Below are 72,089 nucleotides of genomic sequence, written 5' to 3'. Positions count from 1 at the left end.
CATAATTCAGCAGAAACTAGAAGAGGAGACACAAGAAGAATGGCCGCCATGCAACAAAAGGCAGAGAGACAACCAGGGAAGCCCAAGGATGGTGAGAATCCAGCACCAGGATGCTAGACTCCAAAAGAAATGACTTAGTGAATTTTTTGATTAGGAATTCTGGCCTTTTGATCGATGTGTGAATACATATTTGGTACAAGAAGTAGAATACTTCTGCTAAACACCTAATATGTGGAAGTGGCTTTAAAATTGAACAGAGAATGGAAGAATTTTGAGGTACTTGATAAAAAAAAAGCCTGGATTTCTTTGAAGTAAATGTCAGGGTGATATAAACATTAAAGGTATTTCCTGCAAGGACACAGAAATGTGTTATAGCCATAGAAAATGTTCTCCCTTCTTAGAAAATACATCCATCATGTTGGAAAACTTTGGTAGAAATACAGGAATTCAAGGAGCTTCCAGTAAGACATACAAGGAAAGTCTGAATGAGCTATTTAGAAATTAGATGAAAGGCAATCCTAGTTATAAAATGACAAAACATTTGGCAAAATGTATTTCTGATGCCATGTGGATAGCAAAACAAAGAAGTGATGTCTCTGCATATTTAGTAGAGAATTCCAAGGTAAGTGTGGAAGGTGAGTTCTGGTTTTTCCTTTCTATTTATAGTAAATTGAGAGATGGGAGGAATAAATTGAGGATTGAATTGATAAAGCATAAAACTAGTAATTCATGATTTAGAGAATTTTCACATTATTCAGATATCATGCTGTATCCTTATTGCCACAAGTATCACTATTGGAGCCTTTCCTGAACTCCCACACAGGAGGGCTAACAGAGAATGGGATATTATACAAAGCTTTGGCTGAACAGCTCTTTGCTAAGATTTACTGCATCAGTCATGAATCCTGGCAACCATCTCAGAGAAGTGACAATTGGAAATATACTTATCCAGGAAGTATCTGTGGAAAATCTTTTGCCTGATGATTTGAACCTATTTAAAATGTCCTCCAAATGAACAAGGATTTTGAGAATTACTATGAGAAGAAGTTATGCCAGCCAGCAGTAAGAGGGAAATAGATGGAACAATGCAAAGACAGTGACATCAAGGTTAGAACCATGGAAGCAGATTTTGGGCAGAAGGGGTTTCTTAAGTTCAAAAGGGAGGACCTTCCACTTGTGTTCAGAAATGGTTGGGCCTATGACTAAGTTGTGTGGAGACCTTGGTTATCACCACAGTTCTTGGAGAAAGCACAGCCTTTCTAATCCTTTTATTGGAACTTCTGACCTCTAAAACTATAAGCCAATAAATTTTTGTTTTTTAAGCCAACCTATTGTGCAGTATTGTCATAGCAGCTCTGGAAAACTAAGACAAAAGCCAACTGTTATTTCTTGGGTATTAGGTCCTGGCTTAAATAGACATTTCTCTTAAGTTTTATGTTAGTTTGGCTTGGAAGTTGACTGCATTTAGCATCTGTGGTAGCTGTTTATACAAGAGGCTTCAAAGTACTATAATTTTCTTGCTTTTGTCTCCCACATTGCTTTTAGCCTTCCTAAGAACTCCTGAGATAAAAATCTGTGGCTTGTAACATTCCATTATCAGTCTACAAACCACAATCATGAAGCCCTGTTGATTAGTTGTTTATGAGTGTAAGAGAGGAACCATTCTGTAATTACATCATCCAATCTCAGTCTTAACAAGTTTTTAGATTTTTTTCACTCTTTAAGTAAAATAGGAAGGCTAGTGGTTGTGGAATTGATAAAGACTTTTGCACTAGGTGGAATAATTCTTGAATAAACATCTTATATGGTTATTTTCTTTTTCTGTGGAATAGATGAAAGCTCTGTGTATATTATACAATGGTTCTCAAATCTCCACTGTGAGAACATGATAGGTACCTGGGTGTAGTGCCCAAGGTGGAATTGAGACCATAAAGATGTCATACCATCTGTCTGCCAGTCACAAACTATCCCACACTCAGTTCCAGCAATTTTTAAAAACTTAACAAGTAAATATTTTTGGATGTTTATGTCTCCTTAGCTTCTGTTCTATGTAATCAAAAATCAGCAATTATTCTCTGTATTTTCCTTTTTCTTCATATATTGGGTTGGAAATTTTTCTCAAAACCAGAATTCTCTGATGAATCCTAGAGAATCATTCATTTTTATTTTTCAAGTTTTCTTGACAAAACTAATGACTTTCAAGAATTTAGCATGTCAGAAATTAATTCCAAATTGCTTTTATCTTTCAAAGATAGTTTTCTGTTTATGACATCCTTACCTACTTTAAAAACTTAGTTCTTTGAAAATGGAATTCCACTTTCTCATGGCCTCCATTGTTCCTGTGAAAAGTCTGCTATAATGATAGCTGGGTACCTTGTGCTTCATAGAATAGTTTTCTCTTGTTCTTTTCACAATTCTCTCTTTGGATTGCTTTTGCAATTCTATGTTATATCTAAGCGTGGATCCCATAGTATTCATACTATTTAGAGTTCCCTGAGATTTAAGAGTGCTCAGAATTAAATTAGGAAGTTAGTCATTATTTATTTTAATTTTTTTTCTGCTCACTTATCCCATCTACTTCTGGAACTCTTGTTTATTATGTCTTGGTCCATTTTAACATTCTCCATATTTACATGATACTCTTATCCTTTATGTTCACTGTTCTTCCTCTGTCTTAAAATTGCTTAATAACAATCAATATATCTTCAAAGTCTCTGAGTATTGTTTATACCAGCTCAAATAAACTGTTGAGTACTTCTACAGAATTTTAATTTCAGTTATCATAATTTTTCAACTTCATAATTTACATTAGCACTTTAAATTTTTACTTTTTAATTTCAAATAATTACAAGTTATGTTTTTTGACACTTTGTATAGAAAAATTTGATCATTTCCACCATATCCTCCTTTAAAACTTTAACTGTGGCTTTTACAATGCTTCAAACCTATTTATAATGGCTACATTAATGTCTTCATACATGCAAAATCTGGGACCCTTAAAGGGCAAGGGATTGAGAAAAACCTTAGAATGAGCTGAGACTTAGCATCAAGGGATTGAGAAAACCTTCTCGACCAAAAGGGGGAAGAGCAAAATGAGACAAAGTGTCAATGGCTGAGAGATTCTAAACAGAGTTGAGAGGTTATCCTGGGGGTTACTCTTAGGCATCAAGTAGATATCATCTTGTTATTCAAGATGTTATGGAGATGCTGGAGGGAACTGCCGGAAAATGTAGAGCTGTGTTCCAGTAGCCATGTTTCTTGAGGATTGAATAATGATACAGCTATCACAATGTGACTATGTGATTGTGAAAACCTTGTGTCTGATGCTCCTTTTATCTACCTTGTCAACAAAGGAGTAGAACATATTGAATAAAAATAAATAATAGGGGGAACAAATGCTAAAATAAATTTAGTTTAAATGCTAGCGATCAATGACAGTGAGGGGTAAGGGGTATCATTTTATTTCTTTTTCTGTTATCTTTTTATTTCTTTTTCCAAATCGATGCAAATGTTCTAAGAAATGATGAATATGCAACTAAGTGATGATATTGTGAATTACTGATTATGTATGTTGTTCTATTTTGTTTCTTTATTTTTTTAATTAATAAATAAATTTAAAAAAAGAAGTCCTGTGGGTTATGAAATGTGAGGGTTTATCTTTATGTGTCAAGCTGGGAGGGGAACACATGTAATCAGGGCACTGATTCTTGTTAAAAATAATTATAAACATATATGAAATTTATTAGTCTGAGATGATATGCTGAACCATGAGAAATCAGTTAATAAATCTGAACAAAATTCCAATTAATATAAAAAGGTAGACGGTTCTTCGCCTTATGCCCCCTATACCATATATCATTAAAGTGAAATTCAACTAGACATGAATAGATATTCAAATTTCAAAGTAGAGAATGAGAAAAGAAATTGAAATGGTTCATAACCTTTTTGTTGCATGGGTAGGCTCTGGGAATCAAACCTTGGTCTCCAGCACAGCAGGCAAGAACCCTGCCAGTGGGCCACTGTTGCCCACCCAGTTGATAACCTTTTGAAATATTGATTCTCAGAGAAAATAGGCACATACAAAATGATGAGATTGTAGACTTACTTATTTCACCTTTCTAAGGAAATATACAAAAGTAAACTAAGGAGCATTTCCTGGAAGATGGCGGCTTAGTAAGATGCGTGGATCTTAGTTTCTTCTCCAGGACAGCTACTAGGGGAGTAGAAATGATACAGAACAGCGCCCAAAGCCACAACAGAGATAAAAAAGACAGCGTACCCCATCCTGGAATGGCTGGCTGGCTGAGAGAAGCCGCTCGGGTGAGATCGCCAAGGCACGCGGGCTTCACCGGGTGGGGCGGCAAGCGGCCGGAGTCACTCCCTTCCCCCTTCCCGGGCTGGCTGGGAGAATTGGAGAGGCAGTCCCCTGAAACCGCGGCGGCTGGTGCCCACACCATGCGCAGCCCCCCGGACCAACTGAGAGAATTGGATCGGAAATCCACAGGCTGCGGAGAATGGTGACGGGTGGGGGAGGCCCCTTCCAAACCCATGACTCCCCGGGAATGTGCACTCTCCCGGGCGGGCCGCTGCGGCTGGCGCCCTCCCACCACGCTTGTCGCCCGGGCGACTAGGAAATTCGGACGGGTGCTTTCCCGGGCTGCGGAGGCCAGCAACCCTCCCCACATTCGGACCCCGGGCCGGCTCGAACACTTCCAAGTTGCTTCGGCTAGCAAACCTCCCGGACAGCAAGAGTTTTCCAAAGTTAAAGGTCCCACAGCACCTTTTACTGGTGGGACCCACAGACAAACATGTGCCACGAGCGCCACCTACTGGGCAGGATAAGAAAAACAGAACCCAGAGATTTCACAGAAAAATCTTCCAAGCTTTTGGATCCAATACCCAGGGAAATCTGTCTAAATGCGCAGATGCCAACAGAAGATAACGGATCATGCTCAAATAATTGAAAATATGGCCCAGTCAAAGGAACAAACCAATAGTTCAAATGAGATACAGGAGCTGAGACAACTAATGCTGAATATACAAACAGAAATGGAAAACCTCTTCAAAAACCAAATCGATAAATTGAGGGAGGACATGAAGAAGACATGGGCTGAACATAAAGAAGAAATAGAAAAACTGAAAAAACAAATCACAGAACTTATGGAAGTGAAGGACAAAGTAGAAAAGATAGAAAAAACAATGGATACCTACAATGATAGATTCAAAGAGACAGAAGATAGAATTAGTGATTTGGAGGATGAAACATCTGAATTCCAAAAACAAACAGAAACTATCGGGAAAAGAATGGAAAAATTTGAACAGGGTATCAGGGAACTCAAGGACAATATGAAGTGCACAAATATACGTGTTGTGGGTGTCCCAGAAGGAGAAGAGAAGGGAAAAGGAGGAGAAAAACTAATGGAAGAAATTTTCACTGAAAATTTCCCAACTCTTATGAAAGACCTAAAATTACAGATCCAAGAAGTGCAGCGCACCCCAAAGAGATTAGACCCAAATAGGCGTTCTCCAAGACACTTATTAGTTAGAATGTCAGAGGTCAAAGAGAAAGAGAAGATCTTGAAAGCAGCAAGAGAAAAACAATCCATCACATACAAGGGAAACCCAATAAGACTATGTGTAGATTTCTCAGCAGAAACCATGGAGGCTAGAAGACAGTGGGATGATATATTTAAATTACTAAAAGAGAAAAACTACCAACCAAGACTCCTATATCCAGCAAAATTGTCCTTCAAAAATGAGGGAGAAATTAAAACATTCTCAGACAAAAAGTCACTGAGAGAATTTGTGACCAAGAGACCAGCTCTGCAAGAAATACTAAAGGGAGCACTAGAGTCAGAACCGAAAAGACAGAAGAGAGAGGTATGGAGAAGAGTGTAGAAAGAAGGAAAGTCAGATATGATATATATAATACAAAAGGCAAAATGGTAGAGGAAAATATTATCCAAACAATAATAACACTAAATGTTAATGGACTGAATTCCCCAATCAAAAGACATAGAATGGCAGAATGGATTAAAAAACAGGATCCTTCTATATGCTGTCTACAGGAAACACATCTTAGACCCAAAGATAAACATAGGTTGAAAGTGAAAGGTTGGGAAAAGATATTTCATGCAAATAACAACCAGAAAAGAGCAGGAGTGGCTATACTAATATCCAACAAGTTAGACTTCAAATGTAAAACAGTTGAAAGAGACAAAGAAGGACACTATATACTAATAAAAGGAACAATTAAACAAGAAGACATAACAATCATAAATATTTACGCACCAAACCAGAATGCCCCAAAATACATGAGGAATACACTGCTAACACTGAAAAAGGAAATAGACACAAATACCATAATAGTTGGAGACTTCAATTCCCCACTCTCATCAATGGACAGAACATCTAGACAGAGGATCAATAAAGAAATAGAGAATCTGAATATTACTATAAAGGAGCTAGACTTAACAGACATTTATAGGACATTAAATCCCACATCAGCAGGATACACCTTTTTCTCAAGTGCTCATGGATCATTCTCAAAGATAGACCATATGCTGGGTCACAAAGCAAGTCTTAACAAATTTAAAAAGATTGAAATCATACACAACACTTTCTCGGATCATAAAGGAATGAAGTTGGAAATCAATAATAGGCGGAATGCCAGAAAATTCACAAATATGTGGAGGCTCAACAACACACTCTTAAACAACGAGTGGGTCAAAGAAGAAATTGCAAGAGAAATTAGTAAATACCTCGAGGCAAATGAAAATGAAAACACAACATATCAAAACTGATGGGATGCAGCAAAGGCATTGCTAAGAGGGAAATTTATTGCCCTAGATGCCTATCTCAGAAAAGAAGAAAAGGCAAAAATGCAGGAATTAACTGTTCACTTGGAAGAACTGGAGAAAGAACAGCAAACTAATCCCAAAGCAAGCAAAAGGAAAGAAATAACAAAGATCAGAGCAGAAATAAATGAAATTGAAAACATGAAAACAATAGAGAAAATCAATAAGACCAGAAGTTGGTTCTATGAGAAAATCAATAAGACTGATGGGCCCTTAGCAAGATTGACAAAAAGAAGAAGAGAGAGGATGCAAATAAATAAGATCAGAAATGGAAGAGGAGACATAACTACTGATCACACAGAAATAAAGGAGGTAATAACAGGATACTATGAACAACTTTACACTAATAAATACAACAATTTAGATGAAATGGACGGGTTCCTGGAAAGACATGAACAACCAACTTTGACTCAAGAAGACATAGATGACCTCAACAAACCAATCACAAGTAAAGAAATTGAATTAATCATTCAAAAGCTTCCTAAAAAGAAAAGTCCAGGACCAGACAGCTTCACATGTGAATTCTACCAAACGTTCCAGAAAGAATTAGTACCAATTCTCCTCAAACTCTTCAAAAAAATCGAAGTGGAGGGAAAACTACCTAATTCATTCTATGAAGCCAACATCACCCTCATACCAAAAAACCAGGCAAAGATATTACAAAAAAAGAAAACTACAGGCCAATCTCTCTAATGAATATAGATGCAAAAATCCTCAATAAAATTCTAGCAAATCGTATCCAACAACACATTAAAAGAATTATACATCATGACCAAGTAGGATTCATCCCAGGTATGCAAGGATGGTTCAACATAAGAAAATCAATTAATGTAATACACCATATCAACAAATCAAAGCAGAAAAATCACATGATCATCTCAAATGTTGCAGAGAAGGCATTTGAAAGATTCAACATCCTTTCCTGTTGAAAACACTTCAAAAGATAGGAATACAAGGGAACTTCCTTAAAATGATAGAGGGAATATATGAAAAACCCACAGCTAATATCATCCTCAATGGGGAAAAATTGAAAACTTTCCCCCTAAGAGCAGGAACAAGACAAGGATGTCCACTATCACCACTATTGTTCAACATTGTGTTGGAGGTTCTATCCAGAGCAATTAGACAAGAAAAAGAAATACAAGGCATCAAAATTGGAAAGGAAGAAGTAAAACTATCACTGTTTGCAGACGATATGATACTATACGTCAAAAACCTGGAAAATCCACAACAAAACTACTAGAGCTAATAAATGAGTACAGCAAAGTAGCAGGTTACAAGATCAACATTCAAAAATCTGTAGCATTTCTATACACTAGTAATGAACAAGCTGAGGGGGAAATCAAGACACGAATCCCATTTACAATTGCAACTAAAAGAATAAAATACCTAGGAATAAATTTAACTAAAGAGACAAAAAAACTATATAAAGAAAACTACAAAAAACTGCTAAAAGAAATCACAGAAGACCTAAATAGATGGAAGGGCATACTGTGTTCATGGATTGGAAGACTAAATATAGTTAAGATGTCAATCCTACCTAAATTGATTTACAGATTCAATGCAATACCAATCAAAATCCCTACAACTTATTTTTCAGAAATAGAAAAACCAATAAGCAAATTTATCTGGAAGGGCAGGGTGCCCCGAATTGCTAAAAACATTTTGAGGAAAAAAAACGAAGCTGGAGGTCTAGCGCTGCCTGACTTTAAGGCATATTATGAAGCCACAGTGGTCAAAACAGCATGGTATTGGCATAAAGATAGATATATCGACCAATGGAATTGAACAGAATGTTCAGATATAGACCCTCTCATCTATGGACATTTGATCTTTGATAAGGCAGTCAAGCCAACTCACCTGGGACAGAACAGTCTCTTCAATAAATGGTGCCTAGAGAACTGGATATCCATATGCAAAAGAATGAAAGAAGACCCATCTCTCATGCCCTATACAAAAGTTAACTCAGAATGGATCAAAGATCTAAACATTAGGTCTAAGACCATAAAACAATTAGAGGAAAATGTTGGGAGATATCTTATGGATCTTACAACTGGAGGCGGTTTTATGGACCTTAAACCTAAAGCAAGAGCACTGAAGAAGGAAATAAATAAATGGGAGCTCCTCAAAATTAAACACTTTTGTGCATCAAAGAACTTCATCAAGAAAGTAGAAAGACAGCCTACACAATGGGAGACAATATTTGGAAATGATATATCAGATAAAGGTCTAGTATCCAGAATTTATAAAGAGATTGTTCATCTCAACAACAAAAAGACAGCCAACCCAAATACAAAATGGGAAAAAGACTTGAACAGACACCTATCAGAAGAGGAAATACAAATGGCCAAAAGGCACATGAAGAGATGCTCAATGTCCCTGGCCATTAGAGAAATGCAAATCAAAACCACAATGAGATATCATCTCACACCCACCAGAATGGCCATTATCAACAAAACAGAAAATGACAAGTGCTGGAGAGGATGCGGAGAAAGAGGCACACTTATCCACTGTTGGTGGGAGTGTCAAATGGTGCAACCACTGTGGAAGGCAGTTTGGCGGTTCCTCACAAAGCTGAATATAGAATTGCCATATGACCCAGCAATACCATTGCTGGGAATATACTCAAAGGACTTAAGGGCAAAGACACAAACGGACATTTGCACACCAATGTTTATAGCAGCATTATTTACAATTGCAAAGAGATGGAAACAGCCGAAATCTCCATCAATAGAAGAGTGGCTAAACAAACTGTGGTATATACATACGATGGAATACTATGCAGCTTTAAGACAGGATAAACTTACGAAGCATGTAATAACATGGATGGACCTAGAGAACATTATGCTGAGTGAATCTAGCCAAAAACTAAAGGACAAATACTGTATGGTCCCACTGATGTGAACAGACATTCGAGAATAAATTTGAAATATGTCATTGGTAACAGAGTCCAGCAGGAGGTAGAAACAGGGTAAGATAATGGGCAATTGGAGTTGAAGGGATACATACTGTGCAACAGGACTAGATACAAAAACTCAAAAATGGACAACACAATAATACCTAATTGTAAAGTAATCTTGTTAAAACACTGAATGAAGCTGCATCTGAGGTATAGGTTTTTGTTTTATTTTGTTTTGTTTTGTTTTGTTTTCACTTTACTATTATTACTTTTATTTTTTTCTCTATATTAACATTCTATATCTTTTTCGGTTATGTTGCTAGTTTTTCTAAACCGATGCAAATGTACTAAGAAATGATGATCATGCATCTATGTGATGATGTTAAGAATTACTGATTGCATATGTAGAATGGTATGATTTCTAAATGTTGGGTTAATTTCTTTTTTTCCGTTAATTAAAAAAAAAAGAGAAGGGGTAACTGGAGCTGAAGGGATACAGACTGTACAACGGGACTGGATATAAAAACTGAGAAATGGACAGCACAATACTACCCAATTGTAATGCAATTATGTTAAAACACTGAATGAAGCTGCATGTGAGGTATAGGTTTTTTGTTTTTTTTTTCTTTCTATTAATGTTTTAATTCTTATTCTGTTGTCTTTTTATTTCTTTTTCTAAATCGATGCAAATGTACTAAGAAATGATGAATATGCAACTATGTGATGTTATTAAGAATTACTTATTGTACATGTAGAATGGAATGATTTCTAATTGTTTTGTTAATTCTTTTTCTAATTAATAAAAAAAAGTAAACTAAGTGCAGTCTCAGAGTTTGAATTTTCAACAAGAGAAATTTACTTTCAATGAACACATCTGAATTGCAAAAAAAAATGAGCTTCTGACATGGGTCTTCAATAAACTTATAATTTATAAGTGCCACACAAATTTCATCTTAAATAGTTTAAACAGTATGCAATACTAGCTACTTAAAATCACAATAGTGTCTTAAATATCAAAAACTAGTTTCTGTTCATGCATGAACTTTACTCAATGCAAGCATATCCTCACTTGAAGTTTGAATATTTGTTAAATTCACATAGCAAATAACCAACTTAAAGTGTACAATTAGTTCAAGGGCATTTCAGTCATTCTCATGTCATGCAAGTATCACCTCTATTGATCTATCTATATAAATAGTATAGTATCAGTAACACTAAAACGAAAGTATTTCAGTAAGCTATACTTAAAAGTGACTGAAGATCATGACTTGGTCATGAGAAAATTGTAAAATGTAGCATTTGAAAATAAGAAAAATTTAAAATGTATATTTCAAAAATTTTACTCAGAAGTTTGCTTTCATTAAAGCCATCAATGTAAAATTATTATGAAGAATGGAATTTGGGGTAACTAACATTTAACATTAATATTGGGAGTTGTTTACCTATATTTGCAAAGTCTTCAATATGTTGTTCAATTATGTAATTTTAGCAGGAAAAAATTAAACAAAAAGATAAATAATAGAGGCATATACTTGTGAGCCCCATTTTCTCGGTGAGCACTTTTACCTCGGACTCTGATAAGACTCAGCCAGAGCTGTTCTGTCTCTCTACTGCTCCACTGGAAGGCTGAAATATTTTGCATATCAATTTCAGTATTTTAGAATAATTTTCCCCTGTCTTTGAATCTCTATTAGGATTGTCGCTAGGAAGAGTCCTGACTCCATGAAAAAATCCCAGTTTCTGACCTGGAAAAGCCTCCCAATAAGCAGACACTTTGCTAAGATACCTCTTGCTAAGAAAGTAAAGAATGAACTACATGTAAGGAGTGCATAAAATGGAGGTTCTGTGCTTGCTATTTAGAAATAAATCTCAGAAAACAGCAACCAAGTTCCCTCCTCAATCTAGGAATGAACAGGAAGCTATTTACTCACGTGGAGGTACTCCAAGTACTCCCAGAGCTCCGGGCGCCTCCTCTGTGTCTCCCATGGGAAGAAATTGTTTCTCCTTCCTGTGGTTGTGATGGCGGTGGGGGGGATGAACCAGCAGTTGTTTCCACCGCGGTTTGGCCAGAAAAGGCATTTTCGCGCCCCCTCTGCTGGTCGGCAGTCCACAGTGCAGGAAGCTTTGGGCTCTGCTTCATTGTGAAAATGTGTCTGCTCCCTAGATGGCTGAAAAACTGCATCTGTGTTCAGACGGTTCAATACCCAGAGACTGAGGCTGTGTGAAGTGAACTCCTCAGCACAGTTAATATTGAAAGGACCTGCAGAAGTAATGAGAGTTCTGTAACTCCTTCTCTATGACCTGATTCCTCTGTCCACATCATGCGTTTGTCCCACCCCCCCTGTCTGGACAATTCTAGGATAAAACTCCTGGTGCATCACAAGGGGTATCTGGGACCTCCCATGTGACTCCCTACATTGGCCTCATTTAGCCAGAGTGCTTGCTGCCTCCATGGCACCAACTTTCTGCCTTATCCAGTTTAGAGATACCCACAGCTTTGTTGATGAATTTGTTGGACATCAATGTATGTGATTTGCCCAGGATCTCATTGTCATCTGGAAGCATAGGAGGCCTGATCGTATGTTCCCAGCTTAGGGTACACAGCGTTCCAGGGATCAAAACAGCTTAGGAGGGGCTGTTTAAGTCTTAAGGAGTGGTGATTGAAGTCCATCTCCCACAGCTTTTTCCTTGGAACCTGACCCATGGAATCCCTGCCAGGTGCTTACTAGAATGGGGGTTGGAGGGGTTTCATGATGTAAGTAAAGAACCTCTTCTTTTTTCATTCTTGTGGATTTATTATATATGCTGCTATTATGGTATGTAAATATTATCCCAAAGAAGTGAACTATGAACAATTAGAATTGCAAAGCTTGTTTTATGCTGAGAAAAAAAATGATGCTCCTGAAAGACTTTATATCATAGCATCTGATCCACCTCAAGCTCCTTGTAGTCCTGCAAGGTGTAATCAAGTGCCTGAATATTGGTCTCTATCTGACACTGTGTCTCTACTGTGTCTTCACCTCTCTCTGCATCTCTGCCACCATCCATATATAAAGAGAAGGATAACAGAACCTGACTCAGAGGGCTGCCAGGAGGTTTGTGGGAACCAATTAAAGAGCTGAGAGTAGTACCTGTGCTGTCTTTGAACTCTTTTATGATCTATTCTGAATTTTTAAAACTCTGTGAACAAGTCTCAGGGTAGCAATTTTCCATATAAGTCTCCCCTTGATACATTGTGCTACAGTTCTTGAACCAGACTTATGATGTGCATGGTTCATCCATATTTTTCCATCTACCTCTTTGTAGTATTGACAAGGCAAATGAAATCACTTCTCTATGTATCTGTTGTTGGTGTGTGAAATTAGAATATTTCCAATGGAAAGCACCTGGGATAGTAAGAATGAATTATTTAATCTGAGGATTAATCCTCAAAATCTGTTGGTATAGCAGTGTTGCAGCAGGAGTTTGCTAACTCCATAACACAAGGCTGACATGCAAAATCCATATTCCCCTGTGCTTTTGTACCCATCTCGCCATCCTACCTTTTAACCATGAACTACAGGTTACCAAGATAATGTGATAACATCCCTTTTTCTTGACCACTTCCATGGAAAACACAAGTAAAATGTCTTCCTATGCATAGTGGTTTGGTAGAGATTTAGGGGTAGGAGAAATGAGAGACTGAATTTCCCAACTTCTGAGTGCTTTCATACCCCCTAATGTTGTTAACTCACACATTCTGGAAAAGCTCTCCTATATACTTCTACTTATAAATCTTTACACTCTGAGTTGGAGAAGAGCCCTGGGGATGGTGAAGTGGGAAGTGGGGAGTTGAAGGTGGGGAAAATGTGGAGTCCCCATGATCTGGAACCTGGAAACATGAAAGGCCATAGAAAAAATCCAAAGTGGTTGCCACAAAACTATGTTTTCTCAGATCACTGAATAAGAGATCAGGGAAGATAGGATGCTAGCTATGATTTCACATACACAATGCCATATTTTTAGATCAGAAAATAAAAGAAAGAAAGAAGGGCATATTATTCCAAAGATATTTCCATTTTCCAAAACAGGAGCAACTGCACACACTATAATTCACAGAATGTGTTGAATGTACAATATGAAGGTATTTTCAAGATGTCATTGCTTCTCTCAGAGCTGAGTCTCCTTTGAGTTGGCTATCCTTGAAGTGAGGTATTCACAGTCCAACTCAGAGACCAAGATTGTTCTTGACATTTGAAATTTATAGTTCATTTAACAGAGTACTGTGTAGAGCTGGCACTGAACAATTATGTTGAAAATTGAAAATTTAACATATATATTATATGTATGTATTTGTATATATGTGCATGCATTGCATGTATAAATCAATAAAAAATAAATAAATGTATAAACACGTGAATTTATTTGTATGTGCATAAATAAACATCTGTATATGTATTTTGGAACCAAAGGGTATGAATAATTTGTATAACAGAAGTATTTGCCTCTCTAAGATGAAAAATATATAAAAGATCACTTTTATTGATCTAACAGAGGGATTTGAAATATTTAGCTTCCATGTATAACTGAAGATAGCTGGACCACCCAGATAATGTTTGGAACTTTCTTTCAAGGGCCCTCCTGGGAATAGCTGGGAAGGTTTTTCCTGTCATTATGATTCACAACTCAGTGATATCAGCTGCATTGCCTTGATTTCAGTGCCAGGTCTATCCCTACTTAGATGGTCCATTTGGGCAACTTGCTTATCCTATCGGTCCTTCCATTTACTCTTTAGAAAGTCAATTGATTGTAACAGTGTCCAACTCAGAGGATTAATAAGAAAAGTAATATTGGCAGTGTATGGGTAGTTCAGTGGTAGAATGCTCACTGTAATGTGGGAAACCGAGGTTCAAGTCCTAGCCCATGCACCCCCCAAAAAAGGTAAAAATAAATAAATAAACAAAAAGATGAATATTGTAAGATACTTAGAACAGTTGATGACATATTTCATTTAAATGTTAGCTTGTTACTATGATCATTCTCAAAGCAATCTTGGCAGAAGATCATAGTTTACAACTTCACAAATAAATGAATTAACCATCTCCTGTGAACCCCTCTTCCATTCCCACTGGGAACATTCCATAATGCAAAGTGGTCAGTTATTGCTTTTACCAATGCTGGTCTCACTCACTATTATTTACATTTACATTCTCTTGGCTGCCAGAGTTTTCCATGATTCCATGGTAAAAGGACTGGTCACATCATACTATCCTGTCACAATGGGAGGAGATATATATATATATTTTTTTAACGGGGGCAGGCACTAAGAAATGAGCATGGGTCTCCAGTATAGCAGGTGAGAATTCTGCCACTGAGCCATCATTGCACCACCCTGGGAGGATATTTTTATGAGACTACTTCAGTTAAGTTGTAGCCCACATCCATCATGGGGCTTTGTAGAATCTTGTATGTTGCCCAAGGTACTCTTTAGGATTGACAGCAATGGTTTTACTTGGGGGTTGGAAAGTTATGATAGGTAGCAATGTTTAACTGAAGCTTGCATAAGAGTGACCTCCAGAGTAGTCTCTTGACTTTACTTGAACTGTCTGAGCCATTGATACTTTATTAATTACTCTTCTTTTCCACATTATGGTCAGGATGGTATTGTTGATCCTACAGGACCAAGGCCATACTCATCCCTGAGAGTCAACTCCCATGCTTCCAGGGAGATTTTTACCCTGGATGTCATGTCCCACATAGGTGGGGGGGCAAAGATTTCCCTTACAGAGTTGAGCTTAGAAAGAGTGTGGCCACATATGAACAAAAGAGCTCCTCCAGAAGTGACTCAGGCATGCATATAGGTGGGCTAAGTTTCTCTACTACCTATATAAGATTTGTAAGAATAAGCCTCAAGATCAAAGGCTTGGCCTACTGATTTGGGTGTCCCTAAGGTTTCAGGGGATTCCCTAATGATAAAGTTTAACGGCTCCATATTTTTTTCTCCCATCCCTAAAGGAACTTTGCCATAACTTTTTGATTATCTGCTTAATATATCATAGGATCTATCTAGGCATTACATTAAGCCAATCAGGATTAAAGGCCCTCATTCTCATTCTGGGGTCCCTGTGTTTCAGTTGTTCAAATGAGCTATCCAAATAGATTATTTATTTGATTACATTATTTGCTACAGAAAATTTAGGCTCCAGACAAAAGAAATCTTTCTTCCTTTGGTTGCAAAGAGTAGATGTGGTTATAAATTATAGATAATGTCTTCCTTCACCCTGTGTTCTGAATTACCTTAATCCTGACCAGATCAGCCTCATTATTATCTCTGAATAACAGATTTTAGATATACAAAACATCCTCTCAAAATCCAGAAATAGTAATTACCACTCCAGACCAAATGTGTCTGCTAGAAGAGCTTGCAATCAAGGCCCCCATTTTCCTATAAACATTTTCTAAAGGAAACCACACAATAATTTTTCTTTTATTTCTGGCTTATTTTGTGTCACCAAGTGTATCACAGGTTCATTCATATCATTGCATACCCCACAACTTCATTCCCTTTTGTAGCAGCACAATATTCCATCATATGTATACTCCGTCATTCCCCAACCTACTCTCAATCAGTGTATCCTTCAGACACTTGCATTCATTAGGCATCAAGTATAATGTCCAAAGTTCACAATCCATCAAAACTCTCAATTTTTGACAATTTAATTGTTCTGAAGAGAAAGAAAAGCAATAAACACACCCTTGCCAAATAAGAAACCTAAACTTCTCCTTAACTCTTGTCCCTCCCTCCATTATTTACCCATGTTGTTGCTGTGCTACTGTGCATGTTTTACTTTTAAACATAGCCCATAGCATGTAATAGCAGTTTCCCCCCTGTATCCTGGACTTAAACACTCTTTGTACAGTCATACCTTTGCAGTAGTTCTTGCAAGAACTTATTTGTATTTCTAGAATTAATCGGTGAGACACATTGGTCTAAACAATCATTTTCAATCATGTTCACCTTCTTATAGACCCAGTATAGAACTGCCTTCACTTCCATCTATTCCTTTACATCTGAATTTAACCTCATTAGGTAACCAATCACCCATCTCTAGCTTCTATGTATCTCCAATTACCATACATTCTGTATTATAAGCCTCTGAATTTACCTTTATCATAGTCATAAAAGTGGAGTCATACTGTATCTATATATTTGTGTCTGGCTTTTTTCACACAGTATTTTGTCCTCAATGCTCATCCATCTTGTCATGTGCTTCAGAATGACATTTTGCCTTATTGCTGCATAATATTCCATTGTATGTATATACCATATTTTACTAATCAAGCCATCCGTTGATGACATTTGGATTGTATCTATTTTTTGGTGATCGTGAATAATGCTGCTATGAACATTGGTGTGCAAATGTCTCTTTGTGTCACTGCTTTCAGCTCTTATGGCTATCTACAAAGTAGTGATATTGCTTGGTCATTGTGCAACTTGAGATTTAGTTTCCCAAAGAACTACCAAACTATCTTCCACAGTGACTGTACCATTATACATTCCCACCAGCAGTGCATAGGTGTCCCAATTTCTTCACATTCTCTCAAACATTTGTAGCGTCCTCTTTGTTTAATAGCAGCCATTCTTATAGGTGTGAGATGGTATCTCATTATATTCTTGATCTGCATTTCCCTTATAGCTAATGAAAAGGAACATCTTTTCATGTGCTTTTGAGCCATCTATGTTTGCTCTTCAGAAAAATGCTTATTCATATCTTTAGTCTATTTTGTAGTTGGGTTGTTTGTTCTTTTGTTGTTGAGTTGAATGATTTCTTTAACTATACAGGATACCAAACCTTTGTGCAATGTGTGATATAAAATCTCTCTTTATATAGCTGTGTCATTACATTTTGACAAAGTCTTTTGAGGTGCAGAAGCATTTTTGATTTTGAAGAGTTTCCATATATCTATTTTTAATTTTGTGCTTGTACTTTGGATTTCAAGTTTACCAAGCTACCTACTATTGCTAGGTCTTGAAAATATTTCCCTACATTTTCTTCTAAAAGCTTTGTGGTGCTAGTTCTTATTTTTAAGTATTGGATACACTTTGGGTTAACTTTTGTGTAGAGTATAAGGTAAGAGTAGTCTTCCATTCTTTTGGTTATTTATATCCAATTCTCCCATACTCATTTATTGTAAATACTATTTTTTCCTAGTTCAGTAGCTTTTGGGACCTTGTCAAAAATCAGTTGACCATAAACTTGATGGTCTATTTCTGCACTTTCAATTCAATTCCATTGGTCAATACTTCTATCTTTGTGCCAGTACCATGCTGATGTGACCACTGTGGCTTTATAATAAGTCTTCAAGTCAGGAAGTGTTCATCCTCTACTTTCTTTTTCATTTTTAGGATGCCTTCAGCTCTTTGGGGTCTATTTCCCTTCCAGATGAATTTGGTAACTAGCTTTTCCAAGTCTTCAAAGTAGGTTGTTGCAATTTTGATTGGTACTTCATTGAATCTGCAAATCAATTTGAGCAGAATTGACATCTTAATTATATTCAACCTTCCTATCCATGAGAAGGGAAGATCTTTTCCCCTTCTTAGATATTCTTTGATTTCTTTTACCAATGTAATGTAGTTTTCTATGTACAAGTCTGTCACATCCCTAGTTAATATCATTCCTAGGTACTTGATTTTTTAGTTGCTATTTTGAATGGAACTTTTCCTTAACTGACTCTTCAGTTAGGTCATGCTTATGGATTGAAATGTTACTGAATTTTGCTCATTAATTTTATATCCCATCATTTTGCTGAATTTGCTTTATTAGTTCACATAACTTTGTTACAATTTTCTCAGGCTTTTCCAAGTGTAGTATCATGTCACTTGCAAATAATGAAAGTTTTAATTCTTCCTTTTCAATTTGGAAGTCATATTTTTTTTGTCCTGCCTGATTGCTATAGTACAATGTTGAATAATAGTGATGACAGAGGGCATCCTTGTCTTGTTCCTGATCTTAGGGGGACTGCTTTCCGTCTTTCTCTATTGAGTATGATGCAGGCTAAGAGTTTTTCATATTTGCCCTTCATCATATTGAGGAAGTTACATTTGATTCTGCTCCTTTGAAGTGTTTTTATCAGAAAAGGATGTTGAAAAAAATACTTTTCAGCATTGAATTAGCTAGGATTCTCTAGAAAAACAGAATTAGAAGGAAATAGCTACAGATATAAAATTTATAAAATTGTCTCATGTAACCAGGAGAATGTAGAATCCAAAATCTGTAGGGCAGGCTGTGAAGCTGAAGACTCCAATGAAGGATCTGGGTGAACTTCACAGGAGAGGCTCATCAGCCAATGCAGGAAGAGACACTGTCTCTTCTGAATCCTCCTTAAAAGCCTGCCAGTAATTAGAATAAGCATCACTCATTGCAGAAGGCACTCCCATTGGCTGATTCCAAGTGCAATCAGCTGTGGATGCAGCCACAATGATCATGATTTAGTTCTATGAGATGTCCTTATAGCAACAGACAGGCCAAATCTTGCCCAATTAAGACAAACAGGCACCATCATCTGGTCAAGCTGACACATGAACCTGATCATGACAAGCAGCAATCAAGTTGATCATGTAATTTGTTTTTCAATTTCTTAACGTGGTGTTTTAAATTAATTGATTTTCTTTTCTTGAGCCATTCTGGCATTCCTGATATAAACACCATTCAGTCATGGTGTATAATTCTTTTAATGTGTTACTGGATTCACTGCTAATATTCTGTTGAGAATTTTTTCCTCTATGTTCATTAGTGAGATTGGCCTGTAGTTTTCCTTTCTTACAGCATCAAAATGACATTCTGGTTTGCTAGCTGCCAGATGCAATATACCAGAAATAAAGCAGCTTTTAAAGGGGGTGATTTTTTAAGTTGCAAGTTTACAGTTATATTCTGTGAAAATGTCCCAATTAAAGCAATATCTACAAAAATATCCAATATAAGGAATCAGGGAATGGTACCTTGGTTCAAGAATGCTGGTGAAGATAAGGGCTCCTCTCTCAACTGGAAAGGTACATGGTGAACATGGTGATGGCCAGTAGCTTTATCTCCAGGCCTCTTGATTCATGAAGCTATCCTGGGAGAATATTCCTTCCTCATTCTTCAAAGGTTCGTGGTTGCATAGGCTCTTGTGCTCATCATTCTCTCATCATTCTGAAACTTTCTCCAAAATGCTTCCTCTTTTAAAAGATTCTAGTAAATTAGTCAAGACCCACATGAAATGGGTGTAGTCACATCTCCCTCTATTCCAAGGTAAATACCCACAATTGTGTGTGTTACATCTTCCTGGAGATAATCTAATCAAGTTTTCACCCAGCAATGATGAAAAGGACATGGCTTTTCTGGGGTCCACCACAGATTGAAACCTGAACAAATGACACTAGTTTCATAAAATTAGTTAGGTACAGATGTGAAAATAAATTGGGTAGATGGAAATACTTGTAGTCAATGACAGGGAGGAGTAAACAGGTGAAGTATGTATGAGTTTATTTTTCTTTCTTCTTTTATTTCTTTCTATGAGGTGATGCAAATGAGTGAGAAATGATCATGGTGATGAATACACAACTATGTGATGATATTATGAGCCATTGATTGCATACCAAGTATGGAATGTTCATATGTTGAGAATGATCATATTGTATGTTGAATTGATTTTATTAATATCAATTTTTTAAAAAATAGGTAGTGTTCCACTTCCCTCAATTTTGGGGGAAAGCTTGAACAGGATTGGTGTTAGTTCTTTTGGGAAGGTTTAACAAAATTCCCCTTTGGAGTCAACTAGCCTTGGGTTTTGCTTTGTAGTAAGATTTTTGATGACTGATTGAATCTCTTTACTTGTGATTGGTTTGTTGAGATCTTCTATTTCTTCCTGAGTCAGTGTAGCTTGTTTGTATGCTTCCAGGAATTTGGCCATTCCATCTAAGCTGTCTAGTTTGTTGACATATAGTTGTTCATAGTTTCCTCGTGATTTCTTTCATTTCTTCAGGGTCTGTCATAACACACCCCTTCTCATTTCTGGTTTTGTTTATTTGTATCCTGTAGGAGCCAGGGTTAATGGAAAACCTGCAGAATTTATTGGGAGCAACTGGCTTCAGAGTGGCATCAGCAGTAAACGGTGGAGACTGTTATCGCTTAATTGAAGGACAGTCTGAGGAGAGAATGTTTTTTCTTAAACCCCAAGGTCTTGTTAGCTATCTCTTGTATGTAGGGAGTAATATACTGAAAAGTAGGCACTCTGTCTTATTATGAAATGTATGCATGCTTTTAGTCATGTAAACCCTGCAGTATATAAGCAGGAACTCGTTAAGAATAAAGTTGTCTGTTGCATTTATTGCTAAGCTTCAGACCCCCTGATCCTGTCTTTCTTGCTTGCTTCCTTCCTTCCTTCCTTCCTTTCTTTCTCTTTCTTTCTTTCTTTCTTTCTTTCTCTCTCTCTTTCTTTCTTTCTCTCTCTCTTTCTTTCTTTCTTTCCCTTCTCCTCTCCTTCTCTTCTTCTCTTTCCTTCCTTCCTTCCTTCCTTCCTTCCTTCCTTCTTCCTTTCTTTCTTTCTTTTCTTCCTTCCTTCCTTCCTTCCTTCCTTCCTTCCTTCCTTCCTTCCTTCCTTCCTTCCTTCCTTCCTTCCTTCCTTTCTTTCTTTCTTTCTTTCTTTCTTTCTTTCTTTCTTTCTTTCTTTCTTTCTTTCTTTCTTTCTTTCTTTCTTTCTTTCTTTCTTTCATCATTCCTTAATATCGTTCAAGCTCCATTTCATAGGAAGCAGCATTCTCTCTCTTGTTCTTTGTCAGTCTTGCTAGTGGCCCATACATTTTATTAATTTTCTCAAAGAAATAACTTTTAATTGTGTTGATTCTTTCTATGTTTTTATTGTTCCCCAGTTTGTTTATTTCTGTTTTAATCTTTATTATTTCTCCTCTTTTATTTGCATTGGGGTTAGTTTGCTGTTCTCTCTCTAAATTCTCCAGGTGACCAGTTAAATCCTCAAGTTCTGTTCTTTTTTATTTTTTGATCTAGACATTAAGGCAATAAATTTTCATCTCAGCACTGTCATTCCCTCATCCTATGAGTTTTAATATGTTGTATTTTTATCATTTGTTTCCAAATATTTACTGATTTCTCTACCAATTTCTTCCTTGATGCACTGATTATTTAAGAATGTGTTGTTTAATCTCCATATAATTGTGAAAGCTCTGGTTCTTTGGTACTATTTATTTCTAACTTTATTCCGTTGTGATCAGAGAATTTTCTTTGGATAATTTCAATCTTATTAAATTTATAGAGACTCAGTTTGTGTCCCAGCGTATGATCTATCCTTTAGAATGTCCTTAGAGAAGAATGTGTATCCTGGTGTTTTGGAATATTATTATCTACATATGTCTATTAGATCTAATTCATTTATCTTATTGTTTAAATTCACTGTTTCCTTGTTGATCCTCTGTGTTGTTCTTTCTATAGTGGACAGTGGTGTATTGAAGTCTCCCACTATAACTGTTGATATGTCTATAGCTCCCTTCAGTTTTTCCAATATGTGCTTCACGTACTTTGGAACTCCTTGATTGGGAGGATACACATTTATGTTTGTCATTTCTTCTTAGTGAATTGTCCCTTTTGTTAATATGTAGTGTCCTTGTTTGTCTCTTATGATGTTTTTACATTTAAAGTCTATTTTGTCTGATATTAGTATAGCTACTCTTTCTTTCGGTTGCAGCTAACATAGAAGATCTGTTTCCATCCTTTCACTTTCAATCTAATTGTGTCCTTGAGTCTAAGATGTGTTTCTTGAAAACAGCATATAGATGGATTATGTTTTTTGAAACATTTTGTCAGTCTGTATCTTTTAATTGGTGAGTTTAGTATATTAACATTCAAAGTAATTACTGTAAAAGCAGTTCTTGATTCTACCATCTTGTCCTTTACTTTTCATTCATCAGCTCTATATATTATTTTCCCTCTCTCTCTCTTTTCCTTTAAATTACCTTTACTCAAATTCTTCAATTCTGTGCCCTGCTCCAGACATCCCTCTCCTGTCTTTGTTTATTACCTGGCAGGACTCCCTTTTGTATTTCTTGTAGGGCTTGTTTCTTGTTCACTAGTTCTCTCAATCTTTCTTCATCTTTGAAGATTTTAATCTCTCCCTCAATTGTCAGGGATAACTTGGCTGGATGAAGAATTCTTAGTTGAAAGCCTTTCTCATTCAGGATCTTAAAAATATCATACCACTGCCTTCTTGCTTCCATGAGGCCTGTTGGGTAGTCTGCATGTGTTTTCCCTTGTATGTAATAGATTGCTCTTCTTATGCTGCTTTCAGAACTTTCTGTTTGTCTTCAACACCTGACAGTCTGATTAGCATGTGCCTTAGAGGGGGCTTGTTCAAATTGGTTCTATTTGGAGTTCACTGTGCCTCTTTGATGTGCATATTCATGTGTTTTATAAGGTTTGGGAAGTTTTCTCCAGTTATATCTTCAACTAACTTTCATTTTTGTGCCTCTTGTTGTCCATCATTCCCTATGAACTTGCTGCATATTTTCCATCTTCCTGGCCATTTGTTTTTTGTGTGCTCTAATTCTATTGTTCTAACTTCTAACTCACTTATTCTTCCTCCTGTTTCTTCGAATCTGCTATCATATGTTTCCAATATGTATTTTTATTTGGTCTACTGTATCTTTCATTTCCATGAGATCTGCTATTTTTCTATTTGTTCTCCCAAATTCTTCTTTATGCTCTTCTAGTGTCTTCCTGATATCCTTTATTTCCTTATAAATACCCTTGAATATTTTTCCATATTCTCTGTCCCCTATGGAATTTTGATTTGGTCATTTGGTTGGGCCATTTCTGCTTAGATCTTCATGTTTTTTGTGATTTTCTGCTGCGTTCAGGGCATTTGATTATCTTGATGTGGTTGTAATGGAAGTTGGTTTCCTTCACTCTTCTAAAGTTTTGTACTTACTTAGTTTTTGCTAAATGACTCCTTTTGCATTTTATGAGTTACTCTCTGCCAAATCAAGGTCCAAATCTCATGCAGAGGATACAGTTCAACTTAAGGTAGGCTGGAGTGCACAGGTACTGCAGTGGCAGAATACCTGCCCACCACACAGGAGACCCAAGCTGAACTCTTAGCCTATGCACACGCACTCAAAAGATCAAGAAAAGAAAAAAAAGAGATAATAATAATAAGGCAAAATAATAATATAATAAAAATATGAAACACAGAAAGAAGGACCACAGCAAAATACACCTTATCAATAGTAGGCACCAGAATCAAAAGGATACACCCAGAACATACTGGGAGTGAAGCCAGGCTCATGTCCACCAGAGGGAGAGAAAATTTAAGAGATTGGTTATAACAGTAATAATAAAAATGAATGAAATGTAATAGTAAAGATAATGTGTGGAGTAAAAAATAGAAAATAGGTAAAAATGCAATATAAAATATCTATTAAAATTTTTAAAAATAATGAAGAATTATATTACTAATAAAATGTATAGAAAGAATATGTTTTAAAAGGGAGAGACAAGAAAGAATATTAAGAAAAAATAAAATAAATAAATAAAAATAAAAATAAAGGTCTAGGAAGATAGTATTTAGCTTGCTTGCATTTACCTCTTCTTCTCATCAGGTGGTGACCATGAGGCTCTTCCTCCTTCAAGCTCTTCCTTACCTATCTGGTGCAGCCAACTTGCACTTACTGCATTTGGCCAGCAGATAACATGGCTGAGTCTTCTCCTCCCTCAGCCCCACTCAGAAGGGGAGCTGCTTCAACAGGGGGGCTGCTCCACTAGGGACAGCTGTCAGTGGCTCTCTTCCAGGTGATTTTGGGAGCCAACCAGTATGTGGCAGATCAGCTGATCAGCTGATCAATAGCATTGATGGGCCTCCCAGACACCACAACTGTGGGTGGCATTTACTGCCCCCCACTGGGTGATCACCCCCCCCGACCAAGGCCTGCCCTGTGGTGGATCTCTACCTCACTTTTGAAGAACAGTTTGCCTGGGTACAGAATTCTTGGCTGGAAGTCTTTCTCTTTCAGGACCTTAAATATATTGTACCCCTACCTTCTTGCCTCTATAGTACCAATTGAGTATTCTGAACTCAGTCTTATGTGGTCACCCTTGTATGTAATAGATTGTTTTTCTCTTGCCACTTTCAGGATTTTCTGCTTCTCTTCAACATTTGACAGATTGATTAGCATGTGTCTTGGGGAGGGCCTATTTGGAGTTATTCTGTTTGGAGTTTGTTGAGCTTCTTTGACTTTCATATTTATGTCCTTTTTAATGGTTTGGGAGTCCCTCCCCCCATTATATCCTCATTTGATCTTCCTAACCCTTTACTCTTCTCTTTTTCTGGAACACTAATGATTCTTATATCTGTGCACTTTGTTTTGTCCATAATTTCCCTGAGATCTAATTAAAAATTTTCCCTCTTTGTTGCCATTTATTGTTTTGAGTGTTTAAAGTCAGTTGCCCTGTCCTCTAGTTTGCTTTTTCTTTCTTCTACCTCTTCAAATTTGTTATGTGTGTCTCTATTATGTTTCTTATTTCATCCACAACATCTTTAATCTCTGTGATATCTGCCATTTTTCTCTTTATTCATTCAAATTCCTCTTTATGCTCTTCTAGGGTCTTCTTGATCTCCTTCATGTCATTAGTCATCCCATTTATTCTATTTAGTAGAGTTATATGAAAATCTTTGATCAGTTGTTCCAATGTCTGTGTCTTCTCTGATATTTAATTTGATCACTAAGCTAGACTATATCTATCTGCATCATGATATGCTCAGTGATCTGCTGTCTTCACAGACTGTAAACATCTAGATTGGTTTACTTTGGAAGATGTCTTCCTTCAGTAGTCTAAAGCCTTGTATTTGTAGGATGGGTGTGGAGAAGGATGCAGGGTGTGAGGTGAGCAGAACAGTGTGGTGATGAATAGTAGCACAGGTATATGTGCAAGTTGGGGATACTATGCTGGTACCTGTAAGCATAGGCACCAAGCAGTGGGGAGAATGTGGTTGTGTAGGTGCACATATCTGTGGGGCAGGGCCCTGGTGTGTGTTGGTCTAGGGTATGTGGTCCATTTTGTGCATTTGCAGATCTCAGGGCAGCCAGTTGACAATGTTATTGCATGAGCTGAGGTAGATGAGGCCTAGTTGTGCAAGTTAGTGCTTGCCCATAGCTAGGGGGCACACCTGGGGGCTGTGCACATGCACACATCTGGAAGGCCATAAACTGATGCATATGTGCAGAGAGCTGATTTGGGGTGGAGCATGGTTGCATGACTGTGTGGGCTGTGGATGGGTGTAGACTGGGTATAGGGGTAAGTGTCCACAGCCTTTATGCACTGGCAATCACCTTCAGGGGGCAGGGAGAGTGAGGTAGGGCTTAGGATGGAAGGGAAAGCTGCACTTTGCAGAATATGTGGGTTGGGACAGGTGTGCATGTGCTTAGGGTGGTGGTGTGGAATGGGTATGCATGCAGGGGTGTGGGTGGGATGGGGGTGTTTGGAGCATGAGGGGGGTTGGCTGCTGGGGTTCAGGTGTCTGGTGTCTGGTGTGTGGGGTGGGTCACAGGTCACAGAATTGCACTGGTGAGAGTAGCATGCTCAAAGAATGAGGCTTGACTTACTTCCTAATTCCTCTCTCCCAATCTGTGCACTCTTGAGGGCTTCAGGCTTCCAGGTAGGCTCTTTGTACCAGCCAAATGGTCTCCAGTTCTCTCCTTGATGGTCTCTGGTTCTCTGCTTCCTCTATATGCCCTTGAAGTAGACTTTATTCTTCTTCTTGAATGTAAGGGGAGGGACTACCTTCTCCTTCTCGTCTCTTTGAATATTTACTTAGAAAGCCAAAGCTGCAAATAATACAACTTTCATTGTCCTTTTGAAATGCATGCATATTTTAAATGTGTGTAAAAGTTTAGATATGTCCCATCATTTTTTCCATGCAAAGTCTACACAAGAACAGAAGCCATTACTTCAAAATATAATCTAAGAAAATTTCTACCAGTTTCCTGATAAGAGATAAACATAACATCTGGTAGTCAGTATTGAGGGGTGGGTTATTTTTTATTCCATATTGTAAACCTATTTGTGGTCTTGAAGATATGAGAAATAAATTGTGAATGAGTATGAAATATGTTGTATCTCCTTAGCCTCATACAAATGGCAAGATTTCTATCTGTCTTTGAATGTCTTTGTGGATTACTTGTAATTCATCACATTCTACTTTAATGATTATTCAATGATAACATTGTCTTTCTTTCCCTTCTAATTTTGAAGATAATTTTTTGGGGGTTGGACATGATAATTTACACTTTTCCAACAGTTATTTGGCCTAAATAAAGATATATCTTGAATTAAAGACTTTGCAATGCTAGTTCAAAGCCCAGAGATGAAATTCAGAGATACCCACAGAGAAGCAGAGAGAACTCAGAAGAAACAGCTCTAGGGAAATTGAGAGGACCTGTGTGACTCACAGAGAAATCCACTGAAGCCAGAACCTGAAAACAATGAAACCTGGGAGAGAAGGACCAGCAGACACCAGTCAGGTGCTTTCCTATATGACAGAAATATCCTGGATTCCACAGCCTTTCTTTGGAGAAGGTATCATTCTGTTGATTCCTTAACTTTGATGTTTTTATGGCCTTAAAACCATAAATTTTGAGTTATTAAATCCCTGTCATAAAAAAAAGCATTTTTTGGTACATTGCATTCTGGAAGCTTTAGCAAACTGAAACAATTACTTCCCTCCAAGCAAGTGAAAGTTATATCTCCTCTCATTCCCAACCGTAATTAATGGCTCCTTTAGGCAGCCAGGAATTAATTCTTGAAACCCCTTTTTGTACCACAGAAACCCACTGGAAATCTGTTATTCATTTTGCACTGAACATTGTTGTCTTCCTTCATCTCTTCCCCAATCCAAGTCACAAATAAGTTCAGTTCATATTCATTTTCCTTCATCGCCTGTTTAAATATTAGTCCCTCTTAATTCCTTCCTTTTATGAACACTCACCTACTTTAGCTTTTTCCTTCTCTGCTAAAGTTCTCTTGAACAGAACACTATTTTATCTTCAAGCAAGACCTGTATTTTGTCATTATATGTTTATTTATTTACTTATTTGACTTCTATCCCTTCTGTGGGACTAATTGCAGAAAAATAGACTCCAACATCTTAAAATATGGCAGATTCCTCTCTGAAAATTATTTATGAATTAAATCCTGGTGGAATTCTTTCTCAACAATAATGGAACTTACCCTCAGATAGCCTGTAACTGATTATCTGCAGTGAGACACAATTGACTTCAGATTAAGATTAATTTACAAAATAAAGGAGGTCCATCTCTCCTGGGAAAAATTCCTTCCAGTACTCACTTGAACTCATGGAGATGGAAATCCAGGGGACACTGAGTTTGAGTATGCTATTACCACATTCTAAAGCTCAAAGCTTATTTCTTGCTCTAGAAAAATGAGTTTTGTTAGTGTCTTTTTATGTGGTTAATAACTTCATCAGCCATGTATGAAAGGTTACACCCTCTTTTACTTGAAATCCAAAGAAGAAAGATCTAATCTACAAATAACTAGTGTCCATCTTTCCCTTTAATTGTGTAAATAAAATATAAATATGCAGATGATGAAAATAGATTATAGCTTTTCTTTCTTTGCCCAGAGGTCTCAAAGTTTTGTGGGTTCTGACTTTTGGGTTAATATTGTTCAGAACCTTCAGAAAAAGAATCAGTCCTGCTGAACACTTATAAAACTACCACCATTCTCTCACATTTGAGTCCTCAATGCTACTTTGTATAAGTATAAATAGTTAGGCTTCCAATATGTATTTAATGGAAAGCTATTTTTTCATGCATCAAGTATAAACATACCTTACCACCAAGGAATAAATATACCATAGAACACAGTTCTCTTCTATTTAGACTTATCTGATGTCTTAAAACTATAAAATCCTATAAGCCTCAAATATTAGGCATTCATTACTGATGTGACTAATTATGATGACTTCAACTTTTTTGGGGGGGCTTGAGTAGGCTCCAGGAATAGAGCCTGGATCCCCAGCATGGCAGGTGAGAATTTTGCCACGAAGCCACCATAGCCCACCCGTTTCAACTATTTTTTAAATAAAATTAAAGGTTTAAAAGTCCTAGGAGCTCTCATGAAGGAAATAGAGATAAATTTGCAAAGAAAAACCAAGCAATAAAATTTAAATTTAGTGTAGATACATTCATTTCCAAAGTAAATATTGTGTCTTTTACTCTTTAAATAGCTTTCTGAAGTTTTTTAAAAAATGTTTTTATTAATTTAGTAATAAGAATTCTGAGTAACGAACCTCGATTTTAGGGTTCTCTTATATGCTCCTATGTCTTTACATTTAAAAGTAAATATGTCTTCATATGCAATTGTAAGACTACTTAAAATTTGTTTCTCAGAAGCTATCCAGCATTGAAGCTGTGGCAGGCACTTTACTAGTGGCTTGGGATGCCATTGTGAGAAAAATATCTGTCTTTCTGCAAAGAAGGATTTTATAAAGCTTAACAGTAGCTAACTTTTCTTATGTAAAGAAGGATTTTATAAAGCTTAACAGTAGCTAACTTTTCTTATGTAAAGAAGGATTTTATAAAGCTTAACAGTAGCTAACTTTTCTTATGTAAAGAAGGATTGTAAAGGAAAGAGTTATGGGCCCCATCAGGCTAAGAAAAACAACCCGGGACTTTCCCGGGGCGGTTATCTGCTTCTTGCAACCCCCATGACTCCTGGCGCCAGAAATACTTGTTGTGAAACTGTTCGTTATCTACTTCCTACATAAAGCAGAACCTGGAACTCATGTTCAACCCTCAAACCCCACCCCCTTATCCTGGCCCTTAAAAAGGCTTCCCAAACCCAGGCTCGGGGCTCTCTGTTCCTGCATGTTCAGTGAGCCCCACACATGTGTGGTAAATAAACCCCTTGCGTGTTGCATGAGAGAACGTCTCTTGGAGTCCTCCTTTGCGTGGCAAAACTCTCAAATTCTTACATTTCCATTCTTGACTTTAATATCAAAATGTCCAAACACTTGTTTTATTGCACATTCATTTTAGTTTGTGAGCTCCTGGATTGCAATATACCAGAAATGGAACAGTTTTTATGAATGAGATTTAATAAGTTAAAGTTTACAGTTCTAAACCTGTAAAAAAGTCCAAAGTAAGGCATTCAAGGAAAGGTACCTTAATTAAAGAAAGGCCAATGGATCAGGAACACCTATGTCAGCTGTGTAGTTACATGGTGGGCATCTGCTGGTCCCTTGATCCTGGGCTCTGTGGTTTTCAGACTGTGTTCTTTTAAAGGTCCCTCATTTTGCTGGGCTGGCTGTCATCTCTTGGCTTCACTAGGCTCCTGTTTCAGGCTTCCTTAACATATCATGTTGATGTCTGCTGGGCTTCAAGAATCTCCAAATGTCAACATCTCTGTTCTCTGAGAATTGGGTGTTACATCTTCATGGAGATAATCTAATACAAAGTTTCCAATCTATAGTATAGAATCAGTATGAAAGAAATGGCTGTCTGCACAAATTTGGTTCAGGATTAAAACATAGATTTTCTGGGGTACATAATATTCTCAAACCAGCACAGCATTGTATTAGCATTTACACATAAACTACAGAGTGATAGCAGAGAGCTAAACTTTGACAAAGAACTATGATTTTCTCTGAAGGCTTGTTTTGGAGAGGATTTACTGCCCAGCTCATTCAACTGGCATTTCGCTGCATTTACTTCCTCTTAAACTAAATGATGGATTGAAGACTTTTGTCTATGACTGTTGTTTGGAACCTAGACTCTCCCACATGGAGGTTTGCTTCTTCCAAGCTTGCAATTTGAGAAGAAAGTAGAGTCTTTTAGCAAGTTGGTAGTCACAGTCTTTTATAGCCTTTTATAATTTTAGGAAATTATTAACTATTCCTTTGGGATATTCTCTTCTCTTCACCAAGGTCCAGTCTTCAAACTAAGGGAAGGGTTTACACTAGGGTATGTATTCCAGGTGTCAGTGGCCATTAAGGGAGCCCTTCTATAAGTCTGCCTGACATCTTTCCTTTCAACAAATTCTGTTTTACATGCAGTCAGCCAGCAACCAGATTTCCTGCAGAATGCTTGCTGGATAAAATATCAGTTTTTGGCTCTTGTCTCTCTTGTCTTTAGTTTCATAGTCCTTTAGTTTATCCAAAATTTCATTCATTCCATAAGAATTTTTTGAAACCATATGAAGTGACTTGTACTGACCTAAGGACAAAATAGTTAAAAATAATCAATATATGATCCTGTGATCTTTGGTCTTCTGAGGAGCAGTGTGGTTCTCCTACATGCAATAAGTGACACTCTGGAGTCTTGGAAGATTTTAAGTTCTCATAAAATTCCCATCTGAATAGGTCAGAAAAATTACATTATCAGCTCCATGCATTTCAGACAAATTTTTAACTGTATTTTTTGTAGTCAAAATTTAGCATATTATTCCTTCAGTTTAGTTTCTTTCTACAGTGCTGTAGAAACTTTTACACTGGAATAATTGGGAGGATGAGAATATTGGATGATATCTCCTCTGAGAACAGTATTTTGATGTTTTAGTTTTGTTCACTGCAGGATGGAAAGGGTGATAATGGAGAGAACTTCCTCAGCCAAATGCTTCTGTGACCTTGACTCCTTTTCAAAACTCCAAGTTGTCATGACAGTCTGTTCTCTTCACTTTGTGAGCATAAATATATAATATATAATTATGTTTCCCTCTAGAGGTGTGACTTAGTTAAAAATTATTGCATATAGTGGGACATGACTCCCAGGGGTGTGGACCTTCCTGGCAACGTGGAACAAAGATCCTGGAATGAGCTGAGACTCAGCATCAAAGGACTGAGAAATACCCTAGAATGAGCTGAGAATTAACATCAAGAGACTGACAGAACCTTCTCGACCAAAAGGGGGAAGAGTAAAATGAGGCAAAGTGTCAATGGCTGAGAGATTCCAAACAGAGTCGAGAGGTTATCCTGGAGGTTATTCTTATGCATTAAGTAGATATCACCTTGTTGTTCAAGATGTAGTGGAGAGGCTGGAGGGAATTGCCTGAAAATGTAGTGCTGTGTTCCAGTAGCCATGTTTCCTGATGATGATTGAACAATGATATAGCTTTCACAATGAGACTCTGTGAATGTGAAAACCTTAGGTCTGATGCTCATTTTAGCTACTATATCAACAGAAGAGTAGAACATATGGAATAAAAATAAATAACAGGGGGAACAGATGTTAAAATAAATTCAGTTTGAAATAGTGGTAGGTGAAGGCGAGGGGTAAGGGGTATGGTACATATAGTTTTTTTTTCTCTCTATTATCATTTTATTTCTTTTTCTGTTGTCTTTTTATTTCTTTTTCTAAATCGATGCAAATGTACTAAGAAATGATGAATATGCAACTATGTGATGATATTAAGAATTACTGATTGTATATGTAGAATGGAATAATTTCTAAATGTTTTGTTAGTTAATTTTTTAATTAATAAAAAAGCATATTTACAACATAAAAAAATTATTGCATATATATGAGGTCATAAAAATTAGAAATTGACAGAATAAGGAACACACAGATAAATTTAAGGCAAAACCAAGGTTGCCAGCTCATTATGGTGAAAAGAGCACAGCACCCCTTCCTTTAGCACTTTACCTATTATTCAAAGTGCTCTTGTTCTGTGTCCAGACCCTATGTAATTCCTTTGGTCAGAATTATGGGTTTGGTAAGGACAAGCCAATGCCTTGTCAACTGATATGTTCATACTGAGATACAAGTATAAAAATTTGTGTAAGAGGAGAAAGAGTGTCCGTTGAATATTTCATATCCCAGACATCTTAATCTGCACAAAGAAGAACATCTCATTTTTCAGTCTATTCCTCAAATGAATGTATCTGACTTCCCAACCACCCATCAATCCTGCTAGGTGCCCAGATGGGTAAAATCCAGGCCTGCTTTCTTGTAGCTTTGGATAGCATCCATTAAGATCCTCAAGGCTTTGGGGGTCTGATTAACATTCAAGCAATCCCTCACTACCTCCCTATCAGATGCTCCAATATTTCTGAGATGAAGCATACTTTCCTTCACTAAAGATGCAGCCAAAAAGGCAGTTTCAAAGTCAAATATTCACAACTAAGTGGAGACTTGAAGAAGGTTTTCATGCCTTTCATTATGCCCAAGGCACACATAAACACACAATCTGAGCAGGAGCAGTTTGTCTCTTATCTAAACACAGCTTCATGTCAGACATATTACTGTCCCTTCTAAGAAATACTGCCACCTTGCAGCCCCTTCCCCTTCACACACCCCACATTCATGATTCACTCATGAGCAACCACTGGGGTAAAGGGGGCACTGAGGGTCAGAGGAATCCCGTATTCCCTTTAGGGAAGGATATAACATTCAGTCCCTTTTTTTCCTACCTTATTCTTCAGATTTCATAGGACTGGGACCTCAAAAGAAGTCCAGTCTCAGGATGTGAAAAGTGACAGAGATGACCTTGTAAAAACAAAAATGAAGGACCAATTCCCACTTTGTGTATCATTACCAAAGCTGTTATGTATAATGAACCACAATCAGTCCTTTACATGAAGTAACTCCATTTGTCTTCTTTGACCTTGTCTTTGCTTCATGGGTAGCTGGGGAAAAGCAGGACCCCTTGATAAAACACTTAACTCCTTTCCCCCTTTCCTTCTTTCTAGAGGCTCCTCTTGCTGGGTCATAGTGCCTGAAGGTGGAGTTTCAATAAATATGTAATGAGCTTTGGTGTTAAATGGGTTACTGGCATTCTATACAGAGAGGCAGCAGCACCTGCGTGGGTATTCTGCATTACAGGAGATGTTTAATCAATATAACTTGTGCAAGCTCTTCTGGTTAGTGAGATACATTTATAAAATGTGGATCCAGGATCTGACTACAAGGTCTGAACTCTTAACTCCTTAACTGCTCTGGAGTCTACTTGCCTCAGTATATGCCAGAAAATATTAGAGGTTTCTGACTTAGAGAATACTGTCTGGAGATTAAAATGTGATGTTAACTCCATGATAAAATCATGGGATGAAATGTAAATTAAGCAGTAACAACACAATAGAGAGAAAGATCCATCAGTAGCACCCAACTTCTGGGGATCCTAACACTAACCACAAATCTCACAAGTAACCAACTAGAGAATGTGGAATGAGGGTGCTCACTGAGTGATCCCTTCTCTCTGCTTAGGGTGGACACCAGAAGTCCAGCATGTCAGAATTTAGTAACAAAAGTTAAAACTCAGAAATAAATGTGACAACTCTAAGACACTACAACCTAAGAACCTTTTCAATAAACCTTATTGAACATTCCAAACTCATTAATCATCAATTCCCCAATTTATGCCCATTTTTAACCTCCTGATAATCTATATTCCCAAATTTAGTTCTCAGAGCTTGCTCATCATAGAAATTTATATTAGTGAGATCATATAACATTTGACTCTTCTTTTCTTGAATATTTTGCTCAACATAATATCTTCAAGCTTCACTGAGGCATAACTTCATCCCTTTCTTCAGCTGCACAATATTCATATCTCTATCTCTATCTGTATCTATATCTATGTGTATGTCATGTCTATATATCTATATATCACAATTCACCCTCCAACTCATCACAGTTGATGTATACTTGGGCTACCTCCATCTATTGGCAATTGTGAATAATGTCACAATAAACATTAGCGTGCAAATGTCCATTCATTTCCCCACTTTCAGTTCTTTGGAGTATAAACCTTGTACCTGGATTGCAGGATACTATGACAACACTGAGCCGACACTAGCTACTGGGAGGAGGTCAATCTGAGTTGTCAGTGCAGAACTGAGATAATCAAAGGGCCTAAATGTCACTCAGTCCATTTTCTGACTCCAGAGGAAGGTAAGTATTTGTAGGTCTTTGATTTCATACATACTCAGCTGTTTCAGGTAGAGCCCTGTGCCTTGATGCATCACTTTTTGGGATCAGATTGTCATGAACTGAGTGTGGGAAGCTGTTTGGTTCATGACATGAACAGTTTGGGATGCATTCCAGATTTAATTGAGAGTCAGTAAGAGGTGTCTCAACCCAGCTATGGATCTATATATTGCATTCCTGAGGAAACCCAGTAGCCAAACTTCCACAATCACTGACAAATGCAGAACTGAACAACTGTGAAATTTTCAAGTCAAGGTACATCAAGAAAGAGATTTACCCATTAAATTTCCTGCAGCACTTTGTTCTAGACCACGTCCCTGCATTTGCTAACAGGTTAATAAAGACCTTGTCCGGCTGAAGGCTCTGGGTTCCCTGGTTCTGTTGGATGTTTCTCTACCACCTGTTGATATAATCATGATGACTCTGTCTGAAGTAGATGGCTTCCTGAGCCTAAAGCTGGTAAAATTCTTTCAGTACATGGGCTCATTCATTCAGAAGACAACCATCTTCAGAAGCTAGAGAAGCTCAGTATGAGAGCAAGTTGACAATGACCAAGAATTTTCTCATCCGGAATGGTTGAATTCACCGCAGCATTTGGAATTACCTAGTCCTCCCACTACTTAAGACTTCCAATGTACTTCTTACATCTGTGCCATTTGTCTCTAGGTGCAGACATTCCAAATTCTCAAGCACCTAAGTGTCTATATCCCAGGCCAGGAGAGAGAGGATGCCATAACTCCTCTGCAGAAAGTCAACTTCTATACTGCACAGTCACTTGTCATTCCATGCCAAAGTTGTCCACTGACTAGTGGGAAAGATATCATAACTCAGACCCACTCATAACTCAGACCCTCTATTCCCCACCCTGACATGGACACCCAGTGTCATTTTCATTCTTCCTCTTCCCACTATCCAGTTATACACTTAGGATTCCTACTTTCAGAAGCAATTTGAGTCTTGATATTATATAACACATATTATACTGTAGTCAGAGCATGTAGTTTTATTTTTAATCTTTAAAAATTTTTTTTTACTTTGTATTGCTATATATTATATATCCACATGCCATGCAATCATCCAAAGTGTACAATAAATGGTTCACAATATCATCATCATCATAAAGCTGTGTATTTATCATCAAAATTGACTTTCTTCTTTTTTGTGAACAATAATGTATACACAAAAAACCATAAATTTTAAAGTACATCAAAACATTTAGTTGTAGAACAGACTTCAGAGTTTGGCATGAGTTACAATCCTAAAATTTTATGTTTTTTACTTGTAGCTGCTCTAAGTTACTAGAGACTAAATGAAATATTATTGTGATTCAGTAATTATACTCATTTTTTAAACTCTGTCTTCTCTGTATAACTCCACCATCATCTTTGATCTTTCTCCCAATCTTTTGAGGTGTTTGAACTCACTCTATGCTCACTCTAAATTTTTTTACGTTGGAAGGGGCTTTTAATAGTATGGGATGTGGAGTGGAACTAAGTGATGCTCTGGAGATGTTTGCCAGTCTTCATTTTAGGACTTATCTGGTCAAGGGACCCATTTGGAGGTTGAAAGTTTCTGGAAAGTTACCCTACTGCATGTAACCTTCATAAACTCATTTAATACCCTAGGTGTTCCTTAGAATTGGCATCAGTGGTTTGGTTGGGATTTGGCAAGATATGATATGTAGCAATGTCTAACTGAAGCTTGCATATGATTGACCTCCAGAGTAGCCTCTCTACTCTATTTCAACTCCCTCAGCCACTGATGCTATATTTGTTACACTTCTTTTTCCCCTTTTGTCAAAATGGCATTGTTGATTCCATGATGCTGGGGATAGGCTCATCCCTGGGAGCCACCTCCCATGCCACTAGGGAGATTTTCATCCATAGATGTCATTTCTCACATAGAGGGAGGGCAGTGATTTCACTTGCAGAGTTGGGCTTAGAGAGAGGCCACATCTAAGCAACAGAAGAGATCCTCTGGAAGTACCTCTTAGACATACCTATAAGTAGGCTAAACTTCTCCTCTACATACATAGACTTCAAAAGAGCAAGCCTCAAGATCAAGGACATGACCTATTGATTTGGATGTTCCTAATATTAGACAGAGTATCAGAACTTTCCCCCATAGTAAAGTTTAATAGTTCCATATTTTTTCTTCCATCCCTCAAGGGACTTTGCCAATACTTTTTGACTATCTGCTTAATGTTTTCTGAGATTTATCTAGGCATTATATTAATATCTACAAGATTAAAGGCCCTCATCTTATTTTGGGCTTTCTCTATTTTGATGGAATGATCTATCCAAAGAAGTAGAGTTGGATTATGTTCTACAGAAAGTTTAGGTTATGTACAAAATAAATCTCTATTGCTTTGACCTCAAAGAGTAGATGAAGTTCTATAATACAATGCCTTCCTTACCCCTGTATTCTGAGTTAACTTAGTCCCAACCTGATTGGCTTTGTTCCTATATCTAACTACCAGGTTATACATACATAAAACATGCTCTCAAACTCCAGAAATAACAATTACTATCCCAGAATAAATGTGACTGCTCTAAGAGCTCACAATCTAAGCCCCTGTTTCCTTATAAGTATTTTCTGCATGAGACCATACAATATTTGGTCTTTTGTTTCTGGCTTATTTTGCCTCACCAAATGTCCCACAGGTTCAATCACAATGCTGTATGCCTCACAAATTCGTTCCTTTTTGTACCAGCACAATATTTGATCATATCTATACATCATCATTCACCAGCATACTTATCAATCAGTGCATTCTGCAGTCCTCCCCATTCATTGGGCATCATGTGTAATGTGCAAAGTCAACAGTCCCTCAAAACCCCTCAATTTTAAACAATTTCATTGTTCCCAGGAGAAAGATAACCAATAAACACACCCTCACCAATTATAAAGCCCAAATGGGCCCTTAATTCTTGTCCCTCACCCCATGATTTACCCCAGATATTGCTGCGGTACTTTTGATGTTTTCCTGTTAAACATAGCCCATAGCATGCAAAAGTAGTTTTCCTTCTATACCCCAAACTTACACACTCTTCGTGCAAGATTCATACCCTTGCAGTAGTTCATGCAAGAATTTGTTTATATTTGTAATGTTAATAAGTGGGACAAATGGCTCTGTACAATCCCTTTCAATCATGTTAACCATCAGTAAGGTAATATTACTTATAGACCCACTAGTGAATTGCCTTCACTTCTATATATTCCCTTACATTTAATTTCAACTGCATTAGCTAACCTCCACCCATCTCTTGCTTCCATATATCTCTGGATCCCCTAAATTCTGTATTATAAGCCTTTGATTTTAACTTTACCCTGGTTATAAAAGTGGAATCATACAATATAAATCATTTTGTGTCTGGCTTATTTTCCTCAGCATTATGTCCTCAGAACTAATTCATTTTGTCACTTGCTTCAGAATGTCATTTCATGATACTGCAGCATAATATTCCATCATAAGTGTATAGCACATTTTGTTAATTCACTCATGTGCTGATGGGCACTTGGATGGGGTTTCCATCTTTTGATGACTGTGAATAAATGCTGCTATGAACACTGGTGGGCAAATGTCTGTTTGTGTTCCTGCTTTCAGGTCTTCCAGGTATATATCAAGAAGTGGTATTGCCAAGTAATAGGACAACTTGATATTTAATATCTCTTTTTCTTCTTCTTTTTTTAATACATGGGCAAGCACCAGGAATTGAACCCGGGTCCTCTGGCATGGCAGGCAAGCTTTCTTGCCTGCTGAGCCACCATCGCCAGCCTGATATTTAATATCTTAAGGAAACATCAAACTGTCTTTTATAGTGTCTGTACCATTATACATTCATACAAACAGTGCATAAGTGTCCCAATTTCTCCACATACTCTCCAGTATTTGTACTCTCCTTTTTGTTTAATAGCAGCCATTCTAATAGGTGTGAAGTGGTATCTCACTGTAGTCTTGGTCTGCAATTCCTTTATAGCTAATGAAAATGAGCACCGCTTCTTATGCTTTTTACCCATCTGTATTTGCTCTTCAGAAAGAAATGCTTATTCATATCTTTAGCTCATTTTATAATTGGGTTGTTGGTTCTTTTGTTGTTGAGTTACTATCTTTTCTTTTGTTGCTTGTGCTTTGGGTGTAAAGTTTAGGATGCTACTTTCTATTAATAGTTCTTGAAGATATTTCCCTATATTTTCATGGTACTGGTTCTTACATTTAAGGGTTTGATATACTTTGATTTAACTTTTGCATAGCATTAAAGTTAAAGATCCTTTTTCTTTCTTTTGGATATTGACATCCAGTTCTCCCATGTCATTTATTGACAAGAGTTCAGTGGATTGGGGGGCCTTGCTTCAGATCAGATGACCATGGGTTTGGTGGTCTATTTCTGAGCTCTCAATTCAATTCCATTGATCAATACTTCTATCTTTGTGCTAGCACCATGCTGTTTTTACCACTGTGACTTCATAATAAGTTTTGAAATCATAAAGTGTTATCCTCCCACTTTATTCTTTTTTAAGAATACTTTTATCTATTCAGGGTCTCTTTCCCTTTCAGATGAATTTGGTAATTAAGTTTCCAAAGTCATCAAAAATCAGGTTGTTGGAATTTTGGTTTCTACTGTAGTGAATCTGTTGATCAATTTGGGTAGAATTGTCATCTTAACAACTTTTAACCTTCTTATCTATGAGCAAAGAATGTTTTTCCAGCTGTTTATATCTTCTTTGATTTCTTTTAACAGTATTTTGCAGTTTTCTGTGTCCAACTCCTTTACATCCCTAGTTAAGTTCATTCTTAGATAGTTGATTCTATTAATTGTTATTCTGAGTGAAATATTTTCCTTAACTGATACCTCAATTAGGTCACTGCTTCTATAGGAACATTACTTATTTTTTGCACATTATCTATATACATCACCATCTTGCTGAATTTAAATATTATCTCAAGTAATTTTGATGTAGAATTCTCAGGATTTTCCAAATATAGCATCATGTCATCTGCAAATAATGAAAGTTTTACTCCTTACTTTCCAATTTGGATGCCTTTTGTTTCTTTTTCCTGCCAAATTGCTCTAGCTACAACTTCTAGCACAATGTTGAATAATAGTGGTGACAGAAAGTATCCTTGTTTCATTCAAAATCTTAGGGAAAAGCTTTCAGATTCTTTCCAAATGAGTAAAATGTTGGCTATGTGCTTGACATATATACCTTTTACCATATTAAAGAAGTTACCTTTGATTCTTCTTTTTTCATTTTTATTCAATGTTTCCAAATGTAAAAAAAAGGTCAAAGATTCTTGCACCAATTATCTCAAATGATACCATGCAAAGTAATTCAAAGTGTGTACAACAATCATTTGCCCCACCTCAGTGTTGCTGTTTTCTATAGTGTGTAATCAACAGAAAACTGAATGGCATGTGCTTGGTGGAAAATGTCACCTGTTTACAAAACATGCAGGACAGTTTCTACACCTCATATCTGCAAGTCTTAATTTAGAAAAACTTTTTTATTTGGGGGGAGACACAAGCGACTGAACAGTTTAGCTGCCCAATTTTATCCAACTGCCACACAAAAAGCACAAATGACATTCCCAACACTGCAAACTCTGGAGGGATGAGATAGCAGACATTATTATTTGTGGTAGGTTCAACTGTTTAGCTTGAAAATGTTGGCTTTTTCTCTTAGGAGAAATAAATTTCCTTAGGGTCTTTCCTCTAAATTTGCTAGATTCCAGAAGAATCCTCCACAATTTATAGTGTGACAGGAAATGTATTATGTTGCATTTACATATGCTTGTGTCTCCCTGCAAATAAAAAAGTTTTTGTAAATTAAGACTTGCAGACATGAGGTGTAGAAACTGTCCTGCATGTTTTGTAAACAGGTGACATTTTTCACCAAGCACATGCCATTCAGTTTTTTGTTGATTACAGAAATGTATTATGTTGCATTATACAAATAGAAGACCTTGGAACATTGCTAGTTGCATAGACTAAAAAAGATGATTGTTTGCTAAATGGCACTGAAGAAAATCCTGACCCAAGTGGCACTACTTAGTCTAAATGTTTCTGACCAAAGAAAATTATACAACAATATTTACTTGCTAAATTTTTAAGAGGTGGTTGATATCAATACTGTACATATTTCACATGTCAAATACATAGTTCAAGAGCTTATAAAATAAAATCATGCATTATTACCTCTAATACAAAAGAAGTCTTCCCCAAATACTTGTAACAGCATTTCAAGCGGAAGCAGTCTTATATACAAAAACAATCTAGTTTCTCTGCTGTGTTAAGAATATAATTTAAAGAATTTTAAGAGATTACTAAAAATAGAAAAAACAAAAAACAAAAAACCTAGCCCATTGAAGATTGATACAAAGTGTCAACTGTGGAATTTTAAATGTTTCCTTTTGAAAAAACATCCAGAATACACAGCCTCTGTAAAAAGAAAAATACAAAATTCTGGATGATCATATTTGATCACACTACATAATTTAGAATGAAATTATGTCATTGGTTATTTTCTACTTTACCCATTCCCTTGACAGCATTAATTTGTGAACTAAGGTTTATATTTTAGTTCAGCTGCATTTATGGTACAAGGTCTTATCTCAAAATGTGGCACCAACTTTCCTTAAGTGTAACAGCACTCTATTTTTTTAGCAGCAATTTTGTAAAGGTTAACATTTTTTGGAACAAAATGTTCTAATTTATACTCACTAGTAAAATTTTTACAAAAAGCTTGTCTGCACAGAATGATCTTTCCTTTTCCCCCATCCTACATCTTAAAGTTTTTTTCTCCCGTTTGATTGTGACCTGGTGGGGAAAGTGCAGGAATTTCAGGAAAGATACCTAGTGTGTTAGAGATGGGATTCTGGATTTTGAGTGATTACAAAGGGAAGTATAAGACAAAATAATTCTTAGTTCAGGATGTTACAGTGCCCCAAAATTAGTTGTATGATAAAAAGTACCTACTGATAATCTATAAAAGATGAGGCATTCTAAGGTATCCTAACAATGTAAGTCTGAAAAGTGAACAAGAAAGCCATTTTACTCAATTGTGGTGTACCATCACTGCCTGGACATTTAAGGTTAGACTCCAATCCTGTGGCCATTAGCAAACAGGGAAATTTAACTGAAGAGATGTCACTACACTAAAAAATAAAATGCATTTTAGAAGCCATTTATTGTGACAGAAATATGGTTCCTAGGTTTACTGTGTAGAGAGATCGATAAAGGGAGCTGGTCACTGAGCATGTTAGATCAAATTCCATGAATATAGTTTTCATGAAATTTATTTACTGCATGCAATTTGTTAACAATATCTCCCTGAAAATCACTAACTCTGTAGTTATGCTTTGTGTTGAACTACTGTTGAGTTATAGGGGAAATAGTTGTATCAGGTAGCTATTGATACCATACCAGTTATGAAAATTAAGACAAACCAGCTGACATTCCTGAAAAGAACAAATTAAATCCTTTGTCAAAACAGTTATTGCACAACCCAGAAGTAGCTCAAATCTGGAATTTATCAATTAAAATTGTGATCCTATGAAACAAATTTTGGAATGCATGTATATTTCTTCAATACTGTTCTAATTTGCTAGCTGCTGGAATGCAATATACCAGAAACAGAATGGCTTTTAAAAGGGGGAATTTAATGAGTTGCTAGTTTACAGTTCTAAGGCTGAGAAAATGTCCCAGTTAAAACAAGTCTATAGAAATGTCCAATCAAAGGCACCCAGGAAATGATACCTTGGTTCAAGAAGGCCAATGAAGTTCAGGGTTTCTCTCTCAAGTGAGATGGCACATGGTGAACAAAGTCAGGGCTTCTCTCTTGACTGGAAAGGCACATGGCGAATACGGCATCACCTGCTAGCTTTCTCTCCTGACTTCCGGTTTCATGAAGCTCCCCGGGAGGCAGTTTCCTTCTTCATCTCCAAAGGTCACTGGCTGGTGGACTCTCTGTTTCGTGATGCTGCAGCATTCTCTGCTCTCTCTGAATCTCTTTCTCCAAAATGTTTCCTCTTTTATAGGATGCCGGTAAACCAATCAAGACCCACTCAAATGGGTGGAGACATGTCATCCCCTAATCCAGTTTAACAACCATTCTTGACTAAATCACATCAACCAGGGAGATGATCTCATTACAGTTTCAAATATACAGTATTGAATAGGGATTATTCTACCTTTAAGAAATGGGATTTATATCAAAACATGGCTTTTTTTAGGGGGCATACTTCCTTTCAAACCAGCACAAACACCAATAAGCCTCTTGCCACAGAAGGAGTTGAGTGCATTAATGCTGTGGGAATGAGAAGATAATTTAGGGGGAAAATATACCCACAAGTAATTTAATCTGACAAAATAAACCAGATTGAATCAAATGGACAAAAAAAGTTATAAAAACCTGTGAAAAAATATGACAACCCAAAATAACATGGGATGGGGGTGGAGGGACCATAGTTAAGGCATCTAAAAAATTCCTCGTGGCTTTGGCTTATTAAAATATTTTTACACTTAAAAAAATGAAAGCATCTGAAAAACATGCAAATTGTTTGAAAATCCTGTATGGCAAATTCAGACACTTTGCAAGTGTCATTCAGATGTTTGCCAAGGAAAATAAAGAAACCTCTCTCTCCATAAACTGGCAGATGGTGGTCAAGTTCCTCCCAATTCCATCTATTACTGAATGGCAATCCAGAGGTCTGTGCAGCAGTTACAAACAAGGCATTACTATCTGGAAGGGAAGGGACAGTGGAGTTTCCATTGGTTGGGGGAAAACCCAGCTTCAGCTTTTCCAGATACTCTGCATGTACAGGTTTATGAGACTGGAGAACTTTGATTGCATCTTCTACTTTGAACCACTCTCTCTTCTTTCCTATATTAACAGAATCTTCCCAATCTTCTAATATTTCAGTGACTGTAAGAACATAAACATATGTTCTGTGTTTTCGGTCTTGGTTCTCAATTTTGCCCAAGAGTCTGCCTAATTTTCCTTTGACTCCACCCTCTTCATACACCTCCCTCACGGCAGCACCGCCAGGCTCCTCCTCTGCCTCCATCCCTCCTCCCGGGACAATCCACTGGTCTGGATACCGACTGCTGCTCACAAGCAGCACCTCATCCTCCTTCTCGCTCCGGAAGCACAGACACGCGCCCGCTTCTTGAAGCCCTCGCGGTCATAGGTTCGCCTCTGGTTCGGCTTGAACTTCATCCTCGAGACGGCCTCTCGCTGCTGCTGCTCCAGCCGCCGCTGCGTGGTCCCGGCGGCCGCCACGCCGCCGGGGAGTGGGGGCTAGGATGAGTCGGGGTGCAGGGGCGCGCGAGGGGACGGGCGGCGAGGCCGGGCTGCCCCCGAGGCAGCGACCGCTTCGACACCGGGCAGGACACGAACGCCCATCACTGGAGCCCGGGGGCCGAGGTGGGGGCGCCGCCTCTGGCCAGGTTTTCGCCGCTCTCCAAGGAGCCCGACACCCGCTCGCAGCTGCCAGCCGCCGCCGCCGCCGCCGCGTTCCGGGAAAGCGAGGAGCGAGGCTCGCACTGGGCGGGGACAGTTGCCGGAACTCGATCCGAGTAGCAGCCGCGCCGCGCCCTACCTTTGATTCTTATCTTTTGAAATGTTTTTATCAGAAGAGAATGTTGAATATTGTCAAATGTTTTTTCAGCTTCAGTTGAGATGATCATGTGACTTTTCCCTTTTGATTTGTTAATGTGCATTCGTGTTATACATCCCACTTGATCATGGTGTATAATTATTTTAACGTATTTTTGGATTGGATTTGCTGAAAATTTTTGCATATATGTTCATTAGGGAGATTGGATTGAAGTTTTCCTTTATTATGGAAACTTCACCCAGTTTTGGTATTGAAGTGATGTTAACATCATAAAATGAGTTAGGTAATATTCCTGATGTCTGATTTCAATCTCGCTTTTGTGATTGGTTTATTGAGATCATCTATTTATTCTTAAGTCAGTGTAGCTTGTTAGTATGTGTGTATTAGTTATCTACAGAACCAGCAGGGGTCATCTATAGATATGAGATTTATAAACGTACCTCATGCAACTGTTGGGATTTAAGTGTCCAAAATTTGTAGGGCAGGACATGAGCAAGCAGCTCCAATGATGGAGCTCAATGAACTCGCAGGAGAGGCTCGTTGGCTGAAGCAAATATGGGATCATCTCTTCTGAATCCTCCTTAAAAGCCTATCAGTGATTAGATTTAGCGTGATTCATTGCAGAAAATACTCCCCTTAGCTGACTGCAGATATAATCAGCTATGGATGCAAACAACATGCTCATTCATGGTATTGTCCATGAAATGTCCTCAGAGCAACAGATTGGCCAATGTTTGCTTGAATAGACAACTTGACATTATCATCTGTCCAACTTGACACATGAACCTAGCCATCACAGTTGACCCCTTGTCAAATTGGCATTATACACATCACCTTAAACCATATGTAATCTCTAAATAGAAAATAATGACAGACACATTTTTCCCAGACCAAACAATTCTCAACTGTCCTGTATACAACTGGAAACACATTAAATCTCTCCAGAATAGTGTGTAAGTCTCGGGTAAATTTTACTTATTAAAATAAGTATTCTTATTTTTATTAATATTAATTATATTAATATTATTTATTTATTAAATAATATAATTATCTTAATTATATTACTTAATATTCACTCTTAATCTTTAGATCTTACAGTTTAAATACAATAATGAACAAAACAGCTTATGTTATATAAGGAGATAAAATAGAGAGAAAAACAAAGATACTTGCTTTATGCATTCATACATAGATACTAACTACAAAGCAAGGAAGAGTAGTCATACCATTATAGGCCTCACTTCTGTAACTGATCACATGGTTGTAGTTCACGTTTATCACTATCCTCTTCCACTACCCATATCATGCTCCCTTTATCCTCAGCAAGCACTTCAGCTGGACATGGCTCTTTGTCTGGTGGAGTAACCCAAATCTTCATTCTTGAAGTTACTGAGCCGTTGGTAATCATTGCTGTCTCTCCTGGAAGAAGCACTACTTCTTCAGAAACTAAAACCTGTAGACCATCAGAGATCAAGTTTGCAGGGAGAGGATGCAAAAATTTTCCTGGTGGATCACTTGGGTAATAGTAAGAAGTACAACTCTCTTATCTACCCCTTGATTCCTGAACCCATGAATCCTGACCGTGGGAAAAACAGCACCATATATTGGGTGCTGGTACAGAGCATACACAGCCTCCTGTAGAACACTGCTACAACCCTGCAAGGTATTGCTTCCTAGGTTTAACTGTACTTGAGTTTTCAAAAGGCAATTCCATGGTTCTATCAACCTAACTGGCTCTGGATGATGGGGACAAATTGCAACCAGAGAATTCATGAACATGTACCCATTGTTACACTTTATTTGCTGTGAGGTGGTTTCATTGTTCACAAGCAATGTTGTGTGGAATATCATGCTGGCAGTTAAAGCATTTCTTAAGTCCACAAATGATAATTTTGGCAGAAGAACTGCATGCAGGGAAAGCAAACCCATATCCAGAGGATACATCTTTTCCAGTTAGAACAAATCATTGCCCTTCTATGTTGGACATAGTCCAATGTAATCAACCTGCCCCCATATAGCCAACTGATCACCTCAGAGAATGGTGCTATATTGGGGGCTGAGTTTGGGTCTCCTCTGCAGGCAGATTGGGCACTCAGAAGTAGCTGTAGCCAGGTCAGCCTTGGTGAGTGGAAGTCAATGTTGCAGAACTCATGAATAAGTACCGTCCCTACCACCATGACCACTTTGTTCATGGGCCCATTAGGCAATGATGGAAATGACTGGGGAAAGAGGTTGGCTGGTATCCACAGAATGGGCTATCTTATATATTTCATTATTTAAACCTTCCTCTGCTGAAGTCATCTGTGGTGAGCATTCAGATGGGACACAAGTATTTTCATGTTCCATGTCCACTCAGAAAGGTGATCCACACATTTCTTCCCAAGACCTCTTTGTCATCAATCTTCCAATCATGTTCCTTCCAAGACTCTGACCATGCAGTGAAAGCCTTAGCAACAGCCCATGAGTCAGTATACAAAAGCCCCTCTGGCCAATTCTCCTTCCAAGCAAAATAAACAACCAAGTGTATTGCTCAAAGTTCTGCCCACTCTCAGTCGGTACCTGTGCAGAATTATCTGTAAATCAGGTCTGAGTTTTCTCTTCCTCAGCTAATTGACTGTAAGGAACTCCCCAAGAAGATATAGCTCTGGGCTGGGAAAGAGATGTATGTGAGAGAAGAGCAGATGAAAGGCCTTTAGTCCACTTCCTCATGTAACTTACTGTGCATCCAGGACCTGTTCTGGCACTACCATTTCCATTTTATGAAGTAGTGCTCCTGTGCATGCCAAACTTTATGGTTTGGTGGGTCAGAAAATACCCAGTCCATGATGGGCAACTCAGGTCTCATGGTAACTTGGCACCACATGGTTAAGTGTTCAGTCTCTACTAAGGTCCATTAGCAGACCAACAGCTATTTATCCAAAGGAGAGACATCATCTGCAGTGCATACTATGGCTTTGTCTACAATTCTAAGTGTCTACATTGTAATTCTACTATAGAAGCCTTCAAAGACTCTCGATGACATCTTTGTTTGCCACTAACACTTACAGAACCATTGGATCTGCCAGATCATATTGTCCAAGTGGTAGAGCAGCTTGTAGAGCTGTCTGAAGCTCTTCCAGAGGCTCCTCTTGTTCAGGTTCCAACACAAAACTAGCTGTCTTTCAGGTCACTCTGTCGATGGACTAGAACAACACACCTTAATTTAGGAATATGTTGTCACCAAAATCCAAAGAGGCCAACTAGACATTGCACCACTTTTTCTCTTGCAGGAGGGGTCAGATGCAACAACTTATCCTTCACCTTAGAAGGAATATCTCAACATGCCCTACACTACTGGATACCTAGAAAACTTGTGAGGTGGAATGACCCTGTATTTCTTTTGGATTTATCTCCCATCCTCTGGCATGTAAATCCCTTACCAATTAGTCTAGAGTAGTTACTTCTTATTGCTCAGTAGAGCAAGTCAATATGATATCACCAAAATAATGAGGATGATGTCTTGTGGGAGGGAGAAATTATCAAATTCTGTGGGGAGAAGATTGTCACTTATGGTTGGAGAGTTGATATACCCCTGAGGTAGGACAGTGAAAGTATATTACTGACCTTGCAAGCTGAAAGGAAACTGTTTCTGGTGGTGTCTACTAGCAGCTATTGAGAGAAATTTGCTAGATCACTAGCAACATACCAGGTACCAAGGAATGTGTTGATTTGCTGAAGCAATGATACCACATCTGGAAGAGCAACTGCAATTACAGTCACCATCTAATTGAGTTTGTGATAATCCACTGTCATCCTCCATAACCCATTTGTTTTCTGCACCAGCCAAATAGCAGAGTGGAATGGTTATATGCTGGCAATCACCATCCCTGCATCTTTCAAGTCCTTAAGACTGGCACTAACCTCTACCATCCCTCCAGGAATCCAATATTGCTTCTGATTTACTATTTTGCTATGCAGTTCCTTTCCTTCTTGGTCTTTCTTACAATAACAGCTTTTGTTCTATGAGTCAGAGAGTCAATGTGGATATTCTTCCAGGTGCTCTGTATGTCTATTACAATTATGCTTTATGGAAATGGAGAAATAACTACACAGTGGGTCCAGAGACCTATTGGACCCACTGTGAGATGGACACAAGCTACAACTCTATTTATCACCTGACTTACACAAGCCCCTACTCTGACAAGTGGACCAGAGTGATATTTTGGGCCCCTGGAATTAATGTCACTTCTGAACCAGTGTCTAGCACTTCCTGATATTTCTGATCACTTCCTTTTCCCCAGTGCACAGTTACCCTGACAAAACACCAGAGTCCTCCTTGGGGAGCACTAGTAGGAAGATTAACAGTATAAATTTGTGGCAGTATAACAGAGTACTTCTGCAAAGGAACCTGGCTTTTCCCTTCATTCAAGGGGCTCTGGGTCTGTAAGCTGTGTCTGTTTAGAAATTGTTTAAGAAGCAGGACCATTTCTTTTTGTAACTGAAGTTAAATTTCTGTTCAGTTGACATAGAACTCTTCTACTTATACAGCTCAAACAAGAACAGAGTAGAGTATTCATCTATTGTACTTCTATGTACCCTGTGATCTATGTCAAGTACCAGAAGTCTCTGTAAGTCAGATTATTTTGACACCTGCTCTGAGTCTGCTGTCCATTATGATAACCATGCCTACCTTGTCTTTGGTGATTAAGTGCTGCCCCATAGCTTCTGCCATCTCAGGGTCTGATCATCCCCGTTGTGTTTAAGGATGCCAGCTCAAGGACAGCAGTTCCCACAGTAACATCTGATATACAAAGAAGGGCAACTGTAGAACTCTTCAGGGATGATGAACCTAGTCCCACAAATTTATTTCTCACAGTTCTAGTAAAAGGTGTGCCCTCTGGTTATTTCTGGGTGGTAGGAGCAGACCTTCCATGATAAATCCACTCTAACATTCCAATCTCCTTCAGCCTCTGTATCCATTCATCTACATAAAGCCCAGGCAGTTCTGGCATTTCAACCTCAAGAAATGTCCACTTTTTGATCCATTTTCAGCCAACCACTCAAACAAACTGCTACTGTCCTTTATAACCTTTCGAGCTATACCTCTGAATGCAGAGTCTCTGCTTAGTGGACCCATATCAATAAATTCAGCTTAATCCAGCTTTATGTTTCTTCCACCATTTTCCCACACCCCTGAAATTCATTCCAACGTATATTCACCTGATTCCTGTCTATACAAATTGGAAAACTCATGCAGTTGGAGTATAGTTTATCTCTTCATGGGTAATACTTTGTACCTCAACTTTTGGGACCTGCTCTGACATTAGTTATATAAGTCTGGAAGAAAACAAGGATGGTGGAGGTGGGTCAATGACAAGAATTAGAAATGTCTTCCAAGCCAATTACCTCAAGGCATTCCTTTGCAGTTTCATCTGATGTGACAGGATTAATCACTCCAGGTAGAGGAGCAAGGACTATTTCCACATGGCAGGTAGTTACATTCCTTGGAGACACTGAATGGTTACTCTCTTCATGAGGAGGTTTTATGGCTCATTCATCAGGACTAACTGGATGTCCAGAAGTCATTTCCTCTGGGCAGGCTAGAGGTGGAGCTACAATGTCTTCAGGGCAGATCATTACAAGTATATCTGGAAAAGACTCAGCACAATACATGGTTTCAATATCTACACTGCCATCATTATAAATCTATAGGTTGCCATTTCATTTTTAAGGATCCCATTCCTTCACAATCAATGCCCTCACTTTAACAGCAGATACCTTGAAATGTTGAGATTTCAGTTTATATTGTAAAGCTCCTACTGTAACAATCTGATTTTCAGAGATCTCAAGTCTGTAGCTACAAATAATATTTTCCTTGAGGGCACTCATAGAAACATTTATATTTTCATTTGGCACTTAAGCTGCAAACTTGAAGCCTTCAGCTCATCCCTTTCCCTCATTACTGTATCCAACATACCTAACAATAACCAGGCAAAATCACCATATCTCTTAATTCCACAAAACCCTGTAAAGGTTTCAAAAACACTTTCACACAGAGCTTTGCCTCATATAAATGTAAAATTAACAGAATCTAATGGTAACATTTTGAGTACCTCATTTGCCAACTCACACCATGGACTGTCAGTGCCATCCTATTATGGAAAACAGAGATATTAGTGCCTCTGAGTCTAGTTAGAGTAGTAAACCAATTGTAAATAGCCATTTTTAAGATTTCGCTTCTCAAGAACCACTCCCAGTTGCAAAGCTGTATTAGTTATGGTTCTCTAGAGAAACAGAACCAACAGGAGATGTCTGTACATATAAGACTTATAAAAGTGTCTCACACAACTGTGTGTTTGGAAAACTCCAAAATGTGTAGGGCAGACTGTGGCCTGGCAGGTCCAATGAAGTTCCTCAATGAACTCACACAAGAGACTGGCTGGCTGGCTGGAGCAGAAAGAGGGATTTTCTCTACTGAATCCTCCTTAAAAGGTTTCCAATAATTAGATTAGGCATCACTCATTGCAGAAGATACTCCCCTTAGCTGACTGTAGATGTAATCAGCTGTGGATGCAACCAATGTGCTCATGATATAAGTCCATGAAATGTCTTCACAGCAACAGATAGGCCAGTGTTTGCTTGACCAGACAACTGGGCACTGTTATCTGGCCAATTTGACACATTATCCTAACCATCACAGTGTTTTTCTGGAAATTTGTTCATTTCATCTAAGTTATCTAGTTTGTTGGCTTGCAGTTGCTCATAGCAACTTCTTATGATTTCTTTTATATTTTCAGGGTCTGTGGTAATGACCTGTCTCTCATTTCTGATTTTGTTTATTTGAATTATCTATTTTTTCTTTGTCAGCCTTGATAGTGGTCCAATGATTTAATTAATTTTCTCAAAGAACCAACTTTTAGTTTTATTGATTCTTTCTGTTCTTTTTGTCTCATTCATTTAACCCTGTTTTAATCTTTGTTATTTCTCTTCTATTTGCTTTGGGAATGGTTTGCTTCTTTCCCAAGTTCCTCCAAGTGGGCAGCTAAGTCTTCAAGTTTTGCTCATTCTTCCTTTATAATATAGGTATTGGGGCAATAAATTTCCCTTTTTGCACAGCCTTTGCCACCTCCCATAAATTCTGATGTATTGTAATCTCATTTTCATTCATCTCCAGAGAACTACTGATTTCCCTAGCAATTTCTTCTTTCACCCTCCGGCTGTTTAAGAGTGTGTTATTTAATCTACACATATCTGTGAAAGTTCCATTCATTGGTGATTATCATTTCCAGCTTCATGCCACTGTGATCAGAGAAAGTGCTTTGGATAATTTCAATGTTTAAAAATGTATAAAAAGGACAGGCCACGGTGGCTTAGCAGGCACAGATTTTGCCTGCTATGCTGGAAATCCAGGTTTGAGTCTCAGTGCCTACCGATGCAAAAAAAAAATGTATAAAGACCTGTTTTGTATCCTAGCATATGATCTTTCATAGACAATATTTGTGCTGGTTTGAAAGAATTTATGTATATTAGAAAAGCCATGTTTTTATCCTAATCAATTTTGTGGAAGCAACCATTTCTTCTAATCTCTATTCAGTGCTTAAGATAGGAAACTTGATCAGGTTATCTCCATGGAGATATGACTCAATCAATTGTGGGTATTAAGTTTGATTAGATAGAGATGAGCCTCCAATCATTCTATGTGGATCTTGATTAGTTTACTGGAATATTTTATAAGATGAAGCATTTTGGAGAAAGATTCAGAATGACATAGACATGAGAAGCAGAGGCCACAGACAGTGACCTTTGGAGCTGTTGAAAGAAAATGCTTCCCAGGGAGCTTCATGAACTAAGAGGCCTGAAGAGAAAGCTAGCAGATGCTGCCATGTTCATCATGTGTCCATCCAGCTGAGAGAGAAATGTTGACTGTCATCATCCTTCTTGAACAAGGTATCTTTGCCTGGCTGCCTTGGATAGAACATTTCTATAGACTTGTTTTAATTTGGATGATTTCACAACCTTAGAACTGTAAGCTAGCAACTTATTAAGTTCCCCTTTTTAAAAGCCATTCTGTTTCTGGTATACTGCATTCTGGCAGCTAGCAAACTAGAACAATGTTTCATGAGCACTAGAGAATAATGTATATCCTAGTGTTTTGGCATGCAATGACATATATATGTCTATTAGATCTTATACTTTTATCAAATTGTTTAAGTTCTCTATTTCCTTGCTGATCCTCTGTCTGGTTGTTCTATCTATAGAGGGTGAGGTATAAAAGTCTTCTACTATTATTATTGAAACATCAATTGTTCCCTTCAATGCTGCCAATGTTTGTCTCATACTTTGGAGCTCCTTGAAGTAACAGTGAAATTTTTAATTGCGTGTTGCATCTTTATAAGCCACAGGCTTAATTGGAAAAGTGCTGGTTGCATTTTATTCCACTTTCCTCATGAATGATTCTTGGTGGGGATCAGATATTTGTGTGCAGATGAGGGGAATCACAGCAATGAGATACCTGAATAAAAGATTCTTGCTGTTTTATGGAGTTGGGGCCTGGAGAGGGAAGGGGTAAGAGTGTAAGGAATTGAAATGAACTGAGAAATGACCCCAAGTGAAAAATATGCCACTGGGGTTCTCTCCACTCCCCATATAAAGGTTTCAGCTTTGCCAGGTTTGGGCAAGCAGGGGTCACTTTCCAGTTCCCAAGTGGCCACAGACTGCTCCTCTTCCTCCAATCCAGACCTACTTCAAGAACAAAAGAGTGTCCAAGAAGTTAGGACCAGGCTTCCAATTCATGATGCTGGCCTTCCTTCTGCCTAACAGGACATTCATAGGCTTTTGAAATCCCTCAGTTCCAGGCTGTGTTCACCATTCCAGCCTGTAAATCTGACACACTTCAAAGGAACTGAAGTCAACCAAAGGCCTTACAAGAGTGAAGCTGACCTCCAAGAAGAGATCCTGCAGACATGCCCACATCATGGATTCTGCTTCCTCTTATTCATTCTGGACTGCTGATAGTCAGAAAGCAGCCTCCCACTTCTCCTAGTCTTCCTGAAGTATGGGAGCTCATCCAACTGTCTGTTGTAAGTTCACTTCATCTCAGTGGTTTTGGAATAAGAGTTCCATAACAACCTTCACCCACTGCTTACATTTGAAATACAGGCTGCCTGTATCACCAGCAACTGGCAGAACACATAATCAAATTTGAAGTGGGCAAAGTCATGATTAATAACTTAGCATGTATCCCTGTCTTAAGTGCCAATGATACCCTTAGCAAGGTGCTGTCTAGTGTAAGGATAGATGGCTTGCCTTTGGGAGCAGGTGGCACATTAGAGCAGAAGAAGCTTAGACCTTCCCCATTTCAAAGTTTGCTTTAGGGTACTGAGTTAAGAGCTGGAAAAATATAACTTGTGGCCTCTCTGCACCGTGGAACCCTCTGATCAGAGAAAGAGTATGGATGACTTTACATGAGGGTGTTAGAAGTGTCCCTTTAAGGGCAAAGTGTCATAAAAGTGGGACCGAGGTGCAATGTCAGACCTTTTGTGTAGGGTTCTAGACAGTCCCTTGTAGCCCATGAGTTGGCCCTGAAAGCCCCTCTGGTACACTTACAGGGGCCTTGCCTGCTTTCATCTGTAGTCTCCCCTTTCCTGCCTAAACCTCCAGTGCCTTATTACAATGCAGTTTTTGTTTTCTTCTCTTGTGTGCCAAGCCTTGTACATTTTATGAAGGCTTAACTCCAACCATATCCATGTTGGATTCTGCTGGCACACTGAAAGATTATTAGGGCAGGGCTAGTCCCCTCCTAAAATGTCATCTAGGGCCCTAATACAAGCTGTCAGTACTGGCTGCTACTCTTTGGGTGCAGGCATTTGGCAGCCCTTGCACTGCCCTCAGCTTCTCAGACACCTGGTGTCCTTGTTTAATGTGGAAAATGACTGAACATTCCAGTTCCACCACTGGATATTTGTCAATCCAGAAGCACTCAGGAAGACCACCTTGGAGGGCTTGTGAAGGAGGAAATGGAGACTCCTATTCCCAGATTGCATAATGCCAATGACTTTTTCTCCCTGGATGGCCATGTGGCTATTTCTCATCAGTTCATGCACGCTGCTTATCCCTCTCCAAAAAGTTACCTATGATAGAGGTACCATCCACTGACTGCTGCAAATGTGGTGGAAATACTCCTGCATTCTGGGAGAATTGTTGGAGTACAGCAGAGTCATCTATGAGAATGGGAGCAAAAGAGTAATATCAAAGCTGGTTGGGTACTTCTTTTCTTTGAAACTTGTTTGTATTTTACAGGGGAATTATGGAGTACAGCAAGGGGGTGAGGGGCACCTGACAAAGATTCCTGCTTTCTCTTCATTGAGCTTCCATCTCCCCCCTACCATCACTACTGTCAAGGAAGGACTAAGGTGCCCTCTCCAGGTAGTTCCTTCTTACTGAAAGTTTGAATTGAAATAGACAGCTTCTAGACAAAGGGAAAGAAGCTTATTGGACTCTTCAAGTACTGACTGTAGGGTGTAGTTTGTGGAGCTACTCTTGCAGACATAGTAAACACCTCAATAAAAGGAAGAATATCTCAGAGGAGCTATTCTACACTGCCATGGTCCCATGGGGCAGAGTCAAGAGCCACAGAGGATCATTCCAAGATCTGAAATCTAAAGGTATTTTATCTACTAGGTTTCAAACTGGCTTGTGACCGATGATCCCTTTGTTTCTTCCAATATCTCCCTTTTGCAAATAGAGTGACTATTCTATTCTTTTTCCATTATTTTACTTGGGAAAAAGATTACTTCTTTTCTGTATTCCCTGGTCCACATGTGAAGATATAATTTGTTCCCAGGATGGATCATATCCAGTAATGCCTGATTTAGGTAATTTAGATGTATTGGGGGTCTCATTGAGCTAATGATGTTTATTTGAGTTTTTGGATTTCAGAGTTGATGCTTTTATAGGTTAAATCTTTTCCAGATGCAAGGTTGGCATAAGTGTATGCAAATGTGAAATGGACATGAATTTTGGGAGGTCAGAATGCAGATGTAGTGAGTTGCATGTTGTCACCAAAAATTCTTATCTGCTGACAACCTGTTAATAAGAACCATATATGGCAAAGGAAGTGATCATTTTAAATCCAATAGTGGAGCATCCTTATAACAGAGAGAAAAGAGGTGAAAGACAGAGACCCCTTTGAAGATGTACATTAAAATCTGTGCAAGGAACAACTCACCAGATCCCTCTAACTGTCTGCACTCTGAGAGTTTCAGAGATACTTTCAATGATCACTAAATAGATCAGGGTTTCTTTCATTTACATGTTGTCTAGATTCCATTTCAAGACAAATCTAACAGGTGGCAGTATTCACTTAAGATTTTTTAACTCAAATATAATTTGCATAGCATAAAATTCAGCCTTTTAAAGTATACAACTCTGGGTTGCTCAATCAGCACCTCTATCAAATCCAAGAATATTTTCATCACCTCAAAGAGAAACTCTACCCATAGCAATTCCTTACCCCCACTTTTTCCCCCTCATCTCCTAATGATCTGTAATCTTTTATCTGTCTTTATGTTTTTACTTACTCAGCACACTTCATGTACTCACAATCACTCCTCCATGGACTTTGTTTCTTGCTTCTTTCATGAAGCATAATATTTTCAGTTTCATCCCTGTTTTAGCAAGTACCAATACTTTATCACCTTTTTTGCTTGATAATTTTCCATTGTATGATTTACAGCATTTTAAAAATCATTTCTTCAGGTGATTAACATTTCGGTTGTTTGCACATTTTTTGGTGTTATGAATAATGCTACCACTCATATTCTTGCACCAGTTTTATGCAAAAGGATGAATTTACTTTATCATAATATTATTCAAATATTTACATAATAAAATTCGGTATAAAGCCCTTATGTTTATGTCCTTGATATCATCATAATAATCAAGTAAGTTCATGCATTAAAATTATTACATTCAACAAATATTTGTTGATGATTTATTCTATGTCCAGGGACCCATAGATTCAGTATCCAACAAAAAGACAAACTGAATTCCTGCCTACCCATCCTGCACTAGGCTTCAGTTAGGAGAATAAATGAGTGAAGGAAGAGACACCTATTCTCTTTCTATCTTTGGGTTACTTTTTGTTCATATAGCTTTTCTTTCTTTCATATCCTCAAGTGAGGAATTAGATCACTGATTTTTAGATCTCTTTTCCTCTCTAATCTACACATTCATTACTATAAACTCCCTTCTAAGCACCTCTTTTCAATGTATATTTATCTCAAAATTTATCATATTTATCTTAAAAATGCTTATTTCTCTTGAGATTTTCTGTTTGACCTATGTGTTTTTTAGAAGCGTGTTGTTTACTTTCCAGATATATTGGGATTTTCCAGCTTTCATGCTGTTTTACTTTTTGTTTAATTCCACTGTCATCTGAGGGCATACTGTGTATGATTTTCATTCTTTAAAATATGTACAGATGTGTTTTCTGATCCTGGGAATATTTTATAATTTAGTCGGTGCTCCAAATGAGATTGAGAGAAATGCTTCCTCCACTGTTGTAGGAAATATTCTATAAATGTGAATTAAAACCAGTAGATTGATGGTGCTGTCCAGTTCAGCTCTCTCATGATTTTATTCCTGCTGGATAGTCAGTTAATGAGAGAGGAGCAGTGAAGTCTCCAATACTAACTGTGGATTTGGCTTTTGCTCCTTGCAGTGCTATCCTTTTTTGTCTTAGGCAAATTTTTGTTTTCTTGTTAGGTACATACATATCAAGTACTATTGTGTCTTCTTAGAGAATTGACCCCTTTTGTCAATATGTAACATCACCCTTTCTCTTTGATAGTTTTGCTTCATCTGAATTCTGCTTTGTTAAATTCATATAGCTACTCCTGCTTTTTTTGAATTACTGTTTACAGGGTATAGTTATTTCAATTCCTTTATTTTTGTTCTATCTGCATTTATAGTTAAGGTGGATTCTAACATCCCCAAGTAGTTTCAGTGTACAGCAACCACAGTGAACCCAGAGGCTAGTGATAATCCACCACAGGGGGGTGGCTAAGGAACTGAGAGGCAGAAAGCTGGAGTTTGGCACAAAGGCATGGAGCCCATAGGATTGAGCAAGGGGCTAGGAAGTAAGCCAGATCATGTTTCTTGGGTGCACCAATCTCACCAGTGCAGCCCCTTGACCAATGACTCACAACACCCCACACACCCAAACCCCAAAACCCACTTCCATTCCACACACTCCAGGTGCCCCCACCCAACCAGCCCCCAGTGCACGCACTTGCTCCCCTGCACCCCAAATGCAGCACAGTCCACCTCTCCTGCACCTCTCCCAAGTACTATATCCCCTTCCCTGTTACCAGCTTATAAAGGCTGTGGTTGCACTAACATACATACTCGGGCTACCCCTGCTTCCCTGCTCATAGTATTGCACATCCTCATCATGCTCCTCTGAACTTTGCACATCAGTTTATGGCACTTCTAGACCCATGCATGTGCACAGGCCCCAATCACATCATTCAGCTCTGGGAACCTCATTTTATAGCAGAACTAGGACCATGCATGTGCACGGCCGGCATCAGCCACACTTCCCAGTTCTGAGAAAGTGCTGACCTGTGTAATTGGATCGCAACAACACCCAATCCATGAAGGCATAATGCCAACCTGCTGCCACAGCTCTACATTTGCACACAAAGGGCCCCATGCCTTAGACCAACACACACAAGGGTTATGCCCCCCAGACCAGTGTAACTGCACAGCTGCATCCTCCCTGGACACTGGGTGCCCACATTCACAAGCATCAGCATAAGATCCCCAACGTGAACCTATACCTGCCCTGAAACAAATCACCACACTGAGTGCCCCACACGATACCTTGCTTTCTGCTGTACAAACATCCCACAAACACAAGGCCTTAGGCTACTGAAATAAATCAACTTCCTTAGTAAATCAATCAAGACATTTACATGCCACAAAGACAGTAGATCACTAAGCTTATCATGATGCAGACAGATATACCCCTGCCTAATGACCAAATTAAAATACCTGAGGAGACAGACATTGGAACAATTAATTAAAGATGTTGATACAACTCTACTTAATGAAATAAGTGGGATAGCAAATAACATAAAGGAGACCAAAAAGACAGTAGAAGAGCATAAAGAGGAATTTGAAAGTATAAATAGAAAAATAGCAGATAACACAAGGATTAGTCTGTTGACCAAATAAAATACATACTAGAGGCACACAACATAAGTTTTGAAGAGATGGAAGAAAGAATAAGTGATATAGAGGGCAAGATAACTGACTTTGAAAACTCACAACAGCAAATGGCAAAAGATGAAACAATTGAATGGAAACTCAGGGAAATGACAGACAAAACAAAATTCACAAATATGAGAATCATTGGTGTCCCAGAAGAAGAAGAGAGGAGTAAAGAGCTAGGGAGAGTATTTGAGGATGTAATGGGGGGAAACTTCCCAACCCTCATAAAGTACAGAAATATACAAGTCAAAGAAGCCCAATGAACACCAAACAGAATAAATCCAAATAGGTCTTCCATAAGACACATACTAATCAATCTGTGAAATGTTGAAGAGAAGCAGAAAATCCTGAAAGTGGCAAGAGAAAAACAACATACTACATACAAGGGAAACCAAATAAGGTTGAGTTTAGACTACTTAACTAGCACCCTGAAGATGAGAAAGTAGTGGTGTGATATATTTAAGATCTTGAAAGAGAAAGACTTCCAGCCAAGAATCCTGTACCCAGCCAAATTGTCCTTCAAAACTGAGGAAGAGATTAAAATTTTAACAAAGAAGTCCTGAAAGAATTTGTCAACAAGAGATTGGTCTTACAAGAAATACTAAAAGGAATTCTGCTGGCTGAAAAAAAGACATGAAAAGGAGGTCTGTAGGAGGGTGCAGAATTGAAGAGTACCACAAAGGGTAATTTAAAGAATGCAAAGAGAAACAGGGAAAAATATATAGATCTGACAAACAAAATAAAAATATAAGTGGTGGAATCAAGCAACCCCTTTTCAGTATTATCTTTGAATGTTAATGGACTAAACTTACCAATTAAAAGATACAGATCAGCAGAATGTATTAAGAAACATAATATAGCTTTATGTTGCTTACAGGAGACTCATCTTAGACACAAGGTTACAAAAAGATTGAAAGTGCAAGGATGGAAAAAGATTTTCCATGAAGGTTGTAACCAAAAGAAAGCAGGAGTAGCTACCTAGCTGAAGAGTCAGTTAAAGAAAAAAAATTCCATTCAGAATAACAACTAAAAGAATCAAGTACTTAAGCATGAATTTAACTAAGTATGTAAAGTTGTAAACAGAAAACTTGTAAATAGAAAACTACCTAAGATTGCTAAAAGAAATCAAAGGAGATCTACATAGGTGGAAAGACATTCCCTACTCATGGATAGGAAGGCTAAATATAGTTAGGAAGTCAATTTTCCTCAAATTGATGTACAGATTCAACAAAGTACCAATCAAAATTCCAACAACCTACTTTGACGATTTGGAAAAGTTAATTACCAAACTCATCTGGAAGGGACAGAGAACCTGAATAGCTAAAAGCATTCTAAAAAGGAATAAAGTGGGATAGACCAAGGGGGCTTATGTATGTGCGGCAGTCATGCCCGGTGTCTGTGACCCAGTGTTCAGAGGTGGATGTGACTCTGATATGCTGCAAGCACTCATGCAATGCACCAATGGCTCTGATCATCCCAATAATTACATGACATACACCAGTAGCCCTGTCAGTGTCTCTCATGGCTCTTGGGAGTTGGGGTCACCAAGAGCAAAGCTAGGTGGGGCCATTCTGGCACTGAGCCTTGTGGGGGTAGAAAAGTGTAGAAAGCTTGGAGACAAGAGAGGTGGTGGTAAGGTTACTACCAGTATCTCTTCACTTCACTCACTTCAAAGTTCCCAGATGTCACCTGCAGATGACAGGGTGGACCTGGGGCAACAACACTGTTGAATCTGGGCAGATAAGGAAGTCAGGCTGTTCCTCTTCCTCCTCCTTCCCCTTGTGCTTGCAGTCAAGGTCCCTGAATGGGATGTCCTGTCTATCCCTAACTGAACATGTGGCTGGTGTTTGAGTGGCTGTGAGGGAGCCCAGAGAGGTGGGCCCTACTGAAAGGGTTGAGTCAGTTTTTGGAGTCAATTACTGTCATAAAGGCATCCCCCTGGCATTCAGTGAATCCATCACATTTTACAGATGAGCCACCAGCACTAACAGCTCAAGATCACACATCCCAGCTACAAACATGGGACTCAGAGCCACTGTTTTAACCTGTCACTGACATTCCCATTTATTGTTAGAGATCTTGTCCTTAGTGATGTGCACTCAGACAGGCAGGCCTCCTCTTTAGGTACCATCATCTTCTCTGCATTTATCCCTGACACACACTCAGGAGGTTTGGTTACTGACCCTATTTTGAATTCAAAGAACTTGAGGCTCTGAACAAAGTGGATGTTGTCCTGTCTGCGACAGGGTTGTTACATGGTCAACTGTGGGTTTGGCCCAGCTGTGTGTTTGAGTCCAGGTCAACCTGACCCTGAAGCTGTGCTTTGTACAAATGCCTAGACAGGGTGTCTACTGAGACCACTCTTGTAAATCCAAATGGTGAGTGTGAATTACAGGGATGAACAGTGCAGAAAAGGGTAGTTCTCAGGTTGTCAAAAGCTTGGAGTACCCCCAGAGTGAAGAAAACTGTAGAAACATAAGACAAAAGTGTCCAGTGGGCATGCTGGGCAGGGCATTTGGAGCAGATCATGCAGGGTGGTGAATGTTGTGCAATAGAGTAATGACTCATTGTTTGTCTGGGAGTGAACAAGGGACCATTATTCTAGACATCAGCAATTCAGAGCCGTAGGAAACTCATTGGTCACACGCCCACCACTTTGTGGCTCCTGAGCATCAGCCAGTGATGAGGCTGGTTGTCATAGGGTCCTCTTTGTACATTTTGGATACTATAGTGACTATCTATCTCCTTCCAGTGTTGGCCTGCTGGCTACTAGCCTGGAGCTGGCTTCCTATGAAAGTAGCCCTGAAGGAGACTTCATAATCCACAGAAGGTTGTGGATGGACCAATGGGATGCTCATGGTCCACCCATACCGACCAGGATGCTAATCTGATTGATGCTGCTGTTCTTGTCTAAGTCATTCCAGAAGATGTAGAATCACCCTCATCCCCTTCTGGTTGAAGGGCAGCAGTGAGGAGATGTGATGCAAAATCCTAAAGAATGAATATGAGCATGCCAGGCAGCAATAAACAAGGTGAAGACCCAGAGGAGAAGATGCTGTTTGAGTCCCAGGAGTTGCATCTGGAGAAGAGGGAGCTGTGGAGGTCAGGAAGAGGAGGTGTAGGTAGAGGATGAACTAATGCCTGATTCTCTTGGAATTACAGTGTGATCAACTCCTGAACTGTAGGGACAAGGAGGTTAGCAGAAGCTGTGGAGCTGCAACCAGCTCTAAGTAGTTTTTAAAGCTTTTTTCTGGAGCTGGGACTTCTTGTCCCTTTTGGTGATTGCAGAAAAGGGAATGCTGACATACAAAAGAGAAAGGTTGAGCGAGAGCTGTAAGGGGCAGGGATTGACAGTCACCTTCTTTTCCTGGCTTCAGGAAACTCTAGGACAAGGATCATATTGATTTTCTCCCAACCACAACCAGAGGAGGCAGCCAAGTGCAGACTGACCATTTGGGCTGTAGTCCTGAGGCTCAGAAAAATGTTGTGCTTGAGTTGGTCACTGGGTGAGATATAAGGTCAGCTTTGGTTTTCTGATGGCTGGATGGAAGGATCAGTTTAATATGAGTGCCTCCCCCAGGGATATGGCAAACTTCCCTCTATAATCACTGCAATCTCTTCTTTGGGGTCTCTGCTAAGTGCTGTCAATCAACAGTATCCCATTCACCCCACTTGTCTGAAAGATCATTAAGCATCATGCTATTACACAGAGATATAAAGTGGAGCTTGATCAGTTGATCTAGTCTAATTACAGGTTTGTTCAGGCTGGTCAGCTGCCTGACTGAGCACATGTTTAACCCTGGGTTTCCCTGAAACTCAGGTAGCCCACATTTGCCTGCCCTGGACCAGGAGCTCACTTAACATACAAAACCTTGTTTTGATCAGCAGGTAATTGGCAATGAAACATTTTCTGGCCAAATGGGATGGGGTCTTCAGCTACAGAGACAAATGGTAGCTATGGGATAGAATGGAAGCTGTGAGGCTGCCAGGGCCACACCTCAGGTTTCCTTTCCCAGTCATCACAACAGTTAGCAATCTGGTTCCCAAGCTGTCTTCAGTCAACAGGTCTGATGTTGACCAAGGGGGGCACCAGGGAGAGCTAGCATCTTCTATCACCTGTTTCCTGTCTTGGCTATGACTCTCTGTCTTGCTGAACTACTTCATGGTGCCTCAAATTGCTGGGTGGACACAAGAGCACCATGACAGCAGACTAATTGGAAATGCAGAATGGCAGAGACTACTTTGTATTCCTGGGAACAGAGGGAAGGAAGAGGCTGCTACTGAGGCCTGGGTGGTCTTACTGGGTGGGATGGGCACCACTGGGGGCACTAGTCACTTGCACTCCTATCCAGGCTCTACCTGTTTTCAGAGCTGACTTTAGACATCTTATCTTCTTGGAAGCTGTCCTTCATCCCACATGAAACTCCACCCTCCAAAGAGGCAGACCTTCCCTTCTTCTTTTCATCCAATTCTCCACAAATGTAAGAGGAAGATGCAGGGAGGCTAGTGTTCTCATGCCCAGGGGGTCTCTTATTTCCACCACCCACTCTGTCAGGGTCAGATTCATGTGTCATCTTGGCCAGGTGGTGGTGCCCAGTTGTCTGGTCAGGCAAGTGCTGGCCTGTCTGCTGCTATAAGGACATTTTATGGACTTAAATCATGATCACATTGGCTGCATCCACAGCTGATTGCATTGTACTCAGCTAAGGGGGGTATCTTCTGCAATGAGTGTGCTTAATCTAATCACAAGGAGGCTTTAAAGGAGAACTCAGAAGAGACAGTCACTCTTTCTGCTTCATCCAGCCAGTCTCTCCTGAGAGTTCACTGAGGACCATCATTTGACTTGCCAACTTGTGGCCAGTCCTACAGATCTTGGGCCCTTACATCTCCATAGTTGCCAAGCCAGCCTCTCCTGAGTTTGTTGAGGACCTTAACTGGAGTTGACAGTTTGCAGTCTACAGATCTTAGACTTTATAATCCCATAGTTAAATGAGACACTTTTATAAAATTTATATTTACAGATATCTTCTGCTGATTCTGTTTCTCTAGACAATCCTGGATAATACAGCTTGGTACCAAGAGTGGTTATTAAGAAATAGAATTTTAAAAATGGGTTTTTATGATTGCTTTTATGTACTGACTAGACCCAAAGGCACAATGACTCTGTTTCCCATAATCAGAATAACACTGCCAATCCATTGGGTGAGCTGGCAAAAGAGGTAATCAAAATATAACCATTCAATTCTGCAAATTGTTTGCTTACATGGAGCCAGGGTCTGGTAGATAAAGTTTTTGACACTTTACATAGTTTTGTGGAATTAGGAGGTATAGAGACATTGGCTGGTTGTTAGATATGCTGTATGCATTGATGAGAGAAAGGGAGGAGCTGAAGGTTTCAAGTGAGAAAGTTATGTGCTGTCTAATAGACATAAAAGTTTCTATGAGTTCCCTGAAGGAAAATCTTATTTCCTGTAGCTGTAGACATGAGAGCTGAAAGTCAGACCAAGAGTCTCATTATTAGAGTAGCAATTTTACAATGTAAGCTGAAATTTGAACTTGCATGGTGTCTGCCTTTAAAGTGAAGGCATTGATTGGAAAGGAGTGAGATCCTAAAAAATGGGATAGTGACTTATGAAGGCTGCAGAGAGATCAAGCTGAATCTTTTCTAGATAACCCTGCAATAATCTCCTCTGAGGACGTAGCTGCTCCACCTCTAGTCTGCCCTAAGGAGTTGGCCACCCAATCTCTACTTGAAAGGATTAACCATGGAGTAAGTAATCCTGTTTTAACAGATGAAACTGCAAATGAAAATCATGAAACAGTTGGCTTGGAAAATACTTCTAATTATTTTCATGACCCATCCCTAACATCTCTCATTTCTTCCAGACCTATAATGACTGAAATCCCAAAAGGGCCCAAAATGTGAGGTACAAAGCCCAACCCATTAGGTATACTGTACTCCAAAAGAACTGTATGAGTTTTCCAATTTATATAGATAAAAACCAAGGTAATATGTGTGGAAATGGAGTTTAAGGATTTAGTATAATGGTAGGAGGAATAAAAAGCTGGTTCAGGCTCAGCATCAAGGAACTGAGAAAGCCTTCTAAACCAAAAGGGGGAAGAGTGAAATGAGACAAAGTGTCAATGGCTGAGAGATTCCAAACAGAGTCCAGAGGTTATCCTGGAGGTTATTCTTACGCATTAATTAGATATCACCTTGTTATTCAAGATGTAATGGAGAGGCTGGAGGAAACTGCCTGAAAATGTAGAGCTGTGTTCTGGTAGCCATGTTTCTTGAGGATGATTGAATAATGATATAGTTTTCACAATGTGACTGTGTGATTATGAAAACCTTGTGTCTGATGCTCCTTTTATCTACCTTGTTAACAAATGAGTAGAACATATGGGATAAAAATAAATAATAGGGGGAACAAATGTTAAAATAAATTTAGTTTGAAATACTAGTGATCAATGAAAGGGAGGGGTAAGGGGTATGGTAGATATAATCTTTTTTCTGTTTTCATTTATTTCTTTTTCTATTGTCTTTATTTCTTTTTCTGAACTGATGCAAATGTTCTAAGAAATAATGAATATGCCACTAAGTATGATATTGTGAATTACTGATTATATATGTTAATGTTTTATTTCATTTATTAATTTTTTAATTAATAAATAAATTTTTAAAAACTGCTTCAGGCTGAATTTATTGATATGGGCTCATTAAGCACAGATTCTGCATTCAATGTTTTAGCTCAAGGGGTTAACAAAGGCATTAACAGTTTGTTTGTAAGGTTAGCTGAAACATGGATCAAAAGGTGGCCAATCAACGTGGGACAGAAATCCTAGAATGAGCTGAGACTCAGCATCAAGGTACTGAGAAAAGCTTCTTGGCCAAAAGAGGGAAAGGTGAAATGAGACAAAATAAAGTGTCAATGGCTGAGAGATTCCAATCAGAGTTGAGAGATTATCCTGGAGGCCATTCTTAAGCATTAAATAGATATCACCTTGTTAGTCAAGATGTAATGGAGAGGTTTTAGGGAACTGCCTGAAAATGCAGAGCTCTGTTCCAGTAGCCATGTTTCTTGAAGATGATTGTATAATATTATAGTTTTCACAATATGACTGTGTGATTGTGAAAACCTTGTGTCTGAGGCTCCTTTTATCTACTTTATCAACAGATGAGTAAAACATATGGAATAAAAATAAATAATAGGGGGAACAAATGTTAAAATAAAGTTAGATAGAAATGCTAGTGATCAATGAAAGGGAGGGGTAAGGGGTATGGTATGTGTGAATTTTTTTCTGTTTTCATTTCCTTTTCTGAATTGATGCAAATGTTCTAAGAAATGATTATGATGATGAATATACAACTATGTGATGATATTGTGAATTACTGATTAAATATGTAGAGTGGAAAGATAAAAATTTAAGAATGTTTGCATTTGTTTGCTGCTATATATTTTTTTATTTAAAAAGTTAATAAAAATTTCAGAAAAACAAAGTGAAAAGACAATACATAGAATGGAAAAAACATTTGCACAACATGCCTGATGAGACTTGTAACTAAAGAACTCTTACAACTCAATAATAAAAAGCAACATACAAAATATATTGGGTAGATGGAAATACTAGTGGTCATGAGAGGAAAGGGTGAAGGAGTATGGTACATATGAGTTTTTTCTTTTTATTTCTTTTTCTGGAGTGATGCAAATGTTCTATGAAATGATCATGGTGATAAATATGCAATTATATGATGATATTGTGAGCCACAGACTGTGTGCAGTATGGAATGTTCATATGTTAAGAATGTTTGTGTCTGTATGTTGTTTTGTCAATAAAAGTATTAAAAAAAGAGAAAAAGAAGGACATTATGTATTAACAAAAGGAACTATTCAATGCGAAAACTTAACAATCATAAATATTTATGCACCAAGCCAGAATGCTCCAAAATACATAAGGCTAACATTGAAAAGAAAAATAGACACAGCCACCATAATAGTTGGAGACTTCAATTCCACACCCTCATCAATGAACAGAACATCTACACAGAGGATCAATAAAGAAACAGAGAATTTGAATGACACAATAAATGAGCTAGACTTAACAGACATTTATAGAACATTACAGCCCACAACAGCAAGATACATCTTTTTCCTCAATTCTTCATGGATCATTCTCAAAGATAAACCATATGCTGGGTCACAAAAGAAGTCTCAATAAATTTAAAATGACTGAAATCATACAAAACACTTTCTCAGATCATAAAGGAATGAAGTTGGAAATCAATAATAGGCAGAGTGTCAGAAAATTCACAAATATATGGAGGCTCAACAACACACACTTAAACAACCAGTGGGGCAAGGAAGAAATTACAAGAGAAATCAGTAAATATCTCGAGGTAAATGAAAATGAAAACACAACATATCAAAATTTATGGGATGCTGCAAAGGCAGTGCTTAGAGGGAAATTTACTGCCCTAAGTGCCTATATCAAAAAAAAAAAAAGGACAAAAATTGAGGAGTTAACTGTCCACTTGGAAGAACTACTGAAATAACAGCATACCAAACCCAAAAGAAGCAAAAAGAAAGAAATAATGAAGATTAGAGCAGAAATAAGTGAAATTGAGAACATGAAAACAATTGAGAAAATCAACAAAACCGGAAGGTGATTTTATGAGAAAATCAGTAAGATTGGTGGACTCTTAGAGAGGTTGACAAAATAAGGAGAGGATGCAAATAAATAAAATCAGAAATGGAAGAGGAGACATTACCAGTGATCCCACAGAAATAAAGGAAATAATGAGAGAATACTGTAAACAGCTTTATGCTAATAAACCTGACAATGTAAATGAACTAGACAACTTCCTAGAAAGGCATGAACAACAAAAGTTGACTCAAGAAGAAACAGACGACCTCAACAAACCAATCACAAGTAAAGAAGTTGAATCAGTCATTAAGAAGCTCCCCAAAAAGAATATCCAGAACCACATGGCTTCACATCTGAATTCTACCAAACATTCCAGAAAGAATAAGTACCAGTCCTCCTCAAATGCTTCAAAAAAATTGAAGAGGAGAGACTTCCAGGTCAAAATGGTGGCTTAACAATGTGCATGTTTAATTCATCCTCCAGAACAACTACTAAATAACCAGAAAAAGTACAGAACAGCTCCTGAGGCCATGTCAGTGACCAGACACACAGTGTACCCCAGTCTGGACCAGCTGCGAGCACCCCCCAGAATTGTGAGTTCCCAAAGCTGCAGCAGCCAGCACACCTCCCCCACAGGCTGCTTCCCAGTGGGGAAAGGAAAGGACTTTACCAGCAGCAGGGACTGGGCACAATCAAATGCCAATTGTGGAACTAATTAACAAATTCTGACTACTAAAATAGGCCCCCAGCTTAGGTGAACCTGATCAAAGCAGAGATTGCTCATTTTTGCCCCAGTGCTAAGGGGGCAGGACTGACAGAAAAAGGGGGGGGAGAAGGAAACATAGGTTTTTGTGGCTGTGTATCTACAAAGGCTTGACTGCCTGTGGATACAGCAGCAGGACTTTTCAGGCTGCAACTCCCACAGGCATAGGTAGAAGTGAGCTCTTTGGGGGGCTTGTCTGGAGCCTGTGCCTTCCCCAGGGAAGGGGTGAAGCCCAACTCAGGTGGAATCCATCCATCAAGGAATTCAGACCCTAGGGCTTGGTAATTTGAAGCCATTAAAACCAGCCTACAATCTTTCCTCTGTCTCCACCACACCCCCAGCAGGGAGAGTCTGCCAAAGTTAAAGGTACCGCATCACCTTATGCTGGTGGGACCAGCAGTCAGACAAGTGCCACACACAGGGCAGGATAAGAAAAACAGAGTCCAGAGACTTCACAGGAAAGTCTTTCAACCTGCTGGGTCTCACCCTCAGGGAAAACTGACGCAGGTGACTCTTTCCTCCTGATAGGAGGCCAGTTTGGTCTGGGAAAATCTGGCTGGGGTCTATAATATCTAAGTAGACCCTCATAAGTGTGTGTAGGGGGGAAAGGCACCACACAAGCAGGGCAAGAAACAAGAAAACAAGAACTGAAAAATTCTCCTCTGTTAAGCAAAACTTAAGCTAAAGGTCAAGTAAAGCTGAACAGAATGTCAAAGAACAGATAGACAACAAATTCATCCAGCAAGAAAACCCTAGATAAAAAAAGTGAAAGCAGTCTCCAGAATAAACTAATTAAGGTAATTAAATGCCTAGACACCAGCAAAAAATAGCAAATCACACTAGGAAAATTGAAGTTATGGCCCAGTCAAAGGAAAAAACCAACAATTCAAATGATATACAGGAGCTGAAACAATTAATTCAGAATATGCAAACAGACATGGAAAACCTCATCAAAAACCAAATCAATGAATTGAGGGAGGATATAAAGAAGGCAAGGAAAGAACAAAAAGAAGAAACTGAAAGTATGAAAAAACAAATCACAGAACTTATGGGAATGAAAGACACAATAGAAGAGATGAAAAAAAAAAAAGGAAACCTACAATGGTAGATTTCGAGAGACAGAACATAGGATTTCAAAACCAGAGGATGGAACATCTGAAATCTGACAAGAAACAGAAACTATAGGGAAAAAATAGAAAAATATGAGCAGGGACTCAGGGAATTGAAAGACAATATGAAATGCATGAATATACATGTTGTGGGTGTCCCAGAAGGAGAAGAGAAGGGAAAAGGAGGAGAAAAACTAATGGAGGAAATTATCACTGAAAATTTCCCAACTCTTATGAAAGACTTAAAATTACAGATCCGAGAAGTGCAGCTTACCCCAAAGAGAATAGATCCAAATAGACATACTCCAAGACATTTAATAATCAGAATGTCAGAGGTCAAAGAGAAAGAGAGGATCTTGAAAACAGCAAGAGAAAAGCAATCCATTACATACAAAGGAAGCCCAATAAGACTATGTGCAGATCTCTCAGCAGAAACCATGGAGGTGAGAAGACAGTGGGATAATATATTTAAATTATTAAAACAGAAAAACTGCCAATCAAGAATTCTATATCCAGCAAAATTGTCCTTCAAAAATGGGGGAGAAATTAAAACATTTTCAGACAAAAAATCACTGAGAAAATTTGTGACCAAGAGATCAGCTCTGCAAGAAATACTAAAGGGAACATTAGAGACAAATATGAAGACAGAAGAGAGAGGTGTGGAGAAGAATGTAGAAAGGAAGACTATGAGTAAAGGTAAAAAGAAGGAAAATTAGATATGACATATAAAATCCAAAAGGCAAAATAGTAGAAGAAAGTACTACCCATGCAGTAGCAACACTGAATGTTAATGGATTAAACTCTCCAATCAAAAGACATAGTCTGGCAGAATGGATTAAAAAACAGGACCCATCTATATGCTGTCTCTACTCAAAGGACACGAGGCCAAGAACACAAATGGACATTTGCACACCAATGTTTATAGCAGCATTATTAACAATTACCAAGAGATGGAAACAGCCAAAATGTCCATCAACAGAGAGTTGACTAAACAAACTGTGACATTTACATAAAATGGAATATTATGCAGCTGTAAGACAGAATAAAGTTCTGAAGTATGTAACAACATGAATGGACCTTAAGGACATTATGCTGAGTGTGATTAGCCAGAAACAAAAGGACAAATACTGTATGGTCTCACTGATATGAACTGACATTAGTGAATAAACTTGGAATATTTCCTTGGTAACAGAGACCATCAGGAGTAGATATAGGGTGAGATATTGGGTAATTGGAGCTGAAGGGATACAGATTGTGCAACAGGACTGAATATAAAAGCTCAGAAATGGACAGCACAATACTACCTAACTGTAATGTAATTATGTTAAAACACTGAATGAAGCTGCATGTGAGAATGATAGAGGGAGGAGAGCTGGGGAAATAATTGAAATCAGAAAGAAAGATAGAGGGTAAAGATCGAGATGGTATATTCTAGGACTGCCTAAAGTGTATAATAATAGTGAAATGTACAATGTACAAATTTTAAAAATGTTTTTGCATAGGGAAGAACAAAGGAATATCATTATTGCAGGGTACTGAAAATAGATAATAATTCATACTTTAAAATGTCACCTTATGTGTGAGACTAAAGCGAAAAAATGTTTATTTGTTACAAAATTTATATTTTGACTAGAGCATTTCCTAATATAACTCATGTAGATAGTTTGATTGAATGTCATAAGTGCTTGGAATCTCAGGTAAGACATGAGATTTTGTTGGTTTGTCCACAGTGATGCCCCAATGAATCCCAGAGTCATTTGATCAGTGACTGGAAAAGTATTTGCAAGCCCCCTTCAGGGAATTGTGAGAATGGGGGAAAACTCAACTTCCCCAAGTTGAATTCTTGATATTCTCACAAGCAGTGTGGACAACCAAAGCTATAGGCTGAGCCCCCAGTCTTGGGGTTTGTTCATATGAAACTTAATCCCACAAAGGATAGGTCAAGTCTACTTAAAATTTAGGCCTAAGAGTCACCCCCAAGAGAGGGTCTTTTGTTGCTCAGATGTGGCCTCTCTCTCCAGCCAACATGATGAGCAGTCTCACCACCCTCCACCTCTCTGCGTGGAACATCACTCCCAGGGGTGTGGAACTTCCTGGCAAAGTGGGACAGAGATCCTGGAATGAGCTGAGCCTCAGCATCAAGGGACTGAGAAAAACCCTAGAATGAGCTGAGAATTAACATCAAGGGATTGAGAGAACCTTCTCGACCAAAGGTGGAACAGTGAAATGAGACTAAGTGTCAATGGCTGAGAGATTCCAAACAGAGTTGAGAGGTTATCCTGGAGGTTATTCTTATGCATTAAGTAGATATCACCTTGTTGTTCAAGATGTAGCAGAGAGGCTGGAGGGAACTGCCTGAAAATGTAGAGCTGTGTTCCAGTAGCCATGTTTCTTGATGATGATTGAACAAAGATATAGCATTCACAATGAGACTCTGTGAATATGAAAACCTTGTGTTTGATGCTCCTTTTAGTTACTATATCAGCAGAAGAGTAGAACATATGGAATAAAAATAAACAATAGTGGGAACAAATGTTAAAATAAATTTAGTTTGAAATGCTAGTGGTAAATGAAAGCGAGGGGTAAGGGGTATCGTATGTATAATCTTTTTTTTCTTTGTTATCATTTAATTTCTTTTTCTGTTGTCTTATTTCTTTTTCTAAGCCGATGCAAATGTTCTAAGAAATGATAAATATGCAAATATGTGATGATATTAAGAATTACTGATTGTATATGTAGCATGGAATGATATCTTCATGTTTTATTTGTTAATTTTTTAATTAATGAAAAAAGTTAAAAAAAATTGAAGAGAAGGGAAAGCTACCTAACTCATTCCATGAAGCCAACATCACCCTCATACCAAAGACAGACAAAGATATTACAGAAAAAGAAAACTAAAGATCAATCTCTCTAATGGATACACTTGCAAAATTCCTCAACAAGATACTTGCAAATCAAATCCAGCAGCACAATAAT

The 72,089-nt window shown here is 38.3% G+C and overlaps 2 pseudogenes; both read right to left on the bottom strand.

Moving 5' to 3' along the window:
- Positions 1 to 11,675: 11,675 nt before the first annotated feature.
- Positions 11,676 to 43,942, bottom strand: LOC143673255 (diphosphoinositol polyphosphate phosphohydrolase 2 pseudogene; annotated as a pseudogene).
- Positions 43,943 to 44,023: 81 nt separating this feature from the next.
- On the bottom strand, positions 44,024 to 48,807 carry LOC143673254 (uncharacterized; annotated as a pseudogene).
- Between the last annotated feature and the right edge of the window lie 23,282 nt (positions 48,808 to 72,089).

The sequence above is a fragment of the Tamandua tetradactyla genome, unplaced genomic scaffold (assembly GCF_023851605.1).
Source record: "Tamandua tetradactyla isolate mTamTet1 unplaced genomic scaffold, mTamTet1.pri scaffold_65a, whole genome shotgun sequence".
Lineage (NCBI taxonomy): Eukaryota > Metazoa > Chordata > Mammalia > Pilosa > Myrmecophagidae > Tamandua > Tamandua tetradactyla.
The sequence above is the reverse complement of the archived record's forward strand: the minus strand, read 5'-3'. Positions and strand labels throughout refer to the sequence as shown.